This window comes from Citrus sinensis, chromosome 5 (assembly GCF_022201045.2).
Source record: "Citrus sinensis cultivar Valencia sweet orange chromosome 5, DVS_A1.0, whole genome shotgun sequence".
NCBI lineage: Eukaryota > Viridiplantae > Streptophyta > Magnoliopsida > Sapindales > Rutaceae > Citrus > Citrus sinensis.
Genome location: NC_068560.1, coordinates 8,490,731 through 8,562,819, shown reverse-complemented (window position 1 = coordinate 8,562,819; position 72,089 = coordinate 8,490,731). Strand labels below are relative to the sequence as shown.

The window sequence follows — 72,089 nt, the reverse complement described above, 5'->3', positions numbered from 1 at the left end:
CGCGCAGCGGCAGCAGCGCGCGGCTCGCAGCACACGCTGCCAGCAGCGCGCGCTGCAAGCCAGCAGCCAGCGCATGCTGCTCGCGCAGCCAGCAACGCACGCTGTGCGTGCAGCAGCCAGCGCACGCTCGCGTGCAACAGCCAGCACACGCAGCAGGCAGCGCGAGCAGGAGCTTTCCGTGCAGCGCGAGGGAGGTGTTTGGCACGTTTCCGGTGTGTCGGCGACGGCAAACTCGACGTTGATAGCGGCTGTCCGGTGAGATTGGCCTGAACAGTGGCCGTTTGTGCTGGTGGCGGCTGGGGAAGAAGAGGAAAAGAAAAATGTGATTTTAGGGTTCCATGGTTTTTATCGTGGAGGTCCCTATAGCTTCATATTTTTCAGTTGGGCAGAAACGTTTTTTAATTTTTTGCATTTAAGTCCGAAAACGGTTTTGGGCTTAAAGAATCCTAGTTTTAGGCCCAATTTCAATTGGGCTTAATGGATTAAAATGCATAGATAAAATTAAATACATTAAATTTATTTTTGGTCCAAAAGTTTTATTTTAATAAAAAAAATTTTTATTTTATTTTCTTTCAAAATTAAAATTGGACCAATTATAAATTTAAATGCCCAATTTCTCCTAGTCCATTAACAAAGTCAAGCTTATGAAGGATGGACATTGACAAGAAGCCCAATGAAGATTAGGCTTAGGGTTAATGTATTTTTTTCATTATTAGGAAAGCCATGAATTAAGATTATTTAATTGTTTTTCTATATGTTATGTTTTGGATGATAACATGCCATGATAACATGTCATATAGAATAGGTAGTGCCACTCTATGCATAATGATACATGTCATTCATTAATTATGAATTTCATTATATTGTTTGAAATTTGCACATGCTTAATAATATTTGATATCATCTAGATAATATTATAGGAAGCATGCAATTAACAATATGTATGTTTTAAAAAGGAAAAACCAATTTTAAAATATTGAGTGGGAGAGGGAAAATTCAAGATAATTTTCCCACGGGCTCCATTGTTAGTTCAATAATAAAATTATATATATACCTCGACTTCATGATACGGTGATGCTCCCTTCGGAGGGTATATATATTAGATATTTTATTTGATGAACTTCTTCAAAGATAAAATTGAAATATTTTTCAATCGATTGTTCACCCCAACGGTGACTATTGATATGAAAAATACGTAAATTGAAACAATGGTTATACACTCAACTAAAGTTTGTTATTAATCTTCCCAACGAAGCTCTGTTAACAAATTTAGGTCCAAAGGGATAACGATAATTATTTATCATGTCTCTACATGAAAGTAAATAATCCAATGGATAATTAGGTCTAGTAAGTGAAGACATGACTTCCCCAACGGATAGCTTGTCAAAGCGGTACTAGATTATCGTTACAATAAATTAAAATGCATTTATGGTTTTTTGCATTTTTGTCATTTATTGTGAATATTATTTCAAAGTATTTATGCATGTATATTTTGTTTTTTTTTTTTTCAGAAAATGTCTTCCATCAACCCATTATTATTTATCCTTGTTAAAAATGAACTCACTGGCGAAAATTATTTAGATTGGAAACGCAATCTATTTAATATTCTCACTGCTAAGGGAAGCAAATATGTGTTGACCCAGCCTTGCCCTCCTGAACCATCGTTATACGATTATAGAAATCAAAGGGAGCCTTATGAGAAATGGTGCGAAGCTAACAAAATGGCTAAGCGCTATATATTGGCTTCGATTTCTGTGGAACTGCATAAGAAACATCGGAACATGGAAACAGCCACTGAAATAATGGCTAGTCTTCATCAGATGTTTGGGCAAAATACCCATTTTGCCAGAGAAGCAGCATTAAAACGTATCACAGATACTAAGATGGAAGAGGGCACAAAAGTTCGTGATCATGTCCTCAAAATGATGGACTATTTGAATGAGGTAGAGATTCATGGTGTTCAAATCAATGATAAATCAAAGATTAACATGGTGATTAAATCTTTACCTGATACATTCAAAGAGTTTAAGGTCAGTTATATCTTAAACAATAAAGATATGACCTTAATTGAATTAATGCACGAACTACATGCTATAGAAGAATTCTATCATAGCAGAAAACTTCCTGAAAAAGGATTCTCTTCAAGGCTTAAGTCGAAAGACAAGAATGAGCAAGCAAGAGTTGGGATCGGCAAACTGTCCACTAAAAGAAGTGGCAAGCCAAAAGGCGAATGTTACAAATGTGGACAGAAGGGTCACTGGAAGAAAGATTGTCCTAAGATTATTAAAATCAGGTATAGGAAATCTTTAAGCTTCCTAATTAGTTCAGATTTCTATTGATTCATACAATAATGAATTCTGTGATAAATAATCTTATTTGTAATTCATTTATTTGGTTTTCAAGAAACCAAGAGATTAAGTGAAGAAAGCTTCAAACAGCAGTTGAGGACGTGTTAGTTTATATCAATTGAAAGACTAGATCAATTTTTACAAGACTTTAGTTTTGATATTTGTCTTTATTTTTCCAAATATTAGAGGAATTTAATTTCGGTGGCTTGTTTTAATAAACAGGAGTACACTGTTATTTATGGATCCTCTGTTTATTACTTATTTTGGTTATTTATAAAGACAATTTATATCATAGAAGTCCATTGATCTATTCAAAGTAAGATATAATGATAAAACGTATATGCATTTATCTAAGAAAAGAAATGTTTCTTCTAACCAAAAATCACCTCTGATATTTATGCCTAAGTCATATAAACTATAATAAGATTTTAAGAAAATGATTAATGATAGACTTGTTGGCCTATTAAGATTGATCATTGTAACTCTATAAATCTTATTTAGAAAAGTAATATGACAAGGATGCTCTTTTTGAGCTAAAAGCATAACTATGTATTTGATGATTTAGCGCATACAAATGTATACGGACTAATCAGTTTACATGTTATAAGGGGTTATGAGTATTCTATCAATCTTGTTGATGAATATTCATTTTATTTATGTTTGTCTAAATGCGTCATGATTCCATTGCTTTTGAAATTCAAAAGAGTACGTGGATAAGACAAAAGCAATTAGACAGGAACATAAAAGAACTTCGATATGATCGAAACAAAGAATATCTCTATGGAGAATTCAAGCACTATTTGGTTGTCAATGAACACTATAATACAATAGTGTAATTAAATGGAGAAACAAGATTCTTTTGGATAAGACAAGATATATACTAAGTGGTTTATCATTTACCTTTTTTGATTCCAGATACTAGTATTTAAAACTACAAAGTTTATTGAACTTAGTTTCATCTATCTCGGTGTCTACTACTCCAAGAAATTATGAAAAAGTCACAAACATGGTTTGAGACACATTCGTATTTGGAGTTTACTAGTATTTCTACTAGAATCGGAGATAGACAAGATGGATTCGTGTTCAGAAGCTTGCATGTTTTAGGTATCTTAAAGGAATAAGGGAAAGTCTGAATTATAGTCCTCAAGATAGGAATGTATTTATAGAAATATTCTTTACTTTCTTTGAGGAAGACTCTATAATGACTTATAACCTAAGAGTAAGGTAAAACTAGAGAAATAAAATAGATCAGGTTGATGCTCAGCTTTCAACACCTGTTATAGAACAGGAAGAACAGCAACAACCAGCTGATCAGCACAGGATTATCCTTGAACAACCATCACTTTTAGAACCTTGTCGTAGTGGGAGGGTAACTAGGTTACCTGCGAGATACATATTTTTGGGAGAAACCTATATGGCTATCTCAGATGAACATGTACAAAATCCCACTAGTTACAATGAAGCTCTAATAGATAGAGATGTTAAATTTTGGAAAAAGGCCATGAATCAAGAAATGGAATCTGTGTATTCCAATAAAGTCTGGGAACTTGTAGAAGCACCAAATGGGGTAAAACCTATAGGCTGCAAGTGGATCTACAAGAGAAAAAGAGGAGTAGACGGAAGGGTGGAAACATTTAAAGCAAGATTAGTAGCCAAAGGGTTTACTCAGAAAGAGGGAATCGATTATGAGGAAACTTTTTCTCCGGTTGCTATGCTTAAATCCATCAGGATTCTGCTCTCCATTGCTGCAGTGCTAGATTATGAAATTTGGCAAACGGATGTCAAGACTGCCTTTCTCAACGGGCATCTTGAAGAAAACATCTACATGCAGCAACCAGATGGATTTATACAAAAAGGCCAAGAACACATGGTATGTAAGTTGCAGAGATCCATTTATGGATTGAAGCAAGCATCCCGGTCATGGAACATCAGATTTGATCAAGCGATAAAATCGTTTGGATTCATTCAGAACATTGATGAACCATGTGTGTACAAGAAAATTCAAGAAAAATTTGTAGCCTTCCTAATTCTTTATGTAGACGATATTCTCCTAATTGGAAACAATATAGGAGTATTGACTACAATAAAGAGTTGGTTAGCAAAACAATTTGATATGAAAGACCTGGGAGAGGCAAGTTATATTCTTGGTATCAAGTTACTTCGAGACCGGAAGAATAAAACTTTAGCCTTGTCTCAAGCGGTCTATATCGATAAGATATTGGCTAGATTTAGCATGGAAAATTCCAAGACTGGTTTATTACCATTCAGACATGGAATTACATTCTCTAAGGATCAATCACCTAAAACATCTGAAGAGATAGAGAGAATGAGACGAGTTCCCTATGCAGACGCTGTGGGAAGTCTCATGTATGCCATGCTTTGCACTAGGCCAGACATCTGTTTTGCGGTATGGATGGTTAGCAGATATCAATTTAATCCTGGACCTCAATACTGGACTGCGGTCAAGCATATAATGAAGTATCTGAAAAGAACTTAAAATTATATGCTTGTGTATTCTGGTGATAAACTTATTCTAGTGGGTTATACTAATTCTGATTTTTTGTCAGATAAGGATTTTAGAAAATCAACTTCCGGCTATGTGTTTACATTGGGAAGTGGAGCTGTTAGTTGGATGAGTGTGAAACAATCTTATATCACAGACTCAATAACTAAAGCTGAATATGTGGCTACATCTGAAGCTGCAAAAGAAGCTATATGGCTCTGCAAGTTCCTACGTAATCTTGAGGTGGTACCTTTTGTAACTGCACCCCTTAAACTATTTTGTGATAATGGTGGTGCGATAGCTCAATCTAAGGAACCAAGGAACCACAAGAAACAAAACATATTGAAAGGAAGTATCATCTTATAAGGGAATAGTGTAGAAAGGTTATATGACAGTACCCCAAATGGCATTAGATGCTAAATGGCAGATCTTATTACAATGGCCATTAGTGGGAAACCTTTATAACCTACATTTAGAGCCCTAGAGCATGTGCAATATGCCAGATATGCTTTGAGAGCTAGTGGGAGATTGTTGGGAAAATATGCTCTTTAAAAGCATATGTGTTTATTTAATTGTAATAAACAATTTTTCTGATTAATAAAATAAATGAGGTATTTTATTCAAATATCTTAATTGCATTAATATTTGTATTAAAGTCCATTTAATCATATTATATGTATTTATGTGATCACCATGTGGATTCACAGAAGACATAAATACAAGTTATCTTATGATTAAATAAATTTAGTTCGCAGTTGATAAATAAAGTTGGGCACTTTATTTAGGTATAGACTGTAATAAATTCATTGAATGATTTGTCTTAATCATGTATGAATTTATTGATGTAGTACGACTACATTGAACAGGATCACATATGAGATTTAATTAACTTTGTAATAACTGTCAGACTTATTAAATCTCATAGGCGTTGATTTTACTGTAATCTTAATCTTGAGTTAATTATGATTTCATGATTGTGATTGTTATTTCATTTGAGTTACCAATGGGCACGACACATCCTTGTGGTCAAGATTACCCGGTATCTTGGTGGGAGCAATTATGAGTATTGGAGTTATGGATTAACAATATAGAATTTGTACAACACATCTCTTGATAGGTTTTCGGTACTTGATCATAAAATTCTCTGGCCAGAGTGTGTCAACATATTTAGTATGTTGAAAATGATCATTAGAGAAAACCAGTAAGGATCAAGGAATAAGATGTTATTAAATTGATTGGACAGTTGAGATATCAATTTAATTAACGATGTGGTACAAAGGATTGTGCAGTAAAGAAATCAATGTGGCTTGGGACGAATTATTATTCGAGCATACAATTATGGAAGTCAGTTCCAATCTTTTAGTGGAGTAGATTTGGAATTAAATAATTGGGCTAGTTTAATTACAGGCCTAATTATTGTAGCCACTATTGTATGTTCCCAAATGATCCCCGGGTTAGCTCATTTAATTGATTGCACCACTACTGGACTAATAAGTAAGATAACTAGCTATTTGGGTCAAAAGCCTAAATATATCATTTAGTGGGAGGCTCCATTTAATTAGCTTTTGTGTAAGGGGCCTTATGTTATTTTACAAGGTGGGTCCCTTATTGAAAAAGCAAATAACGTGGGTTTTGTTTTTTGGGATTATTTGGAGCCTAGGGTTTTCACTAAAGGGTGATATAAAAGGCTTATTTTCTCTAAAGAAAAAGGAGAAGCCACTTTATACAGATCAGAGAATAAGATTTTTATCTCCATTGTTGAGAGAAAAATTTTCTCGTGCTAGTTGCTTTGGTAGTGATAAAGGCGCCCACACGTCAAGTGCAGATCGAACCTGAGTCATAACCTGGAAGATCATTGGTGACAGTTCGTGATCTAGCAAGCGTGGTGGTGACGGATCGTGATCTAACAGGAGTGGTGGTGGCGGATCGTGATCTAGGAGCCTAAATCATTTCAACGGAAAAAGCCAAATCGGATTTTCAAGGTACGATTTCTAGAATACGAATTCTTATATATTATATGAGAGCGATCTTCAAAAGGTTTTATAAAAAATTAAAAACCTGATTTTTCCCCAACAATTGGTATCAGAGCCATCTCATATTAATATATAAGAATTTCGTATGAAATCATTCTTGAAATTTATGTATTAGAGTGGCACAATTTATTCAGATATATATTAATTGTTTAATATATGAATAAAGCATGTTTTGTTTTGTCTTAATTCATGGTTAGATTTTCCGTTGTATTTTTTCTTTGGATCTGTAACAAGAGGGGTGATTTTTTATCATCATGTTTCCCTCTTGATTTATTTTACTGTTATAGAATTTTTGTAAGCCAAAAATTGGCCTAGGAAATTTGTAAATTAATCTCGGATTTTCAAGATCTAAGCGACGGAGGCCGGAAATTTTGACAGCGGCAACCAGCAGCAAGCAGCGTGCGGCCAGCAGCACATGCTGCAGCAAGCGCGCGCTGCACGCGCAGCGGCAGCAGCGCGCGGCTCGCAGCACACGCTGCCAGCAGCGCGCGCTGCAAGCCAGCAGCCAGCGCATGCTGCTCGCGCAGCCAGCAACGCACGCTGTGCGTGCAGCAGCCAGCGCACGCTCGCGTGCAACAGCCAGCACACGCAGCAGGCAGCGCGAGCAGGAGCTTTCCGTGCAGCGCGAGGGAGGTGTTTGGCACGTTTCCGGTGTGTCGGCGACGGCAAACTCGACGTTGATAGCGGCTGTCCGGTGAGATTGGCCTGAACAGTGGCCGTTTGTGCTGGTGGCGGCTGGGGAAGAAGAGGAAAAGAAAAATGTGATTTTAGGGTTCCATGGTTTTTATCGTGGAGGTCCCTATAGCTTCATATTTTTCAGTTGGGCAGAAACGTTTTTTAATTTTTTGCATTTAAGTCCGAAAACGGTTTTGGGCTTAAAGAATCCTAGTTTTAGGCCCAATTTCAATTGGGCTTAATGGATTAAAATGCATAGATAAAATTAAATACATTAAATTTATTTTTGGTCCAAAAGTTTTATTTTAATAAAAAAAATTTTTTATTTTATATTCTTTCAAAATTAAAATTGGACCAATTATAAATTTAAATGCCCAATTTCTCCTAGTCCATTAACAAAGTCAAGCTTATGAAGGATGGACATTGACAAGAAGCCCAATGAAGATTAGGCTTAGGGTTAATGTATTTTTTTCATTATTAGGAAAGCCATGAATTAAGATTATTTAATTGTTTTTCTATATGTTATGTTTTGGATGATAACATGCCATGATAACATGTCATATAGAATAGGTAGTGCCACTCTATGCATAATGATACATGTCATTCATTAATTATGAATTTCATTATATTGTTTGAAATTTGCACATGCTTAATAATATTTGATATCATCTAGATAATATTATAGGAAGCATGCAATTAACAATATGTATGTTTTAAAAAGGAAAAACCAATTTTAAAATATTGAGTGGGAGAGGGAAAATTCAAGATAATTTTCCCACGGGCTCCATTGTTAGTTCAATAATAAAATTATATATATACCTCGACTTCATGATACGGTGATGCTCCCTTCGGAGGGTATATATATTAGATATTTTATTTGATGAACTTCTTCAAAGATAAAATTGAAATATTTTTCAATCGATTGTTCACCCCAACGGTGACTATTGATATGAAAAATACGTAAATTGAAACAATGGTTATACACTCAACTAAAGTTTGTTATTAATCTTCCCAACGAAGCTCTGTTAACAAATTTAGGTCCAAAGGGATAACGATAATTATTTATCATGTCTCTACATGAAAGTAAATAATCCAATGGATAATTAGGTCTAGTAAGTGAAGACATGACTTCCCCAACGGATAGCTTGTCAAAGCGGTACTAGATTATCGTTACAATAAATTAAAATGCATTTATGGTTTTTTGCATTTTTGTCATTTATTGTGAATATTATTTCAAAGTATTTATGCATGTATATTTTGTTTTTTTTTTTTCAAAAAATGTCTTCCATCAACCCATTATTATTTATCCTTGTTAAAAATGAACTCACTGGCGAAAATTATTTAGATTGGAAACGCAATCTATTTAATATTCTCACTGCTAAGGGAAGCAAATATGTGTTGACCCAGCCTTGCCCTCCTGAACCATCGTTATACGATTATAGAAATCAGAGGGAGCCTTATGAGAAATGGTGCGAAGCTAACAAAATGGCTAAGCGCTATATATTGGCTTCGATTTCTGTGGAACTGCATAAGAAACATCGGAACATGGAAACAGCCACTGAAATAATGGCTAGTCTTCATCAGATGTTTGGGCAAAATACCCATTTTGCCAGAGAAGCAGCATTAAAACGTATCACAGATACTAAGATGGAAGAGGGCACAAAAGTTCGTGATCATGTCCTCAAAATGATGGACTATTTGAATGAGGTAGAGATTCATGGTGTTCAAATCAATGATAAATCAAAGATTAACATGGTGATTAAATCTTTACCTGATACATTCAAAGAGTTTAAGGTCAGTTATATCTTAAACAATAAAGATATGACCTTAATTGAATTAATGCACGAACTACATGCTATAGAAGAATTCTATCATAGCAGAAAACTTCCTGAAAAAGGATTCTCTTCAAGGCTTAAGTCGAAAGACAAGAATGAGCAAGCAAGAGTTGGGATCGGCAAACTGTCCACTAAAAGAAGTGGCAAGCCAAAAGGCGAATGTTACAAATGTGGACAGAAGGGTCACTGGAAGAAAGATTGTCCTAAGATTATTAAAATCAGGTATAGGAAATCTTTAAGCTTCCTAATTAGTTCAGATTTCTATTGATTCATACAATAATGAATTCTGTGATAAATAATCTTATTTGTAATTCATTTATTTGGTTTTCAAGAAACCAAGAGATTAAGTGAAGAAAGCTTCAAACAGCAGTTGAGGACGTGTTAGTTTATATCAATTGAAAGACTAGATCAATTTTTACAAGACTTTAGTTTTGATATTTGTCTTTATTTTTCCAAATATTAGAGGAATTTAATTTCGGTGGCTTGTTTTAATAAACAGGAGTACACTGTTATTTATGGATCCTCTGTTTATTACTTATTTTGGTTATTTATAAAGACAATTTATATCATAGAAGTCCATTGATCTATTCAAAGTAAGATATAATGATAAAACGTATATGCATTTATCTAAGAAAAGAAATGTTTCTTCTAACCAAAAATCACCTCTGATATTTATGCCTAAGTCATATAAACTATAATAAGATTTTAAGAAAATGATTAATGATAGACTTGTTGGCCTATTAAGATTGATCATTGTAACTCTATAAATCTTATTTAGAAAAGTAATATGACAAGGATGCTCTTTTTGAGCTAAAAGCATAACTATGTATTTGATGATTTAGCGCATACAAATGTATACGGACTAATCAGTTTACATGTTATAAGGGGTTATGAGTATTCTATCAATCTTGTTGATGAATATTCATTTTATTTATGTTTGTCTAAATGCGTCATGATTCCATTGCTTTTGAAATTCAAAAGAGTACGTGGATAAGACAAAAGCAATTAGACAGGAACATAAAAGAACTTCGATATGATCGAAACAAAGAATATCTCTATGGAGAATTCAAGCACTATTTGGTTGTCAATGAACACTATAATACAATAGTGTAATTAAATGGAGAAACAAGATTCTTTTGGATAAGACAAGATATATACTAAGTGGTTTATCATTTACCTTTTTTGATTCCAGATACTAGTATTTAAAACTACAAAGTTTATTGAACTTAGTTTCATCTATCTCGGTGTCTACTACTCCAAGAAATTATGAAAAAGTCACAAACATGGTTTGAGACACATTCGTATTTGGAGTTTACTAGTATTTCTACTAGAATCGGAGATAGACAAGATGGATTCGTGTTCAGAAGCTTGCATGTTTTAGGTATCTTAAAGGAATAAGGGAAAGTCTGAATTATAGTCCTCAAGATAGGAATGTATTTATAGAAATATTCTTTACTTTCTTTGAGGAAGACTCTATAATGACTTATAACCTAAGAGTAAGGTAAAACTAGAGAAATAAAATAGATCAGGTTGATGCTCAGCTTTCAACACCTGTTATAGAACAGGAAGAACAGCAACAACCAGCTGATCAGCACAGGATTATCCTTGAACAACCATCACTTTTAGAACCTTGTCGTAGTGGGAGGGTAACTAGGTTACCTGCGAGATACATATTTTTGGGAGAAACCTATATGGCTATCTCAGATGAACATGTACAAAATCCCACTAGTTACAATGAAGCTCTAATAGATAGAGATGTTAAATTTTGGAAAAAGGCCATGAATCAAGAAATGGAATCTGTGTATTCCAATAAAGTCTGGGAACTTGTAGAAGCACCAAATGGGGTAAAACCTATAGGCTGCAAGTGGATCTACAAGAGAAAAAGAGGAGTAGACGGAAGGGTGGAAACATTTAAAGCAAGATTAGTAGCCAAAGGGTTTACTCAGAAAGAGGGAATCGATTATGAGGAAACTTTTTCTCCGGTTGCTATGCTTAAATCCATCAGGATTCTGCTCTCCATTGCTGCAGTGCTAGATTATGAAATTTGGCAAACGGATGTCAAGACTGCCTTTCTCAACGGGCATCTTGAAGAAAACATCTACATGCAGCAACCAGATGGATTTATACAAAAAGGCCAAGAACACATGGTATGTAAGTTGCAGAGATCCATTTATGGATTGAAGCAAGCATCCCGGTCATGGAACATCAGATTTGATCAAGCGATAAAATCGTTTGGATTCATTCAGAACATTGATGAACCATGTGTGTACAAGAAAATTCAAGAAAAATTTGTAGCCTTCCTAATTCTTTATGTAGACGATATTCTCCTAATTGGAAACAATATAGGAGTATTGACTACAATAAAGAGTTGGTTAGCAAAACAATTTGATATGAAAGACCTGGGAGAGGCAAGTTATATTCTTGGTATCAAGTTACTTCGAGACCGGAAGAATAAAACTTTAGCCTTGTCTCAAGCGGTCTATATCGATAAGATATTGGCTAGATTTAGCATGGAAAATTCCAAGACTGGTTTATTACCATTCAGACATGGAATTACATTCTCTAAGGATCAATCACCTAAAACATCTGAAGAGATAGAGAGAATGAGACGAGTTCCCTATGCAGACGCTGTGGGAAGTCTCATGTATGCCATGCTTTGCACTAGGCCAGACATCTGTTTTGCGGTATGGATGGTTAGCAGATATCAATTTAATCCTGGACCTCAATACTGGACTGCGGTCAAGCATATAATGAAGTATCTGAAAAGAACTTAAAATTATATGCTTGTGTATTCTGGTGATAAACTTATTCTAGTGGGTTATACTAATTCTGATTTTTTGTCAGATAAGGATTTTAGAAAATCAACTTCCGGCTATGTGTTTACATTGGGAAGTGGAGCTGTTAGTTGGATGAGTGTGAAACAATCTTATATCACAGACTCAATAACTAAAGCTGAATATGTGGCTACATCTGAAGCTGCAAAAGAAGCTATATGGCTCTGCAAGTTCCTACGTAATCTTGAGGTGGTACCTTTTGTAACTGCACCCCTTAAACTATTTTGTGATAATGGTGGTGCGATAGCTCAATCTAAGGAACCAAGGAACCACAAGAAACAAAACATATTGAAAGGAAGTATCATCTTATAAGGGAATAGTGTAGAAAGGTTATATGACAGTACCCCAAATGGCATTAGATGCTAAATGGCAGATCTTATTACAATGGCCATTAGTGGGAAACCTTTATAACCTACATTTAGAGCCCTAGAGCATGTGCAATATGCCAGATATGCTTTGAGAGCTAGTGGGAGATTGTTGGGAAAATATGCTCTTTAAAAGCATATGTGTTTATTTAATTGTAATAAACAATTTTTCTGATTAATAAAATAAATGAGGTATTTTATTCAAATATCTTAATTGCATTAATATTTGTATTAAAGTCCATTTAATCATATTATATGTATTTATGTGATCACCATGTGGATTCACAGAAGACATAAATACAAGTTATCTTATGATTAAATAAATTTAGTTCGCAGTTGATAAATAAAGTTGGGCACTTTATTTAGGTATAGACTGTAATAAATTCATTGAATGATTTGTCTTAATCATGTATGAATTTATTGATGTAGTACGACTACATTGAACAGGATCACATATGAGATTTAATTAACTTTGTAATAACTGTCAGACTTATTAAATCTCATAGGCGTTGATTTTACTGTAATCTTAATCTTGAGTTAATTATGATTTCATGATTGTGATTGTTATTTCATTTGAGTTACCAATGGGCACGACACATCCTTGTGGTCAAGATTACCCGGTATCTTGGTGGGAGCAATTATGAGTATTGGAGTTATGGATTAACAATATAGAATTTGTACAACACATCTCTTGATAGGTTTTCGGTACTTGATCATAAAATTCTCTGGCCAGAGTGTGTCAACATATTTAGTATGTTGAAAATGATCATTAGAGAAAACCAGTAAGGATCAAGGAATAAGATGTTATTAAATTGATTGGACAGTTGAGATATCAATTTAATTAACGATGTGGTACAAAGGATTGTGCAGTAAAGAAATCAATGTGGCTTGGGACGAATTATTATTCGAGCATACAATTATGGAAGTCAGTTCCAATCTTTTAGTGGAGTAGATTTGGAATTAAATAATTGGGCTAGTTTAATTACAGGCCTAATTATTGTAGCCACTATTGTATGTTCCCAAATGATCCCCGGGTTAGCTCATTTAATTGATTGCACCACTACTGGACTAATAAGTAAGATAACTAGCTATTTGGGTCAAAAGCCTAAATATATCATTTAGTGGGAGGCTCCATTTAATTAGCTTTTGTGTAAGGGGCCTTATGTTATTTTACAAGGTGGGTCCCTTATTGAAAAAGCAAATAACGTGGGTTTTGTTTTTTGGGATTATTTGGAGCCTAGGGTTTTCACTAAAGGGTGATATAAAAGGCTTATTTTCTCTAAAGAAAAAGGAGAAGCCACTTTATACAGATCAGAGAATAAGATTTTTATCTCCATTGTTGAGAGAAAAATTTTCTCGTGCTAGTTGCTTTGGTAGTGATAAAGGCGCCCACACGTCAAGTGCAGATCGAACCTGAGTCATAACCTGGAAGATCATTGGTGACAGTTCGTGATCTAGCAAGCGTGGTGGTGACGGATCGTGATCTAACAGGAGTGGTGGTGGCGGATCGTGATCTAGGAGCCTAAATCATTTCAACGGAAAAAGCCAAATCGGATTTTCAAGGTACGATTTCTAGAATACGAATTCTTATATATTATATGAGAGCGATCTTCAAAAGGTTTTATAAAAAATTAAAAACCTGATTTTTCCCCAACAACAAATTGATTATGATGATTTAAATTGATGAATTTGGGAGATGAAAAGGAAAGGAAATGGTGGCGGCCATGAGCTAAAAGCAAACTAGGGTTTGTGTGCTTTTTCTTTTCCTTTGATTTTTTATTTTTATATTTATATTAAGAATAAATTTATCCAGGTGCGGGTTCCGGACTTACGGGTTCAGCTGAAACCGGAATCGGACCTAGATATATGCGGGTTCAAAAAATGTGATACCGGATCTGCATATTATTTAAATGTGGTACGAGTCAAACCCAGACTAGATTATCCGGATTTATGCGGGTCCGGGTTATTTTGTCATGCCTAGTCCCACAAATAAATATGGTGAATTTCAAATAACTTTTGGGAAATGGTGTGGGGGATGGGGAAAAATAATTTCCAAATTCTTAACAAGGTGGGGTTTGATTTTGTACTCTTCACCCTATCCCCACCCCCATCCCCATTATATATGAATATTTTTTAATTTTTGTTCAATAATTTTTTTTTATCAATTATAATGTTGGTTACTAAATTTTCATTTTATTTTTACCTAATATAAATAAGTTATAACTAAAAGAAAACCTTACATTATAATACTTATTCAACTCTAAACATTGTTGTGTTTTCATTTCTCTCTTAGGTGCTACTTTATTCAAATATTTTTTAGTTTTGATATCATTTCAAGATATTGTTTCAACCTTTTGGAGATTTTTTTAGATAATTTAAATATTTTATGATATTGTAATGATTTTATTTAAGTCTCTAACTTTTAATTTACTAAAATCATTTATATATACCTAATATAAAATAAGTAAATAGGAAATCGAGTAAGGATGAAGAAATCATTCCCCACATGGGAATTCTTCATCTCCACCCTACTAAATTTATTGGGAGATGGGATGGGAAGTAGAAGTGAAATTTTTAATGGGGTAGGCCTCCCTACCCCTAACCTACCTGTTGTGAAAATTTTAATGTACTCGCAAGCGCACGAATCTAGAAATAGAGTAGTGGTAACGAGGTCGATCCCACAGGGATTGTTATAAATTAAAAAGTCTAATTTAAATCTAAAATTAATATTAATTCTAACCTAGTTGACCAAATTGAGTTTTAAGAGAAATTAAACTAAGAAAACAATTAAAGCAAATGAGAATTCAATGAGATAAAAATTACCAAGGTTTCGGAATCCACCACTATTCAACTAGTAATTATCTAATTATTAATTAATCCCCAATTTTAGAGTGACAACTCGAAATCAATCTGTATCATCTCATGGATATAACAATTAAGCCCAAGTAATTAAATCTAATGTAGGTTCTTTTTCTGCTTAATAATATAACATCTAAGAATCTCATGTAAACACATTGAATAACAAAGAGTCAAAGTTTCCTAAGCACTCCATGTAAACAATTTAATGAAAGACATAAAATCAAAGATAATCATGTATAAACTTTATAGATCCAAGCATAGAATTAATCGAATATTAATCCTAACAATCAATAATGCATGACAGAATTGATGAAAAGATTTTATTAACATCCAATTAATCATGTGAAATAAAAACCATAATCATCAAAGAACATATATAGGGAATTAATTAAATAAAAAGATAATTATTTTATTGAATAGGGTTTCATCCTTAACCTCAGTGTAAGAAAATTAACTAGACATACTTAAATTGAGAGCAACAAAAGAAATAAAATTAGCCATGGGAAGCCGAAATATTGCTACTGCGGATTGCTCTCTTCCAAAGCCGAATTCTCCTCCACTGGCGGCTCTCCCTCTTCTCCAAAAGCCACAACTCCCTTTTATAATCTTTGAAATGGGCCCCATCTCTTAAATCCTAAAGCCACAAGGCTTGCCCTTTTATTTACTTGGCCACGTAATTGAAAACTATAAAAGCCAAAAGTTATTGATTTCCTTCCTTTATTCTACTTTGACTTTCCATTCAAAGCTTTAATTAAAAGCTTTGTTTAATGTGCTGCCCACTTTAGCTTTAACCTTCTTCTTTGTTTGCACGTGGATGGTGAATGCATTTGTTGAGTTCGGTTTCCTTGGCTTGAATTAACATGCATATAAGCATAATTGCTTCCAAGTTAATTAATCTTTAATGCTCACAAATTGAACTCCTTTGTGCCATTTTTATCCATAATCTCCAATTAATTCCCTATTCAATAAAATAATTCAATTAATTAAAAATAACAAATAAATATAACTAACAATTATTTAATTAATGGTAAAATATGTATGTATTATATGCTCATCACTACCCCATTGCCATCCCTATCCTAAATGGGCCGGGATCCCAAATCCTGATAAGAATTCAGGGAATTCTACCAACCCTAGTACATAGAGGTTCGTTTGTAAGCTTGTAAAGCTGAAGGGTCTATCTATAATTGTTGAAAGGATTGAATTAAAGCCGGGAAAGTTTTCCACGCAATTGTACACGTGGCGTAACAAAGCCACTCCCATTCAGTTTGAAGGACAACATTTGTCCATGAGGTTCCTAAAATCGCAACTTTTGTGCAGTAAAATTAAAACGGATGGCGGAAGCTCTAGAAACCTCGGATCGGCTTCATTCAAAAACGAAAATCAAGAGGAAAGATTGAAGTTTAATTACTTCACTTGTAGTTTCAAAAACGACTTCGTGAAGTAGGAGAAAATGACTGAAAACAGCAAGCTACGAACACTGTCCAGAAAATAGAGCTCTGCACGAACAGCTTCTGTTTTGCCACGATCTGAGATCCTTAAAGCCCCCCAATTGTGATGTCTCTAATTAGTCCACACTTAGAAATGTTCTAGGAGTTCATAGGATTTGGAATCTCGAAATTTCGTTTAGAAATGAGAGAGATAATGAAGAAACATGGATGGTAGTTCATGATGATTCATTCCACCAAATAAAGCCACCATTATCTCCAATAATGGCACCAAACATTATCATGTGCTAGACCCACCCACTTAGCCATTATTTATTGAAAGTGATCTTATCATTTCAATATTTTATTTAATCAAATAAATAAATAGCTAAATTAATTAATTTCGTAATTAATTAATTAATCCCATTTTGATCAAATCAAATGGTTGAATGTGGGCTTCTTTTGTGACATGTTCTAATGCTTTCTCTTAATCCATATTAGATCCAATAAAAGCCCAAAATTCTAAATCCAAAATTGGTCTAGAAGTCCATAATCATATATGAACCGGAACATGTCCAAAATGGTCATTTTACGTGCTCGTTATTACATAATGTTTAATTGAGGATTTACGAAATTTATTTTGTTCCTTAAACTATTTATGGAACATCTAAATTTCTATCTTAAATCATATTTAAGATATATTTATATATATATATATTCATTCTTAATGAATTATAATATAAATATTGATTTTCCTAAAATTAGGAAATTTAACTTCTCATTTTCTAGTAATTCCTTTTTCATTTCTATTTGGTGTGTGACCTTTTAGGTTCTTAGTAATAAGGTAGTAGAACTATTTTAATGATAACTTTTTATTCATTAAATGATGCTAAACTCTTTAGTCATCAATTAGAACTTTTCTAATGACCTTAAGATGCATTGCTAATACGCTTTACCAATATTAATCTTAAGGTTTCTACAAGTCATGAGTGACACCTAGCAGTATATCACAACTATCCAAATAACAAGAATTGTTGGATCTATAGAACCTATTCCATTGTATCTCTATGTCTTGGTCTCTTCATCATCCATGTCCAGAGAAAAGCATGGCTTATGGTTTATTATGTTAAGCAGTTATGCTTTATCTTAAAATAAATCTAAATGAACTTGACATGAAAATATAATTTGAACTCCTTCAAATATATTTCACCTTGGCCAAGGATTTCTCATGCCAATTCATATTATCTCATAGGGACATCCTTTTTGTATATTACAAAGTGATGAATTCCATATTGGCCATACACTTGTCTTCATACATAGCCAACCATGATAGCTATTGCTAGATCTCTTCCGTGATTAGGAATCAATCATTATGCTTTCACATATCAGAGATGTCTATGTATAAGACATCTGTTATGCCTCAGGTCTAAAGACCATTACTAAACATAGTGTCTATTACAATGTATAATAAGCTATTAACACTCAAAACCATATGGCTTACTATATTTGGTCAAGTTCAGTAAACTCGTTCTCTCAACAAGTACCTATGTGTTTGACTTGACATCTCATGTCAATGATATGAAACTCACCATCCATTTTAGTATCACATACCATAAGGAGTCATAACACATACTAGTGTTTATAGGAATTTATAATGTCCAATCATAAATCCACCACTAGGAACTATTTTAGAAGTATAGTACAAAGGATGCACGTTTCATATTCTCGACAAACTCGAGAATGTGTTCCTTAACTATTTTACTTCTTGGACTATATTCATTAAATTAATTTATGAATGTTGATAACTTTGCCATTTTATAAATATCAAAATGCTATTCAAATATAATAATACCCTAAACAAACAAACACCATTCGATTGGCCTTTAGGGTATATTACTAACACAATTAATCTAACAAAACCTTATTACCGCATAGCTTTGTTCTAGATTCTTTTAATTAAAGAGTAAGGGACGCTTGTCTTGTTTGTTCAAATTTGCTTGCTTAGTGCAGTTTTCTGGTTTTGATTTTTTCTTGTGAGTTTTGTTTTCTTTGACCTCTCGTCTTGGTTCTATTCATTTGGTTGTGTTTCCATTAGAGATCCACCGATCTTAGTTAGAATAGAATGATAAATTGGCTTAACAAATAGTAAAAGAAATTGAGCAAAAATACTCTTACTCAATAAGCTATTCATAACGCCATCACTGGAATTGGAGTATCATGGAAGATCTTTCCTCTTTCCATAAAAAAGTTAGAAAATGGATAGATTTCTTTTCATATTATGCTCAGTAGACTTTTGAGTTGTGCGATGTACCTATTTGAATTCTCAATTGACCTGGATTATAATGTCTGTAATTTTGTGCCAATTCTATTTTCTCAAAAAAGTATTCATAATGCGTTTATATTTTCACTTATATATAAAGGACTGCAATTAGTTTACATAGTCAAGTGTATTGCAAGCGTATATTAATTGCAGAGCTCTCTGCAATCTCTTCCGGATTCTATCATAAAAAAACAGAACAAAATTTTTCTGAGTTAGCAAAATGCCAGCCGAGAGATGAAAGAGTATTAATCATGCTCCAAATGCAGTGTTTAAACTTCTCTCCAAAATGCCTTGTCTCCGAACAGCCTGGTAAGTTCTTGTTTCGCAAAATGCCTTGAGTCTTCTTCATTTCAATACTTGAATTTCTTTTTAATATTCTCCTGACCATTAATCGTCTGGTTGCTTTAAAACAATTGCGTCGCCATTGACACAAAGACACGGCGCCTTCGTAAACATAAGTCCGAGCAACAAGTCCCCATCAATCAAATGCTTCTCTCAAAGATCATTGCACTTAACAAATCAAAACAAAATTACACACAGTGAAGGCATTATTAGCAATAGAAATCATCAGAAACTATTGAAGAAACAGCTCGTTCCTTCGGCGCTACAAGATGCCTATGCATTACAACCTGAGGACGATAATACAGCAGCTGCAGCTCCAAGCTTTCTGGAAGTTTTCAAGAAGAAGCTCATTGCAATCAACCATCTAGTTGGTTCATACACTTGGGTTAACATTGTGAGTTGCTTCTTATACACAACAATGAATGATATGAAGATTTTTCATTTTTTTATCCTTTTTAGATTCGCAGAAATGAGATTCGAATTTTGTTTTTACAGGTTTTTGGGAGTGTATCAGCTTCTTTACTTCCAGTACAAAGTCTTGCTGATTTGACTCCAAGATTTTTCATTGAAATATTGAAGGTAGATATTGTTTATTAAGTACTGAGAAAGAATTAATAAAAGTTCCAAACTACGTACATGAAAATGATTGATTGAATAACACCGGTTCTTCTGGACATATATTTCAGGCCATTGTCCCCACATTACCGATGAACATTTTTCTGACGGCCTTAACCCAGATTTGTGATGTTGAAATAGACAAGGTATATATAAATATAAACGATGCTCAGGACCAGACATCTAAATTTACTAAATTTGAATTAGAATTAAAGCTGTATAGAGCGTTGTCCAACCCTAATTCTAGTTTAAATCCCAATTTTATAAATTTTAAACGTTGGTACCTCCCAGACCTGAGCATGACTTTTTAATATTCATTAATTGATCAATTTTTCAGAGTTTTACCTTGGGATTTATGTCTGACTTTCTAATTTGTAATCTTTTTAATATTCATTAATTGATCCCAATTTTTCAGAGTTTTACCTTGGGATTTATTTCTGGATCTCCCCCACTTCTCTCGATCCAAATCTTGTGTTTTCTATGTGGATGCGCTTATTTCCCTGCCCGTTAAGTACCCCACTTGCACGCTTCTGTAACATAATTTAATGAATCATATTGCTTCCAAGGGTTTGACGGTGATTTTTAAGCAGTTTTTTTACTATCCTTCCGATTTCGAATCTTAGAGAGATAGGGACACAAAATTGATTTATACTTTGTATATCTCCCTCCTTTAATTGAGAAAAAGATGAAAATAGTCTACAAAACATAATATTGACCCAATCCAAATTAATAGTCTAATTGATTGTTCTTAATCTTGGTTGCAGCTTCCCTTTTTCAGATGGAGGTCACAGACATTTATGGCTTCACTCACTCTCGTGATTCTGACGGGATTTACACTTCAGCTACCTTTTTGCATGCACGTGCAGGTATATACAATCTATTCATCTTGCAAATAATTATTGATTAGCTCACATGTCATAATTTTGTCTTTCTCTTTTATTTTTTGTAACTTTTACGAGATAGTTTAATTTTGATTCATATATGCAGAAATACGTGCTTGGTAGACCTTTCGTACTTGCAATACAAAAACATTAATTTTTACCAAGATTTACCATGTCCATATTCGCATTCGTAAATGGTATTCTGAAGGTAATAATTTCGACTTTATTTTATAAATGTACAAATTCTCATTAATAAATAATAAATGATTACTAATTTATTTCTTTAAGTGATATTTTTTTTTAACAAGATTTACCAGACATGGAAGGCGATAAAAAATTTGACATGAAGACGCTATTGTTGGAGAATTTACAAATAAAACACACAAAACACACTATTTTATTTCTTCAACAACACTCCTCACTAATTACAACTCTTATTTTTCACTCTCTACACCTTAGAGATTTTGTTACTTCACTTGATGGTTAAACCAAAGGGGAGAGGGGGTATTCATACATGATACAAATTAATCACAATCATTCATTTATTTAACTACTACATAAATTCTCACAATTCATTAAAACCTACCACTCACCTACTTCACCAACCACACCTACCACACCTAACACAAATAATTCAAATCTCACCAACCATACCTACTCATGGAATCTTCTATGAGTTGGGCTGGAATTTATTCATCTTGGATCAAATTTATGATCTAATAGCTATGTGTCCTTTTAGAGAAAGGAAAAGTCGGTAGATCATAATTATGATGTAATATTCAATTTATTCCCATCAGTTCAAGGAGAATTAAATAAATAAATCATAGAACAGAAATAATTGGCTTACAATTTTTTTTTCTTTTTCCGAAAAGGCGCTTCCACTATGTGTCAACACGATGTTATTGGGCCTTGGATGTGCTCTCATCGCTGGGGCTTCTTCATCTTTCATGAAAAATAAGTTTGTCACTGTAAGAAATTTAGCCGTATATTTTTTTATGAGATGATGATCTTGATAACTTAAAAATTATTATTAATGATTTTTCTTTTAATTTTTTTGCAGATAATTGGGCACAGTATACTCGCTTTGATTTTGTGGCTTCAATCTTAAAAAGTTGATCTCGATAATTTTGAATAAACATTTGGTTTTTACATGTTAATTTGGAAGGCAAGTGATTGATTAATCTCCTTTAATTGTGATTACTGAGTAAATCTAATTAATCAATTTTTATAATTTTCTCCTTCTTTATTAATTAATTTCCATTATTTTTTCCCTTCTTCAATTAGTGATTCAACTTCTAACATAAATATAAATATGTTGTTTATTTGTAGTTAAATTATGTTGAATTCATTTTCTACGACAAGAAGGAAAGGAACTAAGGTTGCATGTTTTTGGAATCTTTTTTTCCTACTTACAGTACCTGTTGTGTTATGCTGCTGTATTTTCCACTAGCCCTCCGTTTAATGAATGAATTAAGTTTTTTTTTTTTTTAATTTGGGATAAAGTAAGTTGTAATGAAAAGTACCCAATTTTTTAAAATTTTAATATACGCCTTAATATGGCATATATTAAAATGAGTTGTAATTTCTTCTTCATTAAACGGAGTTTTTTTTTTAATTTGGGATAAAGTGAGCTATAATGAAAAGTACCCAATTTTTTTAAATTTTAATATATGCCTTAATATGTCCTCTTCAGATGATATTTTATTATAGCTTTAATTATTAATTTTTAAGCAATTTCTTCTTCATTTCCGCTGCTTCTCTATTTTTTCTTCATCTTCATCTTCATTTCATCATCTTCATTTAGGCGAATATGTTGGATGAGCTGGTTTATTTTACAATTGAAAACTGTGAATTTTGACTTCAACAGAAATTCCTTATATGCCTTGTAATATTAATAAATTTTTAACTGCGTTAACGTAATGGTGTGAAGTGACAACAATGTAAATATTATGTGGTAAAATATATTTTTCATTAAACATTGGTACTAACTTGACATGACAGAAAAATTTCAGTGGAAAAATTATAACATTCCTTAATGAAAGGAAACAAATTTATTTGTATTTATATATTATTTTATTTATTATTTTTATCTTACTATTATGAAAGATTAATGAACATCATCAAAGAGTATAATTGGGAGAAAAAGAGTCGATATGACCAATTCTAAAATTAAAGGAGTCTATATGACCATTTAAGCACATTTTGCGGGTGCATTTCCTTAAAATTTTGACAGAAAATTTGAACTACTTATTTATTGCAATCCAATAGTAGATGATTAATGAACATCATTAAATGCTACCTTTCACTTTAAATGTTTGCAATTGATTAAATTAGAAAAAAAAGTTTGAAATAACGTTATGCTTGAGAAATAGAATAGATTTCAATTTACCCCCTATTTATAATGACAATATTTAATTTACTCCTTAAAATTGTGAAAATGTCAATTTAACCCCATTAGAAGATAAAAAAAGAAATCATCAACATACCCTACATTTGCCATCATCATTTGAATGAAAAAAATTTAAAATTTTCATATTTTTGAGAGATAAATTGAAGATTATCATTTTATTTAGTAGATTAATTGGAATTTATCCTAAAAAAATTAAATATTTACCATTCATAAGTTATAAATGCATAACCCAAATATGAAAAGGTTTGCTCCCCAATTTTGCGTCAACAAAATTAATCTACATGCTTAACTAGCCTTCAAAGACTTCAGCAACTACTGAGTTCCCAAATTGCAAAATTTTCCACCTTAGAAAGCCAACATTGATTGGTCGAAGCTAGTATAGCCTACAACCCCATACTCTTTGATTGGCACAATTTGCTCCAACTACCAAGATTTAATTGACCCCAACAGTGTCAGTGTTGATTAAACATTTTTTTGATTGGCACCAACGGTCAGTTTTTGGAAAAAGACTGCAGCAGCAAGCCATCTGGTCTAGGAAAAAGACTGCGACAGTAAGCCATCTGGTCTAGGATCTTTCTTTGAATGTAATTGCATAGTAGTTGTAAAGGCTGTTGGGATTATGTGCTCATTTAAAGTATATTAATTTATTTTTTGATTAATAAAATATGAGATATTTTTCAATTGCATAAATATATTGAATAAGGTCCGTTTAATTATATTATATGTATTTATCTAATCATTATATGGATTCATAAAGACATAAATACAAGTTATCTTATGATTAAATAAATTAAGTTTGCAATTGATAAATAGAGTTGGGCGCTCTATTTATGTTTAGACTGTGGTAAATTCATTGAATGATTTGTCTTAATCATGTATGAATTTACTGATGTAGCTTGACTACATTGAGCTAGATCACATATGAGATTTAATTAACCTTGAAATGACTGTCAAACTTATTAAATCTCATATGCATTGATTTTACTGTAATCTTAATCTTCAGTTAGTTATGATTTCATGATTGTAATTGTTATTCCATTTGAGTTACCAATGGGCACGACACACAATTGTGGTCAAGATTACCCGGTATCTTGGTGGGAGCATTTATGAGTATTGGAGTTATAGATTAACAATATAGAATTTGTACAACACATCTCTTGATGGGTTTTCGGCACTTGATCATAGAATTTTTTGGTCAGAGTGTGTCAACATATTTAGTATGTTGAAAATGATCATTAGAGAAAACCAGTAAGTATCAAGGAATAAAATGTTAGTAAATTGATTGGACAATTGAGATATCGATTTAATTAACAATGTGGTACAAAGCATTATACAGTAAAGAAATCAATGTGGCTTGGGACAAATTATTATTCGAGCATACAATTATGGAGGTCAGTTCCAATCTTTTAGTGGAGTATATTTGAAATTAAATAATTGGGCTAGTTTAATTACAGGCTTAATTATTGTAGCCACTATTGTATGTTTCCAAATGATCCCCGGGTTAGCTCATTTAATTGACTGCACCACTACTGGATTAATAAGAAAGATAACTAGCTATTTGGGTCAAAAGCCTAAATATATTATTTAGTGAGAGGCTGCATTAATATGCTTGAGTGCAAGGGGCCTTGTGTTATTTTACAAGGTGGGCCCCTATAACACAAAAATAAGTAACCTGACTTTTGTTTTAATTATTTTTTAATTTAAATCAAAAGGGATTTAATAGAATTAATTAATAAATAAATATGGATCCTAGGGTTTCCACTAGATAGAAATATAAAAGGGCTTATTTTCTCCCAAAAGAATGAGAGTAGCCATTTTATACAGGTCAGAGAAAAAGATTTTTCTCTCAATTGTTGAGAGAAAAATTTTCTCGTGCTAGTTGCTTTAGTGGTGATAAAGGCGCCCACACGTCAAGTGCAGATCAAACTTGAGTAATAGCCTGGAAGATTATTTGGTGGTGGCGGATCGTAATCTACAGGAGTGGTGGTGACGGATCGTGATCTAATAGGAATGGTGGTAACGAATTGTGATCTGGGAGCCTAAATCACTTCAGCGGAAAAAGCCAAATTGGATTTTTAAAGTACGATTTCTAGATTACAAATTCTTATATATTGTATGAAAGCGATCCTAAAAGTTTTTATAAAATATTTAAAACACTAATGTTTCTCCAACAAAGGCATATTCATCTCTTCTTAGAGATGGTTTTTTAGGAGGCTGATATTCAAGACATAGTTAAAAGTTAATTAAATTTTGAGTTTTTTTTTTATATTTTTTTAGTGTTGTAGCTGCTAAAAGTAAGGAGATCTTATAAAAAATTTCACATAATGTTCCAATGTTGCCTCTTGGCACTAGCTATTGGCATCCCTCGAACTCTTTTAAAAACTCTTGCTAACTTTTATTCTATTAATAACCCTACACTCTTCCTTTTGAGTAAAGTGATAAACCTATAAATTTTCACTGAACCACCACAAAATAATCCCGAGCATGTTTGGAGTCCGACAACCTCAGACCAAAGAAACTCACCAGTGGCCTCTACATAAATTCCAAAAATGAAGCCGTTTTAACAAGAGTAGAAGAAGCCAATATAAAGTCAACTATTACCATTAGTTAAAAAAAAAAGGTTTGCATATTTTTTAAACAAAAGCTCTCTTTCATCACTTTTAACTGTTAGAAAATAATCCTTTGGTGAAAACCATCACCTAAAATCTCAAGAACATTAATGTTGTATCACCAACAATTAATAAATAAATATGTGGAACCACACCTGAATCCATATTGTTTAGTTACTCACTAGAGCCATGCGTTTTTTCTTACAAATCAACATGTTATCCTTAAGAATCCTTTAATTTTCTCTCTGCACTCTCTTTGATGATGGGATGCTAGAAAAGAATAGAATGTTGTGTGTAATCTGGGGACCATAACCACTTATATAGATAAATCTCTTGTTATCTTTAGGTATTTTTATTTTAGCTCATTAGAAAAATATAATTTGCCATAAAGTTTCTATACATTAAAACCCAAATTACTGAAAATTTAATAGATCACTTTTACTTGGATTTAACCTTATATGATAGTTTGCAACGTATAATTATTCACATATAAGCTAATGTTGGATTAACGATCCAACAATCTCTCACTTAAGCTATATGGGTAACCTAATAGCCATGCTTGTTTTCACTAAATTTTTGTTAAAGTTCAATTCGAACCAATTGGGTAGTTCTCACCTGATGTAGCTCAAATCTAATTCAAACAAATAAATTTATATTTAAGAAAAGCTTGTACTACGTTTGGATTTAGGTGTGTGTTTGTGTGTGTGTGTGTTTTTTTTTTTTTTTTATGTTTAGGGCAGGTGGTTTAGTTAAGGTAGCTTTGGTGATGAGCAAAAGGACGCAAAGTGAGCTGAGGTAGCCATATGAGGAATAATATGGGAGAGCTCAGTAGAGCCTGATAAGATTTAATTTAGGGAGTTGATGTAGGGCATTAATATATGCTTAGGAGTAGCTCAGATGTATTGGGGGGTAGTTCAAGTGCTCTAACAAAATACTTAGCGTAACATGGTAGCTCAAGTAAGCTTATATGTGAAACATAATTTGGATCTCAAATTAAAAATATAGCAAAACAAACACAATTGTAAAGAATATACAATATTTAGGTTTGACTTTGGCCTACATTTGTGGGAGTAAGTAATTGCCAATCCACTATATAAATAAGAGGTTATATAAGATTTTACATTACAAAAGATTAATAACATAAGCTAGATAGCTATATAGCTATATAGAGATTTTGACCTTGATAAAGATGAAGATAGTGAAGATGATGAAGGTAGAGAATACAAATGGCCTTTTAGAAATAGACAAGTAGGTGATGATCTAAAACATGGAGTGAAAGATAAGGAAGTATGTGCGTGAAAAGAGAAAAAGAAAGTAGAGAATGTAAGGAGATAATAGCCTCCGATATGGGTGAATAAGAAATTTGTATAGTGGAGACTAGTGACAAAGAGAATACAAAACAATTAGAACTAGATGTCATCCTTAAATTAAAGGAGAGAATGTTTTCAGGGTTATGTCTCATATTTAGGAAAAAAGAACAAGAATATTCATTTTTTGCTAGTTTTATTCTTTTTCATAAATGTCTTAAAGCATCCGACCTTGATAATTGATTTCCAAGCCATCCAATGTAATAAATTCTTCTAAATGGAATCCTTATATTGCTCCAAGTATTGTGCCCATTTTGCCCTTGTAATTTTTCCAGGTGTCATTTTTTTATTAGTCTAAAAATATCATTCCAAATTTTTCCTCAAACAATCATGCTTTACAAAAATAATTGTATGAACTTAACTTTATTGTCATTACCAAAATATATCTATAACCAATCCGATCTATCAATCATACCAACATAAGATCAAAGCGGCCTTTGTTACAACTATTATAACTCGACTAAGTAATGGTCACTATACCAATACAACTGAATAAGATAGATCATGATATAGATGTGTAGCATTAAAATTTTATGTAGTATGATCATAACATGCTTTTCTTCAATTGGCCAACTTTAAGCCTTAGTGAGATCAAACCGTACAAAAATCAGAGTGTAAACTATTCAAAATTGTATCTCTATAGAAAATAACCCCAAATATCCATAATTGAAATAATCGAAATATGTCTATAACATAAAAGCATCTAAAATTACAAACACCCATTAAAACTAAATATCCTTTAATGACACGACATCCATAAGAGTAATGTGCTGATGAAATACTTTGAGTAGTAATCCCTTAATAAGCAAATCTACAATCATGGAGTTGGTGCCAATGTGCTTTATAGAAAACTGTCCACTTTGAACTCTTTTTTTAATAACTAGAAATTTGATGTCTATATGTTTTGACTATGTTAAGCTCCTATTGTAATTAGAATACAATATTGCTGACTGATCTTCACAAAATAACTTAAGTGATCTGTCAATGTGGACAATTGCTGATATTAAAGGGATAAGTCAGTCCATGTGCATGCATAGAATACTACTAGAGGAGATTAGAAACGAATCCTATGAGAGTTCGCGATTTTACAAGGAAAAGACGAAGATATTTCATGGCAAAATGATTTTGAGAAAGGAGTTCTCTGTTGGTTAAAAAGTTCTTTTTCATTCTAAGCTTAAACTTTTTCTTGATAAATTACGTTCTCGTTGGATAGGACCTTTTATTGTTACTAATGATTTTCCTCATGGTGCAGTTGAGATTTGGAATCCGATCTTTGACAAAGTTTTTAAGGTTAATGGTCATTGCTTAAAACTTCTTTATGAAGGTTTTTCGGTGAATATTGTGGAGGAAGTAGCTCTCGAGAGTCCCATTTATGGAGATTGATGCATGAATGTGTCTAACCAAAGACATAAAACAAATGCGCTTTTTGGGAGGCAACGCAAAGGATTTATTTATTTTGATTTTTTTTATATCTTTTGTTTTTAATTTTGATTCAGATTGTTTAAATAATGTTTTTGCTTATTTTGGCCAGAAGAAATTTTTTGGTTAGGCGTGCCCACGTCTTAACTAATAAGTACTTCTGTGATTTTAAAGTAAAATGGTTATAAGGCTTGCCCATATGCTTATTAAAAAAGTACTTCTGAAATTTTTAGTGTCTCAAGTGTCTCCTAAAAAAAAAAGTTTTTTTAATTATTTTATTTATTTATTTTTAAAAAAAAGAAAAAAGAGGTTTTTTTATTTAAAAAAATAAAAACGAAAAAAAAAGTTTTTTTCTTTTATTTTATTTGAAAAAAATTAATTAATAAAAAAAATTTACTGTTCACAAAATTCCTAATTCACAAAAATTTGTTTTCTTTCCAGCAGCATCCCAAGCATCTCGCGTCTGCACCAGCATCACGTGTCACCAGCCCACAAAGTACCAGCAACCAACATCCCGCGTTTGCACCAATCGCGCAACCAGCGCAAGCATCAGAGCAGCAGCCGCGAGCACCATCCCGCGAGTAGCAGCCGCGCTCACCAACCATCCCGCACGCAGCTCCATTGCACAACCAGCAGCACACCATCCCTCGTGCAACCAGCCCGCGCGCAGTAGCCTGCGTCTCCAGCCCACGTATCTAGCAACCAACAGCCGCGTGCCTGCAATCACCAGCAGCCGTGCATCCCAAATCCCAGCCGCATTTGCAAGCAGTCCACATCCAGCATTCCGGCCACGTGAATCATTACCCATGAGTGAAATTATTGTAACAATGCTGAAGAGGAAAGCATCAACTTCCAAGTCATCAACGTCTAAAAAGAAACCCGTCGCAAAGAAATCCAAGATTGCTGCTCCCACTACGGTTCCATGGAACACAATTTCAAATTCACGCCAAGCCGTGAGACAAAGATCAAAACATGGAAAGGGCATGAGTGTTTTGCCACTTGCTGAATCCAATCTCGGATGTTGCCTCACATTCATGACTCAACAAGAGAAAGAGAGGTACAAAGATATTTTCAAGCGCAAAATACTTCCAGCTAAGTATATTCATTACCCGACTCTTGAAAAGTTAAATGTTAAGGATAATTTTAATTCTTTGATAGATAAGATTGGTTTGCGTAAATTTGTTGATGTTGATTGTTTGGGTTATGTTGAGTTGATTAGGGAGTTCTATGCTACTTTTCAATTTAATATACCAAATGATTTTACTTTGCATACTCCGGATGTTATAAAGTTTAGGTTAATGGGACGAAATTTTTCACAATCTATCTTAGATTTTAACCTAGCTTTAGGATTCATTGATGATGATTATTCTTCTAGTGATGCATATTTAGGGACAACTTGTGACTTTAGCGAAAATTTTGAGCCTTATGGTCTTTGGCGTAATTTATCTTTTGATCACAATGCCTATGACCCGAGTAAATCAAAGAGCTCTTTCTTACGTGATCCTGTTTTGAAATGTGTGCATCGGTTCTTAGCACATAATTTTTTAGGAAAAAAAAGATCACTCGGGAGTTTTCTCTAAAACTGAGTTTTATTTTATCTGGTGCATGTTAAATGATGTGAGGCCTAATTTAGATTTTTGGTTAGCAGAACAATTTCAGAGTGTGCTTAAACGGTATAAGACTTTATTTCTTGGTCCATACATTACTCTGTTAGCTATAAACTTATGTTTGCTTCATCTTGACAATAATGATTTGCATCCAGCTTGCAAAAAAGAATTTTTGGATATGTCTGTGTTTGAAAGAACAAGTGTGGTCAAATTCAAGGAGGGGAGATTTCAATTTATTGAACCAGGACCCACTCAACCTCCAAATAAGCTTTATGCTAGGAGTGGTGCTACCTCTGATGACGAGTTTGACGACGAAACTGCTGCCCCACCAACTATTCCTTCTACATCTGCACCACCTTTGAGTATTCAGTTAGAGAAAATAGAGCACAAGTTGAACAAGATGGAGCAGAATTTGGCCGCATACTTCGAGAGTATGGGATTTATCCCACTATTTCCGCCAAGCCCATAGACATTATGTGGATCAAAGCTCACAATTCGGGGAAGTTTTGCCTTTAATCTTTTATCCTTACGCTTTAATTTTTATGTGAGCTTTGATTATCTAACATTGGGGACAATGTAAGTTCTTGGTGTGGGGGAGGGATTTTTACAATATTGATGTTTGGAAGTATTATTTTCACTCTGCTCATCCTTAAATAATTTTGGAGTTAGCATGCTTCATATATTATTTTTTTAATTTTCTTTTCTTTTTCACTACTCTTTTCCCCATCTATCTCAAATTATTTACATATATTTTTATTTTATCATATTCTTTCATCACTCACATTTTATCTTTCACTTTTTATATTACTACATACATCTTTCTCTCTTCTTATCCTTTTTACCTTTCCTTTTATATATCATTCATACATTCTTCTCATTCTACACCACTATTGATGGTTGATTCATTTGAAGAGTGTACATGATTTGATGGCAAATTATCAACTTTGTGAGGATTTGAGCCTATTAGCAACCACTTTGCTCTAATTATTTTTGTTATGTGAATATCAATCTTAGTTTGTTTATTCTAGAACTTGCTTTTTTATGCATGTTGAAGCTACATTACTAGATTTTATGCATTAAAATGATAAGGGCAAACCACTTTTCATTTTTCTATTTTTGCATTTTTCTTCCTTTTCTCCACCCGAAGACCTTTATTTGTTATCTTTGTTTAAGCCTTAACCATTACCCATCTAATTCTCTCCATCTACTTACATATTTTCCTTCTTTTTGAACTTCAATTTAAGGAGATTTTTGGACTCATTGTTAGGATATATTTTGTATATATTTTGTTGCTCTTGCTACCTTGAATAAAGTTTCTCAATTAGATCAACAAGCATTATGCTTGAATAAAATTGTGCAAGGTTCATTTCTTTGTTTGATTCATCACTAAAAAAAAAAAAACAAAAAAACAGAAAAAAATTGAAAAAAAGAAAAGAAAAGAAAAGAAAAGAAAAAAATGTTTACATTCTTGGCGACTGGAGTATAAATAAGTATTTTGATATCATAAGGTTCATTCCATGAGTTCATTCTTCTCATTTTGATCTCTTTTTCTTTCATAGACCTTTCTTTTTCATTTAACCCATTTAACCCCGTTACAACTTTTAAGACCCTTAGATTTTTGCATTTAATTCATGTTTTGTGGATTAAGATGTGATGTATAAGCAAGCTTATGGTAATAGAATTCTTTGATTTGATTTGAGTGCATAAATGATACCCTAAACACTTTGAGTGCATGGAGTGAAGTCAATGAGAGGGCTATTAAATCTTGTTGCACTTGAATTTTGAATGGATCTTCTTGGTGGTTGAATGTTTTTCTTTTATATTAGCTTATGAGATCCTATGCTTTAAAATCCTTATCTCTCGAACGTTGATCGACTTAAATTCTTGAAGTATGCTTGGTTAAGATTGTTTTCGGATGAGTTGAGATGAGAATTGAGTGGAGATTTGGGCTTAGTCTTGAGTTATATGCTTGAGGACAAGCATTATCTTGGTGTGGGGGAATTTGTTAGAGTACAATTTATGCACTAGTTTTGCATTGTTTACTTCCTTTAATATCGATGTTTTGCACTTAATAATAGTGATTTACTTGTGTTTTATTTTTGTAGGTGCAATTCTATTGATTGGTGCTAAAATTGAGCTACAAGATGATGCTTGAGGATGATTGTTCTCCTAGAGAAATTATGAGCTTCAGAAGAACTTTGTTGATATGGCGTAGGCGCGTGCTGTCAACTACGGACTTGCAGTTTTTAGTTTAACATGTTTTGTCTTTTTGGTTATTTTTGTAATTACGAATTTAATATTTAGATAATATTTTAGATATTAGTATTTTATTTTAAAAAGAACTCTAGAGGAGAAGAGAGGGAAGAGAATTTAAGAGAGGAATCTATTGTCAAAAAAAGAAAAAAAAGAAACCCTAGATCTAAATTTTTCTCTTCTCTCTATGAAGAACTAAACCTATTATTCTTGTTGAAGCTTAATGAAGCTTTGATTCATCACTAATGTGAGATCTTTCTTATGCTTTAATTTTTTTATTACTTTTTGGGTATTTGTTTATTCTCTAAATTATTGTCATGATTATGTTTGTTAATTAGATAATTGGCCACTATTTAATTATCAACTTAATCTATTGTCAATTAAAAGATTCATCGTATGAAGATTTTAATGTTTGTGACAAATAGCATAGCAGTACGTTGTGTTATAAGAATAAACAATCTAATTTAAATGAACCATCGTATGCGTTTGTTGATCAAGATTTGGGTCTCTCTAGTTTTTCAGGCTGTCAATTGATTAAATCCTATGATTGTATCTAAGGTTGTCTATTGATTAGGGAAATAACCAATGGTCGTACCTTGGTTATCGACTAGTTAAGGAGAGATTGGCTATTAGAGGGTCTCAGTAGCAATAACCAGTCTATTCATAAATAGTAATGATTTATATTTGAATCAATGATCAGTAGTCGAATCAAGCTGAGTTAATTCCTTCAACTAGAGCTTTCCCCAATTTGAATTACAATTTTGAATTTGCATTCTTGTTATTTTAATTTGATTTTTATTATTGTCAACAATCCCCCTATTTTGCATTTTACATTTTAAAAGGATTTAAATAATTACCGATCTTTGTGGACACGATCCTGCTTAATCACTATACACAATTTATTTAGAGTAGGTATTTATTTTTGCTGGCTTCGATAACCATCATCAATTCTCGGGGATGAGGGAACTAGTTTGTTAATGATGATTAATTATCCAATTCATCAATTCTCAGGGAACATTTATGACTGGATAAATAAGATTCCTCATTCAGTCCTAGCATTACAGCCGAGTGAAAAAACAATAAGCTGCATAATATTCTCAAATTTTGATTTGATTTTTGGTCCATGAAATCTAAATGACAAAATCTTTTAATTTCGTTAATTGAAGAGTCGTCTATTCTTATTTCTCTAGACTTACATCCGTAAAATAGTTTTTATTTTTAATTAACGTACACATACTTATGAGACTCTATCCCAGTTCTAGGGAGACCGTTTCTTACGCTAGAAGTAGACCCTGTCCACAATAATAGGATAGATTAAAAACACTTGCCTTCCAACGCCCTGATCTTTGCATTGAAAGTACAGTTTACAACAAACTCTGAAATCTTCAATGAGGTTTCAGTACCTTGTAATTTCAAGGTCGTGGAATTTTGAACCCATTTTCAGCTAGCTAGTAGCTTATTGAAATTTTATCTCCAGAGTTATTAAAATTCATGATGATAGATTATTATTCAATCCATTAATTGAAGGCTATCTTCAGGAAACTATGGGTTTTGGCAACGTAACTCATCTTGTTTGTCTTACGGATGGTTCCAACTCATTCCTAGAGCCGGAGGTTATTGTTCGGCTAGCAGCCATGAGCCATCTCCGATAATTGGAAGCTTCAGCCAAAAACCAATTTTAATTTCTTTCATTCAATTACCTGACGCACCAAGTATTAATTAAAAGAGAATTAAGATCTAATGCTTCTCATATGCTGAAACTAGTAGAATAATTGTATTACAAGAGCCAATAAGTTTTGAGTTAATCATTTAATAAAGAATTGTCACAACAAAAATCTCTACCTAACCGGGAGCATGCCTTTTTTCTGATTTTTTTTTTTGGCATAAGCAACTGCTGTTTTTAATTTTTGCAGTTGGAAACTTGCTTCAATGGGTAAAAATGTTTTTTTTATAACATTTTTAAACAATATCAAGGGAAAATGGATATTTTAATGAAGATTTATTAACATCTTTAATTCAAATTCAACAAAAAGTAGTTTATTGATACAAGTTACAAATAAGAGGTAATTTGGATTTAATCATTAGTGGTTACATGTAATTCTACATCTTGCTGCCTCCCAAATAATTTTCCTATCAATATTTATATTATATTATATGATATGTGATATTATATAGGTATAATAGGTTTCTACTACATAATTTTAAAGTGCGGGAAAGCTTTAAAATCGCACGGTTTTAAAGGCCTACAGTTTGAAGTGTTTAAAACCATGTGGTTTTTCCCGCACTTTTCCCACATCCTGAATTGGAACATTTCTCTCTCTCTCTCTCTCTCTATATATATATATGTCCCAATTTAGAATTTTAAAGTGCAGGAACATCCGTGAAAACGCATAAACTATGCAGTTTAAGTGCTTCAAGTTGCAAGTCTTTAAAACCCTGAAATTTTAAAACTTTTATGGACTTTTTCTGCACTTTAAGATCCTGTACCAGAAAACTATACTAGATGGGTTATGTTGAAGAGGAAAGTTTTTTGGTTGAAAACTCTAAGATTTTGAATAACTGTGCCAGATGGTGTCAAGAATAACATGTTGTATTTTATTTAGTTCAATTAAATTGTCCTAATACTTACACGTTCATGATTCAACATAAAATTTGTACAAAAAGAAATTTAGGAGGAAAAAAAAACTTTATCATAATATGGAATTCGAGGTACATTTAGCATGCAAATCGCCACCATCTTTTCTTTATTCAACAATTATTACATAAAATAAATCTTATTCATTAGTTCTGAGACATTATAATGGGTATCATCAGGTGTCGAGAATGTTAACCTAGCCGGATCGATTACTAGTTTGATGCCCCGGCCGCTCTGATGGCGTTGATCACATCGTTACTGACTCGGAAAGATTTGGTAACACTTTATTGGGAATTGGGGGTGTTGTATCAAAAAGAGTAGTGAGTGAGTCCGAAACGCCAGGATTTTGAGTATTGAAAATAGGTATAAATGTGGCCGGCCCCTTTCCAACATTTAGCTGGAAGTGAATCAGCGCTTTGGGAATTAAGAACACCATCCCGGGAGTTAAAACCTTTGAGAAAAAGGTATTATTAGTTGTTACTAAACCTACGAGCACCTTTCCTCGAGTAACAATGCCGGCCTCAGTTCCACGAGGATGTGTATGAGGCGGGTTTATTCCACCGACATCCAGGTCAATTCGGAAGAGTGAAGCTCCTTGAGTATTGACCGCTGGAAAGCGAGAAACACCACCAAGTGTAACTGCACGCTTAAAGACATCAAAAGTGGTCGGATTTTTGGAAAACTCCGTGAAGAAATCGTCAGAAGTTACTTCTGAATCAGGTTTGCAGGGGAAACCATTGATAGAGATGGGGGCATTCAAATCCGCAATACAGACGTCTTGTAAAGGATCAGGGTCCCTTGCACGGGAAGGGAAAGGGAGAATCAGTAACACTACCAAGCCGCATAGCAGCCCAAAGAGTGACACTGATGAAGAAGAATACATGGCTGGCTGCTGTTAAGATCTAAATTACACAATTAATGTCTGCAGGTCTTTTTGTGTTGGAAGGTGATGGAGCTATTTATACTACTCCTTGGAATCTCAAAGCGTGATTAACCAAAGATTAAGCAGATGAGGCTTATTGACTTTTTGACTTCAGTAAAATATTAATGCCGAAGAATTGGCCATCGATAAGGCTTATTGACTTATTGACTTTTGGATATAAAGCGTGTCGAATATTTTTAAATTGGTACATGATATCACCTGGGCATTGCAACCGTGAATGATAATGAACCAGAATAATGTCTTGTTGTTTTGGCTTAGTGCCAAAGGGATAGCTTATAGTGTTTCATCTGATGAGAGTTTTTGCACTTTAATCAATGGAAAAATTATATATATATATATATGTGTGTGTGTGTGTGTGTGAGTGTGTGTGTGTGTGTGTGTGTGTATGTATATAAAGAATTCTTTTTTAGTGAGGTTTACGCTATCATACTATATGGCATAATAATTTTCTTGTACTTCATTAAAGTGCTGGAACCTTGATTGAAAATTTTCCATATATAAATATAGAGTTAAGTAACTTAATTTTAATGGCCATATATAGATATATATAATTTTGGAATTAGAATGATATATTTTGTCAATATAATCAGGAATCGAAAAGTGTTCACTTTATTGTTTAAGAGTGTCTATGTTAAACACAAAATTCATTTAATAGATTAATCATAGAAAGTTGATTTCCTTCCTAATGAATCAAAAGCAATTTAAAACTTAAGTTGATGATGCATAAAAGTTGGATTGAAAAAGAAACTATGTTTCTAAATAATGAAAATTTTATTGCAAAAGTTTGAATGGACAAAATTAGGGGTTTTGGGGCCCTTTGATAATAACTCTAAATATCGCGAATTTACTAAAATAGGTAAATCTAAAATATTATTTTATAATAAAATTCTTATAATCTAAATAAGGACAACAAAACAAACGACACCTAAATCCGACATCTAAAAAAAATAAAAATAAAAATTTTGGAAGTAGCAGAAAAATAAGAAAATAATTTCAAACAGCAAAACAACCATGAAAGAAGTAGAATGTCTAAATTATGACTAAAATGGACACATGAAACTAAATTATGACCTCCAGAAAATACTCTACTCATCCTATGCAACCATCCTACATCATAAGTTGCAACATTCCATAATGAGATGTGTAGTCGATGAATACGCGGTAATTTCATAGTGGTCAAATATTGACACACAACCTTCTGGGAACTGGGATATTTGGTTTGTGGGAGTGAAGGTTGAGTTTATGAATCGGTTTGGTGATGTTATTCGTGGCTCGGGTAGTCATGCTGTGTTGAGAGGGAGGTGGAACTGGGATGTTTGGTTCGGTGGTTGGATGGGAAGGTGGAGGAGATGGTTGGCGGGCAGGTGGAGCTTGCTGTGGGGATGGGTCAAATTAGAATCAAGAATAGCCACACCACAACTCCCCAAAGATTCGAAAATTCTTTGAGCCCGTGCATAGATGGCTTGTGGTGAACTAACTTGCCTTCTGAATAATAGCTTATTTCGTGCCCCGCAAATATTCCACGTAATCGTCACTATCAATTTCAATTGGTTCGGTTGAATAGGGAGAACAAAAAAATAATAAAGCAATGAACGGGTTTGACTTCAGTATGTTTTCTATTCAACCGGTAATTTTATTCTTTGACATATTTATCGAATTATTTTATCCCGGTATCAAATAGAATGATCCATGAAAAAAATAAAGTTAAAAAGTATTAGACATTTTTTATTCAATAATTATTGCACGGGTACCATTAATGGATATTGAGAGGCTGAAATTACACGAATGGAATTTCGGATTATAAAAGATTGTTTGAAGCCTACAAGGAAATACCAATGAACGAGGCCGATGGAAGTGTCAAAAGCAGCCATCCATCTAGATGGTCAACATTCAAAGAAGAGAAATTTTGCAGCAAGTTGGAAAGGAAAAGGAGCACACGGGCTTGGCATTTAAAAGAAGTTGGCAACTACTTTGAAATATATACATATATATATATTAATTTAATAGCCATTTTTTGGCTATAAAAGAAAGAGCTTCCTCATTCATTTTCATTCAATTCCATCGAGAGAAATCTTTCTTTCTTTGAGTGTTGAGAGTTTTCAAGAGTTTAATAAACTCTTGAGTGTCTAGTGATTTGAGAGTTTGGGTGTATTGGGGTTTTGGGTAGTGAGCTAAAATACTACAATACTTATAACTCTTTTTCACTAGTAAAATATTTCCTTCTGTCTTCGCCCGTGGATGTAGGCTAAAAGCCGAACCACGTAATTTCTGGTGTTCTCTAGTGTGCTTGTTCTTTATTTTATTTCCAATTTTATTTTAGCTGCGGTCCTGCTTCACCCACCAATTTCCTAACAGTGGTATCAGAGCCATTGGTTGTATTTTTTGGAGTCGGGAACTGTTCACGTAAGGGGTACTATTCACGTATACGGCACTGTACACGTATACGACACTATTCATGTATACTGTACTGTTCACGTATACTGTACTGTTCACGTATACTGGTTTGTTCACATATACGGTACTGTTCACGTATACGGTACTATTCACGTGAAACGGTGGAAGTGATCCAAGAATTTTCCGGTGCAAAGCAGGGAATAGTAGTGTGAGAAAAGCAACTGTGGTTTTGTACATGTCTAGGAAAGTTCTGTCACAAAGGCGATAAGAGCTTAAGGAGTCTGGGTTTTAAGTGGGACTATTGTGACCCCTCCAGTCTTTCCTGGGAACTTTCCTGGTGTGCATTCTCACACATACTCACAGCTATTCAAGGTGGTATACTAGCTTGTGTGCAGTATTTATCAACAAAATGGCGGCAAAGTATGAAATTGAGAAGTTTAACGGAAATAATTTTTCGTTGTGGAAAATGAAGATGAAAGCTGTATTGAGGAAAAATAATTGTTTGGCAGCAATTGGAGAAAGGCCCATGGAGATAACTGATGACAAGTGGAACGAGGTAGACGGTAACGCCATTTCTGATCTACACTTGGCACTTGCGGATGGAGTATTATCTAGTGTGGCAGAGAAAAATACGGCGAAGGAAATATGGGATACTCTCACAAAATTGTACGAGGCCAAGTCACTACACAATAAAATCTTCTTGAAAAGAAAACTCTATACTCTTCGAATGGCAGAATCTACAATGGTGACCGACCACATCAACACCTTGAAGACTCTATTTTCACAACTCACAATGTTGGGTCATAATATAGAGGAAAATGAACGTGCAGAACTTCTACTTCAAAGTCTACCAGATTCGTATGATCAACTCATCATCAACCTGACGAACAACAATCTAGTGGACAGTTTAGTTTTCGACGATGTTGCAGCCTCCGTATTAAATGAGGAGAGCAGGCGGAAAAATAAGGAAAACAGACAAGCAAGTTCGCAGCAAGCGGATGCGCTATCGGTGACGAGAGGGAGATCAACAGAACGTGGCCCCAGTGGGAGTCAAAGTCATGGTAGATCAAAATCCAGAAGTAAGAAGAATGTTAAATGCTACAACTGTGGCAAGAAAGGGCATGTCAAGAAAGAGTGTTGGAGTAACCAGAAGAGAAAAGAGGGCAAAGAACCTGAGTCATCAAATGCTCAGGGGTGTGTAGCAAGTACCTCGGATGATGGCGAAATACTCTACAGTGAGGCAACAACTGTTTCAGAAGGCAGAAAACGACTTTCTGATGTCTGGCTTATAGACTCAGGAGCTACCTGGCACATGACCTCTAGGAGAGAATGGTTCTACACATATGAGCCTATCTCAGGAGGATCTGTATATATGGGTAACGATCATGCCTTGGAGATCGCTGGTATTGGTACTATCAAAATAAAAATGTTTGATGGTACAATTCGCACAATTGGGGAGGTACGACATGTCAACGGCCTAAAGAAAAATCTATTGTCTTTGGGACAAATGGATAGTCATGGGTGCAAAACTCATGTGGAGAATGGAATTATGAAGATCGTTAAAGGCGCGCTTGTATTGATGAAGGCAGAGAAGATCGATGCTAATCTATTCATGCTTAAAGGAGAAACACTACAGGAGGCTGATGCGTGTGTCGCGTCAAATGGAGAAGAATCAACGATGATGTGGCATCTCAAACTCGGCCACATGTCAGAACAAGGCTTGAAGATTCTCTTTGAGCGAAAATTGCTTCCGGGGCTCAAATCGGTAAGTTTACCATTTTGCGAGCATTGTGTTATAAGTAAGCAGCATAGATTAAAATTCAATAGATCTATTGCTAGAAGTAAATGCATTCTAGACTTGATTCATTTTGATGTTTGGGAATCACCGGATATATCCATGGGAGGTGCAAAGTACATGGTGACTTTCATTGATGATTATTCCAGAAGATGTTGGGTGTATCCAATTAAGAAAAAGTCAGATGTATTTCCTGTGTTTAAAGAATACAAAGCGCGGGTGGAACTTGAATCTGGTAAAAAGATCAAGTGCTTAAGGACATATAATGGTGGAGAATATACAGACGGCGAGTTTCTTGCTTTCTGTAAGCAAGAAGGTATTCAGAGACAGTTCACGGTGGCATACACTCCTCAACAAAATGGAGTGGCAGAACGGATGAACAGAACTCTTACAGAAAGAATAAGAGCTATGTTGAGGACTGCTGGTCTACCCAATTCATTCTGGGCAGAAGCAGCCAAAACTGCCTGTTATATAGTAAATCGGTCGCCATCTACAGCTATTGGGTTGAAGACGGCGATGGAGATGTGGACTGGAAAGCCAGCTGATTATTCCTACCTACATGCATTTGGATGTCCTGTGTACGTGATGTACAATGCCCAAGAAAGAACAAAGCTGGATGCAAAATCTAGAAGATGTATCTTCTTGGGGTATGCTGATGGAGTAAAGGGGTATCGTCTGTGGGACCCCACTGCCCACAAGATCGTCATTAGCAGAGATGTTATTTTTGTAGAAGATCAACTGCAAAGAAAAGATGAAGATAATGGCACTGTAAAAGAAAAGTCAGAGACTGTGCCGGTATATGTCGAAAATAATCCAGAAGATTTAGATTCTTCTGAAGCAGCATCAGAGCACGAGGAACAAGAACCAGTTGAGTCCGAGGCTCCAGAAGTTCGTCGGTCAACTCGTGAGAGACGACCGCCAACGTGGCACTCGGAGTATGTCACAGAGATCAACGTTGCATACTGTCTTCTAACAGAGGATGGAGAGCCTTCAACTTTCCATGAAGCTTTAAACAGCTCAGATGTTGCTTTGTGGATGACAGCAATGCAGGAAGAAATTGAAGCTCTACACAAGAACAAGACATGGGAACTTGTACCACTACCACGTGGAAGAAAAGCCATTGGAAACAAATGGGTCTACAAGATCAAACGTGATGGCAATGACCAAGTGGAGCGGTATCGTGCGAGACTGGTAGTAAAAGGATATGCTCAGAAAGAAGGTATTGACTTCAACGAGATATTTTCTTCGGTGGTTCGACTCACAACAGTCAGAATAGTCTTGGCAATGTGTGCTACATTTGACCTACATCTAGAGCAGTTAGATGTTAAAACTGCATTTCTTCATGGAGAACTTGAAGAAGAAATTTATATGCTCCAACCAGAAGGTTTTGCAGAAAAAGGAAAGGAGAACTTGGTTTGCAGGTTGAACAAATCTCTATACAGTCTCAAACAGGCGCCGAAGTGTTGGTATAAGAGATTTGATTCCTTCATCATGAGCCTTGGATACAACAGACTCAGTTCAGATCATTGTACATATTACAAGAGGTTTGAAGATAATGATTTCATCATTTTACTGTTGTATGTGGATGACATGATGGTAGCAGGTCCCAACAAAGATCGAATCCAAGAATTGAAGGCACAGTTGGCTAGGGAGTTTGAAATGAAGGACTTGGGACCAGCAAACAAGATTCTAGGGATGCAAATTCACCGAGACAGAAATAACAGGAAGATTTGGCTCTCACAGAAGAATTATTTGAAGAAAATCTTGCGGCGCTTCAACATGCAAGATTGTAAGTCAATTTCTACCCCACTTCCTGTTAATTTCAAATTATCCTCAAGTATGTGTCCTAGCAATGAAGCAGAGAGGAAGGAGATGTCTCGAGTACCGTATGCATTAGCAGTGGGAAGTTTAATGTTCGCTATGATATGTACAAGACCGGACATTGCACAAGCAGTGGGAGCAGTCAGTCGATACATGGCGAATCCTGGCGGAGAGCATTGGATAGCTGTGAAGAGGATTCTGAGATACAGCAGAGGAACCTAAGATGTTGCATTATGTTATGGAGGGTCAGAGTTTACTGTCAGGGGCTATGTGGATTCAGATTTTGCAGGAGACCTTGATAAAAGGAAATCCAGACGGCTCACTGTAGTCGCCAATTGACTCATTTGGTTCTCCAAGTTCTGAATGCTTGCTGTAGTTGCCTGCTGAAATTGTTGTGTGTTAGTCGCAAGTGATTTAACAATTTCTTCGAGAGATATACCTGACTTGGAGTTTGACTGTGGAGGTGCTGGTTGTCTTGGTGGATACTGTTATGGGAATCCTGACTGCCTAACTCCATAGCTGAAGTTGGGATGATCCTTCCATCCCGGATTGTATGTTTGTGCATAAGGATCATACCTCCTCTGAGGCATGCCTGGAAATCCTCCAACTGCATTGGCTTGTTCAACGGGTTCTTCTTGAAGTGTAGGACACATATTAGTTGAATGACCCATATTGTAACAAATACCACAAGTCTTCACCTGTTGCACATTACCTACAACAAACTTTTCCACAAGAGAAGTGAGTTTATCTAAACGTTGTTCAACTGAAGAAATATTTACCTCATTCACCGTTCTTGAAGTGGCATCTTGCCTGCTGCCAAATTGTTGTGCATTGGCAGCCATATTTGAGATCAACTCCCTTGCTTGAGTAGGGGTCTTGTTCACCAACACGCCTCCACTAGCAGCATCTATCATACTCCTATCCATCAATGATAATCCTTCGTAAAAATATTGAATAAGAAGTTGATCAGAAATTTGATGCTGAGGACAACTGGCACACAATTGTTTGAATCGCTCCCAATACTCATACAAAGTCTCCCCAGGAAGTTGTCTAATCCCACAAATATCTTTTCTGATGTTGGCAGCTCTTGAAGCAGGAAAGTACTTCTCGAGGAACTGCTTCTTCAAACCATTCCACGTTGTAATTGATCCAGGAGGCAAGTAGTACAACCAATCTTTAGCTAGCCCATCTACAGAGAACGGAAAAGCACGCAGCTTAATCTGCTCTTCAGTTACACCTTGTGGTCTCATACTTGAACACACAACATGAAACTCCTTAAGATGTTTATGAGGATCTTCACCTGCAAAACCATGAAACTTGGGTAATAAATGAATAAGACCAGACTTTAATTCAAAATTTACCTCCAAGTCTACATATTGAATGCAGAGTGGTTGTTGATTCAAGTCTGGTTCAGCTAACTCTCTAAGAGTTCTTTCTACAGGTGCAGGTCTATCCATCACTTGTTCTTCTGAATCGCTAGATGATTCAACTAAATCAGGCACCGTATCTGTTTCAGAAAGCAAAGGCGACGAGGATCGTTGCTTAGCTCGCTTCGTCTGCTGTCTCAGCTGGCGAGCTGTCTTCTCAATTTCAGGATCAAACGAAAGTGTACCTGTACGAGAAGAACGAACCATACACCAAGTAAAACGTAAAAAGGATTAAATAAATGACACCAATCCCCGGCAACGGTGCCAAAATTTGATGGGTGTCGAAGCCAACAAAAATAAATTCCTACTCTAAATAAATTGTGTATAGTGATTGAGCAGGGTCGTGTCCACAGAGATCGGTAATTATTTAAATCCTTTTGAAACGTAAAACGTAAAATGGGGGAATTGTTGACAATAATAAAAATCAAATTAAAATAACAAGAATGCAAATTAAAGTTGTAATTCAAATTGGAGAAAGCTCTGGTTGAAGGAATTAACTCAGCTTGATTCGACTACTGATCATTGATTCAAATATATATTATTATTACTTATGAATAGACCGGTTATAGCTACTGAGACCCTCTAATAGCCAATCTCTCCTTAATTAGTTGATAACCAAGGTACGACCGTTGGATATTTCCCTAATCAATAGACAACCCTAGATACGATCATAGGATTTAATCAATTGACAGCCTGAAAAACCAGAGAGACCCAAATCCTAATCAACACATATGATGATTCATTTAAATTAGATTGTTTATTCTCACAACACAACTCTCTGCTATGTTATTTGTCACAAACATTAAATTCTTCATACGATGAATCCTTTAATTGACAATAGATTAAGTTGATAATTAAATAGTGGCCAATTACCTAATTAACAAACATAATCATAAAACTAATTCAGAGAATAAACAAATACCCAAAAAGTAATAAAACAATTAAAGCATAAGAAAGATCTCACAGTAGTGATGAATCAAAGCTTCGTTATCCTTCAACCAGAAAAATAGGTTTAGCTCTTCATAGAGAGAAGAGAAAAATTAGATCTAGGGTTTCTTTCTTTTTCTCCAATCCAAAATTCCCTCTTTTTCACAATAGATTCCTCCCTTAAATACTTTCTCTCTCTTCTCTTTTAGAATTCTATTTAAAATAAAATCCTAATATCTGAAATATTAAATTCGTAATTACAAAAATAACCAAAAATACAAAACACGTTAAACTAAAAACTGCAGGTCCGCAGTTGACAGCACGCGCCCACGCCTTATCAACAAAGTTCTTCTGACGCTCATAATTTCTCCAAGAGAACAATCATCCTTAAACATCATCTTATAGCTCAATTTTATCATCAATCAATAGAATTGCACCTACAAAAGTAAAACACAAGTAAATCACTATTATTAAGTGCAAAACATTGATATTAAGGGAAGTAAATAATGCAAAACTAGTGCATAAATTGCACTCTAACAATGGTGTGGAGATTGATTGATTCTCCATCAAAGCTCCAAGTGGGAGAAATGTCAAAAGCAGCCATCCATCTAGATGGTCAACATTCAAAGAAGAGAAATTTTGCAGCAAGTTGGAAAGGAAAAGGAGCACACGGGCTTGGCATTTAAAAGAAGTTGGCAACTACTTTGAAATATATACATATATATATTAATTTAATAGCCATTTTTTGGCTATAAAAGGAAGAGCTTCCTCATTCATTTTCATTCAATTCCATCGAGAGAAATCTTTCTTTCTTTGAGTGTTGAGAGTTTTCAAGAGTTTAATAAACTCTTGAGTGTCTAGTGATTTGAGAGTTTGGGTGTATTGGGGTTTTGGGTAGTGAGCTAAAATACTACAATACTTGTAACTCTTTTTCACTAGTAAAATATTTCCTTCTGTCTTCGCCCGTGGATGTAGGCTAAAAGCCGAACCACGTAATTTCTGGTGTTCTCTAGTGTGCTTGTTCTTTATTTTATTTCCAATTTTATTTTAGCTGCGGTCCTGCTTCACCCACCAATTTCCTAACAGGAAGCAACAAATTGCGTAGATAATGCCATGGAAAAATCAAAAGTTAAAGAAGAAGAAATGAGGGAAAAAAAACCACACTTTCCTTATTCAATAATTATTGGTCGTCTCGACTTTATTCTTTATTCAATAATTGTAACATAAAATAAATCGCATTTATTAGTATATATATGTTGGCACACCAAAGCATATTGATCAAGCATCCAGGATGTTAACCTAGCTGGACCAATTACTAGTTTGAGGCCCGGGCTTTTCTGATGGCATTTATCACATCATCACTTACTCGAAAAGATTTGGTCAGCACTTCATTGGGAATTGGGGGTGTTGTATCAAAAAGAGTAGTGAGTGAGTCCGAAACGCCAGGATTTTGAGTATTAAAAATAGGTATAAAGGTGGCCGGCCCCTTTCCAACATTTAGCTGGAAGTGAATCAGTGCTCTGGGAATTAAGAACACCATCCCGGGAGTCAAAACCTTTGAGAAAAAGGTATTATTAGTTGTTACTAATCCAACAAGCACCTTTTCTCGAGTAACAATACCAGCCTCAGTTCCACGAGGATGCGTATGAGGCGGGTTTATTCCACCTACATCCAGGTCAATTCGGAAGAGTGAAACTCCTTGAGTATTGACCGCTGGAAAGCCAGAAACATCACCAAGTGTAACTGCACGCTTAAAGACATCAAATGTGGTCGGATTTTTGGAAAAATCCGCGAAGAAATCATCAGAAGTTACTTCTGAATCAGGTTTGAGGGGAAACCATTGATAGAGATGGGGGCATTCAAGTCCGCAATACAGACGTCTTGTAAAGGATCAGGGTCACTTGCATGGGAAGGGAAAGGGAGAAGCAATAACACTATCAGGCCGCATAGCAGCCCAAAGATTGACGCTGATGAAGAATACATGGCTAGCTGTGAGTAGGATCAATTAATAGCTGTAGGTCCTTTTGTGTTGGTGGATTGAAAAGGAAGATGATGGATCTATTTATACTACTCTTGGAGTCTGAAAGCGTGATTAACATTACTTTGAATTTAGTAAAATAATGGCAAATTGTAGGATCAGAATCAGGATGAGATCGTTTGATGGCTTTTCTGACTTTGTAAATTCTTTGTGTTAATAAAGATTCAAGCTGCCTTTAATTTGACATGGCGATTAATAAAAGAAAAAAACTTATAGACGCGGTATAATTTTTTTTTTTTTTGAATGAATGAGACGTCGTAGAAGTTATTTCTTGTTGTTTTTGGCTATCTGATTCTGGGATATAAACTGTAGCCTTTTATAGGTAGCTACTAGAAAAAGGTTTAAAATTAATTAAATACACCTTACAGGAGAACTAGGTCAAGCTAATGATGAATTCGTAAACGTTTACCAAGAGCTTGCAGATTCCGTCAGTTTGACCGACTGATAATTTCAACAAGAATTTCGTGCGGAAGTTGCCGCAAGACTAGATCATCATTCATAAATTAATATTCGCATCTGATGAGCATATAATACATACATATTTTACCATTAATTAAATAATTGTTAGTTATATTTATTTGTTATTTTTAATTAATTGTATTGTTTTATTGAATAGGGAATTAATTAGAGATTATGGATAAAAAGAGCATAAAAAAATTCAATTTGTGAGCATTAAAGATTAATTAACTTGGAAGCAATTATGCTTACATGCATGTGGAAATCAAGACAAGGAAACCGAATTCAACAATTCATTTAGCCATGCACGTGCAGACAAAGAAGATACAAGGGGTGGAAAGCAATAGAAAGGGACCCGCACTTGACTTTCATGAGTGGAAAAGGAATGAAAATTCTTTTTGAAGTACACGTGATAAAGCCAAAGTTAAAAGCTTTGCCAGCACATGAAGGATAAAAGGAATTCTAATTGGGCTTTGCAAGAGTGGGCTGATTTTAACTTGTGTGAGCAATTCACTAGCTATCATTATTTGACAAGGATTCGGCTAGGGATTAAAGATATAAAAGCCGAACTTTGGCTTTTGCAAAAGGGGGAGCCGCCAGTGGAGTGAAAACGCAAGGCAGAAGAGGGGAGAAAAGGACGAGTGCAGCAGTTCGGCTTCATGGCTGATTTTATTTTTTGTGTTGCTCTCAATTCAAGTATGTCTAGCTAATTTTCTTATACTGAGGTTAAGGATGAAACCATATTCAATGAAATAATTATCTTTTTATTTAATTAATTCCCTATATATGTTCTTTGATGATTATGGTTTTTATTTCACATGATTAATTGGATGTTAATAAAATCTTTTCATCAATTCTGTCATGCATTATTGATTGTTAGGATTAATATTCGATTAATTCTATGCTTGGATCTATAAAGTTTATACATGATTATCTTTGACTCTATGTCTTTCATTAAATTGTTTACATAGAGTGCTTAGTAAACTTTGACTCTTTGTTATTCAATATGTTTACATGGGATACTTAGATATCGTATTATTAAGTAGAAAAAGAACCTACATTAGATTTAATTACTTGGGCTTAATTGTTATATCCATGAGATGACATAGATTGATTTCGAGTTGTCACTCTAAAATTGGGGATTAATTAATATTTAGATAATTACTAATTGAATAGTGGTGGATTCCGAAACCTTGGTAATTTTTATCTCATTAAATTCTCATTTACTTTAATTGTTTTCTTAGTTTAATTAGTTTAATTTCTCTTAAAACTCAATTTGCTCAACTAGGTTAGAATTAATATTAATTTTAGATTTAAATTAGACTTTTCAATTTATAACAATCCCTGTGGGATCGACCTCGTTACCACTTTTCTATCTCTAGATTCGTGCGCTTGCGAGTATATTAAAATTTTCACAACAAGTTTTTGGCGCCGTTGCCGGGGATTGTGCTAGAAAGTCAGTTTAATCTAAGTTGATTTGATTCTTCCACTAGTTATAATTTAGATTGTCTTTTATATTTTTTTTAATTAAAAAAAAACACAAAAAAAAAATTTTTATTTGTCTTTAAATTCATTGTTTGGTTGTTTGATTTCTTTTATTTCTTTTTTATTATTGTTGATTTGTTTTATTTTATTTTGTTTTTCTTTCTTTCCTTGTCTGGTTAGTTTATGAGTGTTTGGGAACGTGATTCAACAAATCGTTTGGTTAAAAGAGAGTCAAAAATTGATAGTAGTCAAACTAGTTCTTTAGAAGTGATGGATGACCCAAATAAATTATTGCCAATACTTCCACCAGTGCAAGCAGAGAAAACCCTTAGAGAATATTTTTCACCACTTGCAGCCAACCAACCATCTTGTATTGTGTTGCCACAAACCACAGCAACACACTTTGAACTCAAGCCCTCTGTCATTCAACTTTTACCATCTTTCCATGGGTTAGAGAGAGAGGATCCATATTTGCACATTAAGGAATTTCTTGACATATGCTCTACATTCCGTTTTCAAAATTTTAATGATGAGTCAATTAAGCTTCGTATGTTCCCTTTCTCATTAAAAGACAAAGCAAAAGCTTGGTTGAATTCACTTCCTGCTGGATCTATTAGTACATGGGATGAATTGAGTAATAAGTTTCTCACCAAGTTTTTCCCTATGTCTAAAACAAATGCCCTTAGGAGAGAGATAAGTGATTTTTATCAAAGAGAGGGTGAGCAATTTTACGAGTGTTGGGAAAGATTCAATGATTTACTCCTCAAGTGTCCCCACCATGGTTTTGAAAAATGGAGACTTATACAATGCTTTTATAACGGTTTAACCATGTCAAATCGTCATATGGTAGAGTCTATGAATGGTGGGAGATTTTTGAACTTACATGAAGGGGCTGCATGGGATTTCTTTAATTCACTTTCTGAGAATTCTCAACAGTGGGATTTTTCAAATCAAAGAGAAAAATCATCTCAAGTTTCTAGAAAGGGGTTATATGAAGTTAAGGATGACTTTGATGTGAAAGCCACTCTAGCTACGCTTTCTAGGAAAGTAGATGCCTTAGCTCTGAACCAATCAATGAATCATCATCCTAGTGTAGCTAATGAGGTTTGTGCTATTTGTTCTAACGTGTCTCATACAGCACAGAATTGTCCATCATTACCAGCCTATCAAGAGGCTTATTCTGAGCAGGTACATGCCTTACAATCATATGAGAAAACCTCCAATAGTCCATATTCATCCACATATAATCCTAATTGGAGGAATCACCCTAATTTTTCTTGGAAACAAAATCAACCTTTGTCAAACCAAGGAGGACAACAATTTAACATGCCCAATCAACAATTTGTCCCTCCTAACCAAGTATATCCTCCTGCCCAACAACCTATGTCTCAATTTGTTGCACCCCAACAAAGAAAGCCTTCTTTAGAGGATACACTTCAAAGTTTCATTCAGTCAACCCAACAAGCTTTTCAATCAAATACTCAAGCTATTCTGAAGCTTGAACATCAATTGGGTCAATTAGCAACTACTGTAGCGGAGAGAGAAAAAGGAAAATTCCCAAGTCAACCAATTCCCAATCCTAAAGGAGTGCATGAAGTTGAATTGAGTTCAAGCCATCAGCATGAAGAAGCAAAATCTGTTATGACCTTGAGAAGAGGAAAGTTATTTGACAACAAGGTGGAGGTTCAAACAAGGAAGGTATCTAAGCCTGCTTCTTCAGATCTAGTTCCATCACAAAACTCATCACCAAATGATCCTGAAGAGAGTGACCCGCCAGCTTACATTCCCAAGGCTCATTTTCCTCAAAGGTTAACAAAGGTAAAGAAAGGGACTTCAACAGGTGAGATTATGGAAATCTTCAAACAGGTAAGTATAAACATCCCTTTACTCGATGCTATTAAGCAAGTTCCTTCATATGCAAAGTTTTTGAAAGATTTATGCACTAAAAAGAGAAATTTGCATGTCACTAAAAAGGCGTTTTTAACTGAACAAACTAGCAATTTACTTCAATGTAAAATGCCACCAAAATTTAAGGACCCTGGTTCTCCTACTATCTCATGTGTTATAGGGAACCAATGTTTTGATAAAGCATTATTGGATTTAGGCGCTAGTGTTAATCTCTTGCCTTACTCTGTTTACATGCAACTTGGACTAGGGGAATTAAAGCCAACTTCTATTATTTTGCAACTTGCTGATAGGTCAATGAAAATACCTCGTGGTATTATAGAGGATGTGTTGATACAGATTGATAAATTTTATTATCCTGTTGATTTTATCGTTATTGATACTCAGCATGTACATGATCCTAAGAAACACACTCCAGTTATTCTAGGTCGTCCTTTCTTAGCTACAGCTGATGCTCTTATTAATTGCAGGAATGGAAACATGCAGCTATCTTTTGGTAATATGACCATGGAATTGAATATTTTTAATGTTACCAAGCAGCCACAAGAAGAAGATGAATTTGTTGACGCGAATATGATAGAGGAATTAGTAGAAGATTCATTCATTTCAAATCATAATGATGATCCATTAGAGGCATGTCTAACTCATCCTGATTTATCTTTTAATGATGACAGTGCAATTGCAGAAGTCAGCGCTTTACTTGATGCACCTCTAATTACAGACACAACTAAATGGAAGACAAAGTCAGAACTACTGCCTCATTCTGAGAAGAAAATTGGCCCATCTGCGGAGGCACCACCAAAATTGGAACTCAAAGCACTGCCTGACACTCTGGAATATGCATTCTTGGGAGAATCTGACACTCTACCTGTTATTATTTCTTCTTCCCTCGATCTTGAGCAAAAAGGTAAGTTGTTATGTATTCTAAAAAAACATAAGGAGGCAATAGGATGGACCATCGCTGATATTAAAGGTATTAATCCAGTAGATTGCATGCATCGTATTCATCTGGAAGAAAATGCTAAACCTGTTAGGGAAATGCAACGTAGGCTAAATCCTAACATGAACGAAGTGGTAAGAGCTGAAGTAATCAAATTATTAGATGCAGGAATTATTTATCCTATTTCAGATAGCTCTTGGGTTAGCCCTGTGCAAGTTGTTCCTAAGAAATCTGGTGTTACAGTAGTTACTAATGCTAATAATGAATTAATTCCCACTAGAGTAACTACAGGTTGGCGTGTTTGCATTGATTATAGAAAATTGAATTCATTCACAAGAAAAGATCATTTTCCTCTTCCATTTATTGATCAAATGCTTGATAGACTTGCAGGTCATGATTTTTATTGTTTTCTAGATGGATACTCAGGTTATAATCAGATCCCTATAGCTCCAGAGGACCAGGAGAAAACTACTTTTACTTGTCCATTTGGAACTTTTGCATATAGGAGAATGCCATTTGGTTTATGCAATGCACCTGCTACCTTTCAAAGATGCATGCTTAGTATTTTTTCTGATATGGTTGAGAGATTTCTTGAAGTATTCATGGATGATTTTTCTGTTTATGGAGATTCTTTTGATGAATGTTTGCAGCATCTAACATTAGTTTTGCAGAGATGTAAAGAAAAGAACTTGGTTCTAAATTGGGAAAAATGTCACTTCATGGTAAAACAAGGTATTGTTCTTGGTCATATAATTTCCAGCAAAGGAATAGAAGTCGACAAAGCTAAGGTGGATTTAATTTCTAATCTTCCACATCCCAAATCTGTAAAAGAAGTAAGATCTTTCCTTGGACATGCTGGTTTTTATAGAAGATTCATTAAAGATTTTAGTAAAATTTCTAGACCTTTATGCAATTTACTTGTTAAGGATGCACCTTTTATCTTTGATGAATCTTGTCTTGATGGTTTTGCAAAGCTTAAGAAATTGTTGACTTCTTCACCTATCATTCAGCCACCCAATTGGGATTTGCCTTTTGAAATTATGTGTGATGCATCTGATTATGCTGTAGGAGCAGTTTTAGGACAAAGATTAGATCGTGTGCCTTATGTGATTTATTATGCTAGTATGACACTCAATGATGCACAGTTGAACTATTCAACTACAGAAAAAGAAATGCTAGCTGTGGTGTTTGCACTTGATAAATTCAGATCTTATCTTATAGGTTGTAAAGTGATTATTTTTACTGATCATGCTGCTTTAAAATATTTGTTTACTAAGAAAGATGCCAAGGCAAGATTGATTCGTTGGGTGTTGCTTTTACAAGAATTTGACATTGAATTTAGAGATAAAAAAGGTTCTGAAAATGTTGTGGCAGATCATTTATCTCGCCTTGATCTTAAATTTATTCCAGAATCTTTACCTTTGAATGAGTCTTTCCCAGATGAGCAACTTATGAGTGTAAATGTCGTACCATGGTTTGCTGATATAGTTAATTACCTTGCTACAGGTCAAATCCCAGAGCACTGGACTAAGCAAGATAGAACAAAGTTCTTTTCTAAAGTGAAAGATTTCTTTTGGGATGATCCCTATTTATTTAAATATTGTGCTGATCAGATTATTAGGCGATGTGTTCCCGATAATGAAATTCAAAGTGTTATCTCATTTTGCCATGAACAAGCTTGTGGAGGCCACTTTAGTGCTAAAAAGACAGCAACAAAAATTTTACAGTGTGGTTTTTATTGGCCTACTCTTTTTCATGACGCTTATATTTTCTGTTCTTTGTGTGATAGGTGCCAACGTATGGGTAGCATTTCAAAGCGGAACATGATGCCACTCAATCCTATTCTTGTGGTTGAGATCTTCGATGTATGGGGTATTGATTTCATGGGACCTTTTCCTCCATCTTTTGGTTATCAGTATATATTGGTTGCAGTGGACTATGTGTCGAAGTGGGTTGAAGCTATTCCATGCAAAACCAATGATCATAGGGTTGTAGTGAAATTCTTGAAGAGTAATATTCTGTCTCGTTTTGGTTTCCCTAGAACAATCATTAGTGATGGTGGCACCCATTTTTGCAATAAACCTTTCAAAACTCTTTTGGACAAATATTCCATTACACATAAGGTTGCCACCCCATATCATCCTCAAACCAGTGGCCAAGTAGAGATTTCTAATAGAGAGATCAAGCAGATTCTAGAGAAAACAGTTAGGCCAGATAGAAAGGATTGGTCTTTGAGACTTGATGATGCATTGTGGGCATATAGGACTGCTTTTAAAACACCAATTGGGATGTCACCTTATCGACTTGTGTATGGAAAAGCATGTCATCTGCCAGTAGAGTTGGAGCATCGTGCATATTGGGCGATCAAGAAATTCAATTTTGACATGCAGCAGGCTGGTTCCAAGAGAAGATTACAACTAGCAGAACTTGAAGAGATCAGGAATGATGCATATGAGAATGCCAAGATTTATAAACAGCGAATGAAAGTCTTTCATGACAAACACATTTTGAGAAAAGCCTTTACACCAGGTCAGAAAGTACTTTTATATAATTCCCGATTGCATCTCTTTCCAGGTAAGTTACGTTCTCGATGGTCTGGTCCTTTTATAGTTCGTACTGTTTTCCCTTATGGAGCAATTGAGATTGAAAACCCTAAAAATGGTGATTTATTTAAGGTCAATGGGCAAAGATTGAAACCATTTTTAGAGTTAAGAACACCAGAAGTTGAGGAGATAATTTTAGATGATCCTGTTTATCAGGATTAATTATGTCCATCTTTGCACTCTTGTTTTATTTTAACAGTAGGTTTTCTTCTCTTTGTTTGTTTTTCTTTTCTAGTATTTTTCTTTTCTAATGTTTTCTTTTTTGTTGTTCTTTTTTTTTAAAGCTTTCCCAGCCCATCCAGGTGTGTTCTCTCCAACTTTCTTTTTATTATTTATGTTTATTATTATTATTTCTTTCATTTGTTTGCATGCATATCTTTTGTTTGTGCAACATTGAGGACAATGTTCCAAATAAGTTTGGGGGTGGGAATAGTGTGTGCTTTGTTTGTTAAAAAAAAAAACCAAAAAAAAAAAATTTTTTTTAAATTCAAAAATTCAAAAAAAAAAAAAAATTTTGTGTTGTTTTTTCTCTTTTTGTTTTTATGTGAAAAGCCAATGATAAAAATTTGATTGACAATGAATATGGTTTTTAGAAAGGGTTGAATATTGTCTTAGTTTATACTTGATTCTTGTGTTAGTTCCTCTTGATTGAGATTCTTTAAACCATGAGCACTAATATCAATTCTTTCGTAATTTTGACTTGAAATTTGATATTGACGCAGCCTGAGTTGAGAATTTTAGATAGAGTAAATGACTGTTTGTCTTGATTCTTATCTCCACAATACAAAATAATATACACGGGCACCAAAGTCAGAAATAGCTACCTATAACCCTTAAGAGTGAAGCTATCCTTGAGTAATTTGGGCCTATGTACCACAAGTATGTAGAGGATAATCTACCATGAGAAGAAGGCTACCTTAAGGGGTAGAGTGAAAGCTCCTGACTATGGTTGAAAAAAAAAAAAGAAGAAAAAAAAAAAATCAAGTGCATGTGCTAAAAAAAAAAATCAAAAGAAAATGCACATAAAAGCCTGTGAGAGAAAAAATTGGAGATCAAGATGATAAGATTAGTTTGACCTACTCTGTTCTTTGTTTGAGGCGAAGGCTGTTGATGTTGAGGATTTTGGGAATGGATTTGATTGAATTGATTTCACACACACACTACAAGAATCGAAAGAGAGGTGGGATTGACTATTGAATTAAAGTTAGAACTTTGCTAATATTTGAAATTTTCTTTGAGCTATATAATTTTTGCAATCTTTGAGGCTATTTTTCATGGTTTATTTAAAGTTTTTCGTTCTTTTGATTTAATTTAATTAATTAATTTATTATTATTATTATTTTTTTTTTTAAAAAAAAAAATGATGTTTGTGGGTATCATCACTGAAGCCCTCACGAGACTATAACTCGTCCACTAGGGCCGCCTAGGGGTTTAAAGGCTTGTTGCATACGCTAAATGCAATCGCGATTACCTGCGAAAGTGGTTTAGTTAGGATTTACTTTTTGTTTCATTATTTTTATTTTTTTTAGTTTTAGTTTTAGTTTTGCTCGAGGACTAGCAAAATCTAAGTTTGGGGGTATTTGATGAGCATATAATACATACATATTTTACCATTAATTAAATAATTGTTAGTTATATTTATTTGTTATTTTTAATTAATTGTATTGTTTTATTGAATAGGGAATTAATTAGAGATTATGGATAAAAAGAGCATAAAAAAATTCAATTTGTGAGCATTAAAGATTAATTAACTTGGAAGCAATTATGCTTACATGCATGTGGAAATCAAGACAAGGAAACCGAATTCAACAATTCATTTAGCCATGCACGTGCAGACAAAGAAGATACAAGGGGTGGAAAGCAATAGAAAGGGACCCGCACTTGACTTTCATGAGTGGAAAAGGAATGAAAATTCTTTTTGAAGTACACGTGATAAAGCCAAAGTTAAAAGCTTTGCCAGCACATGAAGGATAAAAGGAATTCTAATTGGGCTTTGCAAGAGTGGGCTGATTTTAACTTGTGTGAGCAATTCACTAGCTATCATTATTTGACAAGGATTCGGCTAGGGATTAAAGATATAAAAGCCGAACTTTGGCTTTTGCAAAAGGGGGAGCCGCCAGTGGAGTGAAAACGCAAGGCAGAAGAGGGGAGAAAAGGACGAGTGCAGCAGTTCGGCTTCATGGCTGATTTTATTTTTTGTGTTGCTCTCAATTCAAGTATGTCTAGCTAATTTTCTTATACTGAGGTTAAGGATGAAACCATATTCAATGAAATAATTATCTTTTTATTTAATTAATTCCCTATATATGTTCTTTGATGATTATGGTTTTTATTTCACATGATTAATTGGATGTTAATAAAATCTTTTCATCAATTCTGTCATGCATTATTGATTGTTAGGATTAATATTCGATTAATTCTATGCTTGGATCTATAAAGTTTATACATGATTATCTTTGACTCTATGTCTTTCATTAAATTGTTTACATAGAGTGCTTAGTAAACTTTGACTCTTTGTTATTCAATATGTTTACATGGGATACTTAGATATCGTATTATTAAGTAGAAAAAGAACCTACATTAGATTTAATTACTTGGGCTTAATTGTTATATCCATGAGATGACATAGATTGATTTCGAGTTGTCACTCTAAAATTGGGGATTAATTAATATTTAGATAATTACTAATTGAATAGTGGTGGATTCCGAAACCTTGGTAATTTTTATCTCATTAAATTCTCATTTACTTTAATTGTTTTCTTAGTTTAATTAGTTTAATTTCTCTTAAAACTCAATTTGCTCAACTAGGTTAGAATTAATATTAATTTTAGATTTAAATTAGACTTTTCAATTTATAACAATCCCTGTGGGATCGACCTCGTTACCACTTTTCTATCTCTAGATTCGTGCGCTTGCGAGTATATTAAAATTTTCACAACAGCATCCAACGGATGGAAAATTAAATTAAAAATTAACAGAACCATGTGTGTTAATGTAGTGACAGCGGCTGTTAATTTGGTTGTTCAGTAATGAATCTGTGAAGAAATGTAAAGAAGCAGTCGTACGAAACCGCTAAAAATATCAGCACAAATTTATTGCTGGACACTTATATACCCTTCGTTTAGAAAGGTAAATTATTATAGTAGATTAGTATCGATCGTTTTTGTAATTAGTAATTTTGTTAACTAACATTGTCACGTTGTTAACGTGTGATTAACTTCTTAGCGTTCATTTGAGCACTTTTTTTTTAGGTTTAAAATTGATTTTGAAAACTTAAAAGTTGATTTTGGTGTTTTGTAAATTTAGTTTTATCTTTAATACAATTCCATTCTCTCAGATATTACATACAAAAAAATTTATTCTCATTCAATTAGAAAATAAAATTAAAAAACTTAAAATATCTTTAATACAATTCCATTCTTTCACACATTAGAATTTTTTTGCGTTTAAATTTAAGAGATAGTAACTCATTATACTTTGATTGTATAATGTTGGTGTTATCTATGAAAATTGTAGTTAACTTTTTTATTATCAATTATTTTGAGATAAAAAAATATAAGAATAAAATTAATAAATACAAATATTTTATAGTTACGACTACTATATAAACACAATAAAAAAATATTTTATACTATAAATATGTGCGCGTGAGTGTTCGCTTTAACCATTTGCATTCTTACAATAGTTAAAAATAAAATTTATCAAAGACATTTAATAATTTTTAAAGCTCACAATATTTTTCAAAATAAATTTTTACCAAACACTTAAATAGCTTATTACTTATACAATACAACTGACATTTTGAGGTAATTGTATTAGAAAAATCTCAAAATACCAAATATAGGCTTCTACTTATTTGACTTTTTTTTTTTAATACTGATATCACAACTAGGCCGCTACTGAAACTAGTTTTTGTATGTCAAATTATTACTAATATTTATAAATCATACTACTATTGAGACTAGTTTATGTTAAATCTTATGAAATACTGTCCATATTTTTATAAAATTTAAACTATTATTGAGATTAGTTTACATTAAACTAACAGATTGAATTACATTAAATCATATCAAACATTGTCCAGATTTTTACAAATCAAACTATTAGGACTAATTCACATTAAATATTATAAAGTATTGCATAGATTTTTACAAATCAGACTACTATTTAGACTAATTTAAATATATTAAATCTTATGAGCTATTGCCTAAAATTTTTAAAAATCAAATTACTACTGTGCTAATATTTTTACCCTTACTAATATTTGAGGGATATCTATTCTACTTACCCAAAAATTATGAAATAAGATTTTGTGATGTTTCAACTATAATGTATGTCTGTGGAAGGCTCTGTTTGGTATTGTTGAAAAGTCAAAAGATCTAGTAATAATACAAAAGCTAATAATGTTTAGTAATTGTAACTTTTAAAAAATAATTTTGATAAATTGAGTTGAAATTTACTTTAAATTCCAAACCAAAACCGTTAACTGTTTTCCAAACACTAAAACCCATGGCTCCCAAAAATAGTAACAATCGATGCCCAAGCAGCTGGTCAAATGGGAATGGTGTACAAGAGTAACAAGAGCATCAATTGCTGTGTAGATTTGGAGTTCATGATATGATTCCTTCATCCATGTTCTGCGGATAAAATGAAGTGCAACTGCAAAACCAAAATCAAAATAGAAAAATGATTTAATTTTTTTTCAACTCGAATTAGAGGCACAAGATAATCAGTTTATAAAAAAATTTAAGGTTCCTAAAGGGGTTGATACCAATTTCTTTCCTTGGTAAGCTCTAGGATACTAGTACTTTTTCAAGAATGAGGAATGTATTGTAATAACTTCAGGGTATTTTTATCACATACATCCATGGGAAAAAATACGTTATAAATGCAAAAATAGAATATCAAAATTAAAATCTAATTTTAGAAACTAAAATTTATTTCTTTTCTTAATTACAATCAATAATATATAAGTACTATATAAGTTATTCATTACTCTTACTATTTCAATTGTTTTTTTCTTTTTTTTTGGGGGGGGAGGGGTTGGAGGATAAAAAATTCGTTAGAACCAGGATCATAATACACTCAAAGGTAGCAACTTAAATGTGGTGGAAAATCTTCCCACCAAATATAAGAATAAAAAATGAATAGAATATTTAGCTCACGCATCTGCAAACCCTTGAGATATGGCGTACCCAAAAACAATGCTTTGGTAATTTCAATTGCTTCACCTCAGAAATGATCTAGAATAGTTTAGTACTAGTACTAAGCTAAACCAAAATCAATTGTACAAATTGAAGCAAATTTGACTCTAACTATTAAAGATGTTAAAGAAAGAACTGACAAGGAAAAAGAACTTTGAAATGATGAGAATTACCACTATTGTAAAGAATCTTACTAAAAATAATTTAGCATTTTGTAAAAAAAAAAAAAAGATCTATGAAGAGACAAATAAAAGTTTTTTAAGTTTAATTGAAATGATGGCAAAATTTGATCCAACAATGCAAGAACATATTCGATGTGTTAAAGTCGGTGAAATTCATGATCATTATCTTCAACACAATATAGAAAATGAACTAATATAGATGCTAGCACTTGAAATAAAAAAATTAATTGTGATTGACAGATTAAGATATGCTACTAAATTGGGACTTAAATAACGAAATTCTAGTATTTCTGTTATATTTTGTGCCATATTTTATTATACTCAAGATATATATTACTAAGAATTTCTTCATGAGACTGTCATTAATATGTCATACTAAGAATTTCTTCATGAGACTCTCATTAATATATCATAGATATATCAAAGTTCATCCTAACTAGATACATTGTAGATTTTGTAAGACTTATTTTACTCCATCCAAATGAGTTCGCATCATTATCCAAATTTCCTTTTCTTTCTTTTTAAAAAATTGATTAATGAAATTACCAGTAAGCCTTTAGCCTAGTGAAAGAGCCCTTGCATTTCCAATAATGAAAGTAAATGTTCAATCCTCCATAAAAGTATTATAGGATTAATTTCAGTGCTCTCTATAACAAATTTAAAAAAATTGATTTATGAAATTAAAAAAAAAAATAAAAACGACATTAATTTTTTCCACAGCGCAGCAAGTCCCCTCGATAAAAGTCCAATTGACAGATTAGCTCAAAACTCTTTTTGTAACTTAGCTAAAAGCTAGTCAAGCCATTGCTAGCAAAGCCCCAGAGGAACGACGTACTCGAATCACGATGATAAACTGATAATTACTTGTTGTCCAGTTTCGCATACTAATTAGCTTAATTGAAAATCGTCAAGCATGGGCACGACAAATGCGACGTATGCGTCTCATGAATTAGGCAAATATTATATGTGATCATGTTAATTGACAGCACAAATCCACTATCTACAAGTACGATATATATAGCTGCAATGCGTGCTTCAATTATTGACAACTAACCCCAAGCTGGCTGGCTAGCCTTTATAATTTGGAAAAAAAAAAAAAAAAAAAAGAACAACAACGTCGTTCAACTTGCAAATAATTACACATTATTATGAAGAAAAGTTTTGATATCATTGCCATGTTTATGATCATTCTGGTGACTGGTACGTCTCAAGTATCATTTGCTTAAATAATACTTTTGTTTATTTGAAAATGCCAGTCTATGATGACTCTTCAGGAGAATCTAATGATCTTAACAAAGCTGGGTTTATAATTCTTGTGGAATGGTATCCACTATAAATAATTGATGTATAATTATTTGTTTGATATAATTATTTGTTATGAAAGCTATGCACACATATACAACTCGTATGGAACCGCTTAAAAATGCTAAAAATATCTGCACAAATTTATTGCTGGACGCATATATACCCTTAGTTTGGAAAGGTAAATTATTATACTAGACTGGCACCGATCGTTTTTGTAATTACCAATTTTGTTAACTGACATTGTCACATTGTTAGCGTGTGATTAACTTCTTAGCGTTCATTTGAGGTTATTTTTTAGGTTTAAAAATGATTTTGAGATCTTAAAAGTTGATTTTGGTGATTTGCAAATTCAGTTTTATCTTTAATACATTTTCATTCTCTCACATATATTACATACACAAAAATTTATTCTTATTCAATTACAAAATAAAATTTTAAATAATCATTACTATAATAATTTTTTTTTGAGATTTTGCAGCACATTAGACTTTTTTTTTATGTTCAAATTTAAGAAATATAACTGATTGTAGCTTGATTAAATAATGTTGGTGTTATCTATGAAAATTGTAGTTAACTTTTTTATTTATCAATTATTTTGAGATAACAAAATATAAAGATAAAATTAATAAAATACAAATATTTTTTAGTTACAACTATTATATAAACACAATAAAAAAAATTTATATTATAAATGTATGTGTTTGTGTGTGCGTGCATGAGCCTGTGTATTCTCCGGCACCCATGAAATTTAATAATACATTTATTTTAACCATTTGCATTCTTAAAATTATAAAATTTATCAAGAATATTTAAATTTTTAAAATTCATAGTATTTTTCAAAATAAAATTTATCAAACATTTAAATAGCTTATTATTTATATAATGCAACCAACATTTTGAGGTAATTGTACTAGATATGCTCATATGCACAATAATCTCAAAATACCGAATATAGGCTTCTAATCATTTGACTTTGTCTTTTGTTGCACATGTATGAGAAGTTATGTGAAACATTATATTTAAAAAATGCCCTTATTTAAAAAAAAGTTATTATTTATAAATCAGACCACTACTGAGACTAATTTACATACATTAAATTTTATGAAGTATACTCAGATTTTTACAAATTAAACTACTTTACATACATTAAATCTTATAAAATATGCTCAGATTTTTACAAATTAGACTACTACTACTATGTTCGGATTTTTACCCTCACTAATATTCAAAAGACGTTTAATTTACTCGCATATTAGACTACTACTACTTTACTCAAATTTTTATTCTCACTAATATTAAAGAGACGTACGTTTAATCTACTCACACTTCGTAAACAAAAAAATGTCTTCACTTAATTAAGAGAGAAATTAAGTGCCTGTATTACAATATGACAACTCGAATTCATGCTCTCACAATTGTGAGAGCATGAGTTGTGACGTGGCTGGCTTGTTCGACATACTTGGACTCGCTTATTGGTTATTACTCCACCTTATCGTAAAAGTCGAGAATCCTCAACTAGGGTTGGTTTTTGTTTACCTTGTTAAGGTATATTCATGTAAAACGAGTTTATATTGTTAGTATTTTCAGAGGAATAAGGAATATTTAAATGAAAGTAGCCACAATTTTCTGTGGCTTGGACATTTGTAGGATGACTGAGAATCAGAGATCCTCTGCTGGCTCGCTCTGCGATTGTCAATCAGTGAGAGAAAAAAGTGTTATGAAAATGAACAAAAAAGAGACATACTTGTTACATGTTCAATGAAAAAAAAAAAAAAAAAGTTGCAGAACTCTGCACCTAACGCATGGGAATCATCATTTCATTCCACTCGTATGATTGTGAGTCATAAAAAATATCTAGGGCGTACGTTTAGAAAATTTAAAGAAAAGATCCAAAATTAGGACCGATCTATAAAACAACCCGCTTGCCAAAATCATCATACTTTGGGTACTAAAAGAAAAGAAGGAATCAAAATTGGACCACTATTTATAAATTAGGACAAAAACAGTAGAGAGAAGGAAAAGAGTCAAACAAACTGGTCAGGGATTATGTGACACATCTAGATCTACTACTCGGGAATTTAAACGAGCCCACTTCCTTTTACCTCACTTGATTACTCGGTTTCATCAGTATTTCATAGGTAAAGCTGTAACTCCCTCCTATCACACTAACATTAATGATTTTGCTGATATAACTGTATATGGGAGTACCATTAGAGATATTATAGTTCAATGGTAAAGAGCTTTAAATGTAGAAGAAAGAGTCTATGAAAATTTCGTTCAGGTGTTTTACTCCAACATGGAACTTTTCGGTACCTGACAAAATAGGATAATAACCCATATAGATGGAGTTTGTATTGAGTTTGATGAGGATGACCTGAGTCGCATTCTTGAGATACGATATGAGGGTTTAGACATTTACACGACTAGAAAAGAGCTTAACTTTAATGATTTCCAACACGTAGATGGTGTGAGGAACATTTGTAGGCATCGTGATCTTTCCGATGACCTATGTTTATTGTCCTTTTGGTCTCAGGTCCAACCTTTTCAGGTCAGCATTCTTCATTATACTCCAACACATGGTCACACCTAAACAAGGTCATAGTCATAAGGTAACTAGGCTTGATGTCGGTTTACTAGATTCTCTCATCCGAAGAAGGCGAGTGAGCTTATCATAGACTATCCTACATCATATGTTGTCCATACCCACAGTGACTAACCGGTCCCTTCCTTATTGCAACATCATTCCTAGAATACTGAGGCATTTTAATGTACCCCTCATTGAGCCCGTCTATACAGAGACAATGAAGCTAGGTAGAGAGATCATTTATGGAATTGCATTCCATAGGAAATGTGGAGTGGTGTTGTATATTTTTAGTTCAAGTGCTATTGGTGTCAATGTGCAAGTGTACACAACAAATAATAAAGTGATGAGTAATCAAAATTGTCTCCACAGGGATTGATGTTACTAGAGCTGCTACAACAATCTCAATAATGTAATCTCTTTTCTAACTAAAAAATAAATAAATTGATTAGAAATAGTAATAATGCAGCAACACAAAATGTAGAGATACTAAAACTAAAATTCACGTTAAACACACAGTTGAATCAATGAACAAGTGGTAGTTAAGTGAGCAAATTCTCTTTATGGGGTTGACTGTTTAGTGCCTGTTAAGTTAAGTTGCTACAACATATTCTACAGCACTAGGTAGAACTCTCATGCATCCTCAACCGTCGCATGTTGGATATCTCGTATCTTTATGCAACCTAACAGTGACCAGTTGTTATGTCAACATAAAATATGGTACTACAAACTTAGATTCTCTTTACCGTACAAGGTGAATCCCTATATCTAGTTCATCGCAAATCTTAAAACAAGCACAACCCTTTTAGGATTCAAGTTGAGACTCGATCCAGAAAACTCAATTTAAGACCAAATATTACTCTAATATGTTCCACTAAGATATGTCATGTTGTGGCTCTCTCTTAACTTGTGTCATTAAATGGGAGGTCAACCGAAATAATGAGTGTAACATAATTTATTAAAGTAAAATGCTACAATAGATGCACAACAACTCATATGAACAGTCAAAATCCCATCTAGATAATTTGTCACTCAACTACAATTAAATTCAGTTCATAACTTGTAAAAGAAAAATAAACGTCAAAGTTTCAGCCATCAAGTACATATTTTCAACCAAAGAATAATGAAGAAGAACAAGAATAGAATGAGAAAGGTTGAATCCCAAATATTCTGCAGATTATGTTATTGGTGCAGACTTGCGTCCTTCTCTTCAATCTTCTCACTTGTTTCTTTCTTGTTTTTCTTTTTATCAGGATTGACGACCCTCTTAACTTATGATGTATGCTCATTTTATAGTTGAAAATTAGGGTAAACGGAAGTCTAGGTCGCGTATCTTCCTGATTAGGAAACCGTAGATCACAATATCCTGCAAAATTCTCTCTGTCGTTGTTCCACAACTGCTACAGCAATGGCAATGTTGCTACAACAACGATTGCTACAACAACTGCACTATTCTAGATTTGCTTCAATTCTTCTATAGTCAAGTTCTTTTCTTATTTTTGCAAGCCTATTGCATCAGCATTCCTTCTTTGAAATTTGAGCTTTCGGTCACCTACAATTGTGCACACAATCTAAGTACAAATTATCTTCAATCAAATAAAATTTATTAAGAATAAACTAAGATGAATGCTTATGCAAAATATAACAAAATGCAATGAAAACACATCATTTATTCTCTACGTATTATTGATTTAAGTCTAAAAGTACCATGATAACTCTCATTTCATAGAGCTATCATACCCCTAAACTTAAACCATTACTAGTCCTCAAGTAATGACAACAATACTAACACTTCAATCACACAATCATGCAACAAATAACTTAGCTCTGTCATCAAATTGTGCAAGGATTCTTCAACCCTTAGATCACACTCTTAATCATACAAAATTACCATAGCAATTCAAGTTTTAGACTTAGGCCTTATTCTGCTCAGAGTGTGTGTGTGCCCCTTTGATTAAGTTCTAAAGGTGCTATAGAATTACACATGCATTGTATATAATTCAGAGGTAGAACAAAACTATATTCACATATAGGGGAGCATAATTCACAAATAAACTCAAACTGTGCTATAATAAAAATAACCATTTTTTTTTTGTCTTTCTTCAATGTATCATTGATTTTTCATGTGAATATCGATCACTTGTAATGATGACACCTAATTACTCAACCAATGCACCGATCAGAGGTGATGCATCAATACTCATAACATAGTCTTATCTAAAGACATCTTTAACTCAAGGCTGAACATGAGGCTCATGAACAGACCTGGCTACTCAATATCCTAGACAGAGGACCTCTTTCTCTTTCTTCTCTCTCTCTTTATATATATATATATATATAGTTGCTACAGCAATGCTCATAACTCTTATTGCCTTTGGACTCAAGTCTGTATATGGGGTGCATACTCAGCCCTGGTTACTCAGCAACTTAAGCCATTCGAGAAAAATTTATTTTATAACAAGGACAATTCAACAAAAATTTCTCCCTCCAAATTTGAGATATTTTCTACCCTTTTTGGTTTTCCTGGCTCTGCTACAGCATACTCATGAAACTTAATCACAATTTAAGTGTTGAAACAGAATTTCACCCTCATCTATAAACTATCCCTACATGGCAGTCACAAGTACTGAATAACACTCATTTTTTCTTCATTAGATTTTCCAATCCATACACAAATACTAGATAACAGAGCTTCACATAACACACAACACAAGCACATGCACTCACAAACACATTACATAATAACACAACCTCCCAAACTTAAGAGGTGATGTATCCTCACATGCACACAAAAACAATGAAACGGAAAATGCAAGGAAAGATAAAAGCATTTAAGAGGAAAGATAAAAGCATTTAAGAGGAAAAGAAAAGATTCGGAAAAGAAAAGAAGTGAATGGAGCTGAAAGGGGTCTCACCTAATATGCTGCAGTAATGATTCATTTCTTTTTCGCAGCACTCCGCAAACAGTCTTTAGGTGAACTTCGAAGTGTGATGACATATTTTGGTTTCTTCTGGTGAGAGGGTAGACTGATGGAAGGGGTGGCCTGAGTAGCTCTTGTGCGTTTGGGCTTTGGTTCCACTGATTCTGTAGTGCCTCCAGAAGTTGCCCCACGGCATTTGCTGGTGGCAGAAGGCGATTTGGCTGGACGCTATAGAGGAACAGTAGGAGTGGATTTGGTTGTAGCAGCATCCTCAGCAGTTATCTCAGCGATAATGTTAAGTAAGTTCTTCCTTGCTGCGAGTGTACGAGTAACCTGTTCAGTAGCTGCTTTGAATTGTGCGTCAATATCCTTGGACAGCTTCTCAAATTCCTCATCATGGAGGATTTTCTCCTTGCCCTTAACAGATAGGATTGGTATTGGTGGATCCTCCTAAATATCATCTTCATTATCATCGCCAATGGTATGTTAACATCGTCCCCTAGTTGGTGGGACTTGGGATGGCTCGATTTGGTCATCTCCTGAATCTCCTTCGTCTTCTCGTTCAATTGAGCTATGGGCCGCTGGTACAGGACTTTCGGCTACTTCTTGTGTTGGCTGGTCCTCTTCTTCTGGTTCAGCTGCACTGTCTGATTTTGTTGCAACTTCCTCACTCTCAGCTGCAGGGGTTCTGAAATTGAATTGCTGCAGTAGAGATTCTGGGAAGTCCATGTGGTGATCTTTCATGTATACAACAAACTAGTGGAGGTGATTGTCTAAATGCATTAAATGCGCCCAGAATTTTCTATTTTCTCTTTACTGGGCAACAACACACTGGTTAATGTTGGCACTAAATTCTTGCAGCTTTTTGTTCATCCCCACAGCTCTACGAGTACTTATGACAGCCACTGGCTTGGTTGGTGTTGCAGCAGTCTCGCCTGCAATTCTCTTTATTGTTCAGGCATTCAAAGCCCATGTATTCCTAATTAACTCATCTTTACTAGGAACCTGAACCCCATATACAATACATATACCCGTAATCGATGATGGGAACAGGAGGGCTATGTTTTTGTGTTGTTTCATTGCACACTCTCTAATTTCCCTTTCAAGAATAGTTCCCACATCAATTGGGAGTCCTCGAATAAGGACATACAAGAGCACCAATCGCTCTTGGGACACAGTTGTAGTCTGGGTTGTAGGCATTAAGCAAGACTTTAAAAACTCCACCCATACTCTAGCAATAGGTGTAAGGTAAACTCGATTAACAACCCGACCTTCCTCATTAGCTCATGTCCTTTCTTCCACAATAAGGGTTTTGAATATTCGGTTCCATAGTTTATTAGTCAAGTTGGCAACCAATTTAGAATACTCACACTCTATGTTAGCAGGCAAGTTATAATAAACATTAATGACACGGGTATCTAAAGGGGAGTTTTTTACCCAAATGCTGCGTTGATCATGTCTCAGCATGTTAGCAAAAAATTCCTTGACTACAGGTAGCACAAGGTCCCTTGGGTGTTGGTAGAAATCTGCCCATCCTCGCCTTGCTACAACAGAGTGGATGGTTTGAAAAATCCCCAATAGATTAGGCAAAAATTGAAAGCCTTTTTCTTCCAACAATTTCCGCGGCTCTATAAATTCTTCAAATTTCTCCTTTGCTTTATAGCTTTGGAAACGAGAAGGATCCTTAAGACATTGTGATGCGATCTTGTACTTAGGCATTGCTAGAGCAATTTGAGAGTGCCGGCAGGGGTATGAAAGGGTATTTGCTACAAGGAGTTGGAAAAGGGTCGATTAAGATGCTACAAGAGAAAGAGAATACGATTAGAATGCCCTCTCATTGAATAGTAAAACCATTATTTATATACAAAAGAGGAGTTAAATTAGGAAATGAGATAAAATTTAAAAGAAGTTTTAAATTTTTAAAACACTATTAAATAGGGCAAGTAAATGATTGCTATGCGGTAATGTAGGGATTGGAATCCCTTCAAATCCTTATCCATATTCTCAACACCAGTCGTCATTAATGTGTGACTGCAACGGTAAAAAAAATTAATTCCTTATGTGTCCCTGTAACGGTAATGGTTCTACTGTAGCACTCAATTTGCTTGCTGCAGCAAACTGATGAACGATTCCATGCTGGTCTGAGAAGTGCTATCTAGTTAGATTGCTAAGCATAATGCTGCAACAGTCAGTACTGGAGTCCCAATAGTTGTGCTTCCCTTTCTTTTTTTAACATAAGTACATTGAAGGAAAGAAAAAGAAAATGCTAAGTGACTTTCATAATTGTTGGGTTGCCTCCCAATAACGCTTGATTTTTGGTTCTTCAGCCTAACTATCCTGTAATGGTTCACAATGTTGGGTCTTTGAGGAGTAAAACCTCTTTTGCATGGTCCATAACAATATTCATGTAATGATTTACTCGTTGCCCATTAACTTTGAATTCTTGGCCTGTTCTCTCATCTAAAAGGTCGACAGCCCCATGTGGATAAATTCTGATTAACTTGAAAGGACTAGACCATCTAAATTTCAATTTTCCTGGAAATAGTTTTAATTTTGAATTGTAGAGTAAAACTAGTTGGCCTGGAATTAAATGTCTCTACTGGATGTGCTTGTCATGCCATAGCATTGTTTTCTCCTTATAGATCCTGGCATTTTCATAAGAAAACAATCGGAGTTCATCAAGCTCACATAGCTAAAGTTTCCTCTATTTGGTTGCAACATACATATCCTAGTTTATTCATTTCAATGCCCAGTATGCTTTGTATTCCAACTCAAGGGGCAAGCGACACGCATTTCCATATACAATTCTATATGGAGACATGCTAAGTGGTGTCCTGTATGTTTTCCCATAGGCCCATAAGAAGTCATATAATCACAATGACCAATCTTTCCTGGTGGGATTCACTACTTTCTCCATAATTCACTTTATCTCACGGTTGGACACTTCTGCCTGACAATTAGATTGTGGGTAATACGTTGTAGCAATCTTATGCCTGATTTCATATTTAGCTAATGCTGCAGCAAATATCTTATTGTAAAAATTAGTGCCTTCACCACTAATGATTGATCTTCGAGTCCCAAACCCTGAGAAGATGTTTTTCTAAATAAAACTCACTAGGGCCTTGGTATCATTTGTTGGTAATGTTGTAGCCTCCACCCATTTAGACACATAATATACAACAATTAGTATATATAGGTTCCCAAAAGATGGTGGAAATGGGCCCATGAAGTCTATCCCCCATACATCGAAGATCGCCATTTCCAAAATATTGTCAATGGCATCTCATGTCTTTGAGATATGTTTCCTACTCTTTGGCACTTGTCACAGCATTTAGAAAACTCATAAGCATCTTTAAAAATAGTAGGCCAGTAGTAACCTGATTGCAGAACTTTAGCAACTGTTCTGTGGCCACCAAAATGTTCTCCATATGTTGCAGCATGGCAGGAATGCGGTATGTGTGGAATTTCTTCATCTGAGACACATATTTGAATCACATGGTTTGAGCATAACTTGTATAGATAAGGTTCATCCCACTGGTAGCTTTTAACATCATAAAGAAACATTTTTCTCTGCTGATAATTCAGCTCATGTGGCAACAATCCACTTACTAAATAATTGGCGAAGTCTGCATACCATGGAAGTCCATATTGCTGCAACATTTGTGCATGTTGTAACATAAGCAGTTGTTCATCAGGGAAAGTTTCAGTAATGTCGTGCATAGTTAATGTGCTGGCATCTGCTTCTAACCGTGATAAATGATCTGCTACTTGATTTTCAATCCCTTTCCTGTCCTTGATTTCCAAATCAAATTCTTGTAACAATAGGATCCATCTTATCAATCGTGGTTTGGCATATTTTTTGGAAAGTAAAGACTTTATTGCTACATGATTTGTGTAATCTATTACTTTAGTGCCTACTAAGTAAGCTCTGAATTTAAAGACTTTATTACTACATGATTTGTGTAAACTATTACTTTAGTGCCTACTAAGTAAGCTCTAAATTTATCAAAAGCAAACACCACTGCTAGCAGCTCTTTCTCTGTAGTGGTGTAATTAATCTGAGCATTAGTAAGAGTTTTGCTAGCATAGTAGATGGAGTAAAAAATTTTATTCTTTCTCTGCCCCAGTACTGCTCCAACAGAATGGTCACTAGCATCACACATCAGTTCAAATGGTAGACTACAATCTGGTGCTATAACAACTGGTGTTGTTACTAAAGCTTTCTTCAACTCACTAAAAACTTGGAGGCAATCTTCATCAGAGTTAAAAGGCTTGTCATGCTCCAGTAGTGAGCATAACGGTTTAGTTATTTTGGGAAAGTCTTTGATGAATCTTCTATAGAATCCAGCATGTCCCAAGAAGTTTCTAATACCCTTGACTGAAGTTAGAGGTGGCAGTTTATCTATCATTTTTATTTTTGCCTTATCCACCTCTATCCCATTTTTTGATACTCTATGCCCCAACACTATGCCTTCGTGTACCATAAAGTGCCATTTTTCCCAATTGAGTACCAAGTTAGTTATCTCATACCTTTTAAGCACATCTTCCAGGTTGGGTAAACAATTATTATATGTTTCTCCGAAAATTGAGAAATCATCCATGAAAACATCCAATGTTTGCTCAAAATTGATATCATACACCTCTGAAAGTTGTTGAAGCATTGCATAAACCAAAGGGCATTTGTCTAAAGGCAAAAGTTCTATAAAGATAGGTGAATGTAAGCTTTTCCTGGTCTTCTGGTACTATAGCAATCTGGTTGTAGCCTGAATACCCATCTAAGAAACAATAGTAATGTTTTCCAGTAAGTCTGTCCAACATCTGATATATAAATAATAATGGAAAGTGATCCTTCCTCGTGGCTTTGTTGAACTTCCTGTAGTCCATACAAATTCTCCATCCAGTTACTGTTCTTGTAGGAATAAATTCATTCTTCTCATTTGCTACAACAGTTATTCCTCATTTTTTTGGAACACACTGTACTGGACTCACCCAACAGCTGTTTGATATCGGGTATATAATTCCAGCATTCAACCATTTGATGACCTCTTTCTTCACCATATGGATGGGCTAATTCCCTTAGTGTCTGCCATAGTCCAATCAATTACTTTTTTGTATTTTCCCAGCACATCTACCAGGCTTCTTTCTTGATTTGCATTTAGAGAAGATGAAATGATTACAAGGAGTCTATTATTCTTGCCAAGATAAACATATTTCAAATGTGAAGGTAAAAGTTTTAATCCAAGAGTAGGAGGTGATTCAATAGATGGCATTCTTGGCTATACTTCCTTGTTTAAGAGATCTAGAGATTTGAAATGTATGTGATGTCTTTCAACTTGCTTTTCTTTTAACCATGCTATATGAATTGCGGCAACATCCTCTTTTTTCAGACTTTCAAAAGTGGCAGCTTTGATGACCTCTTTACTGCAACACTTGTCTATTCTTTCTGTTACGACAAGATCTATAACACTTATGAAATTGCAGTCTTCTATCTCATCAGGACTTTTCGTAGCTTCTAACACATTGAAGGTGACTTGCTGGTCATTTACCCTCATAGTTAATTCTCCTTTCTGTACATCAATTATGGTATTTCATGTCGCTAAAAAGGGTCTTCCAAGTATAATTGGTACTTCTTTGTCTGTATCAAAGTCTAACACAATGAAGTCCATTGGGAAAATGAAATTTTCTACCTTCATCAGTACATCTTCAATCTTTCCTTCAGGATATGCATGAGATCTATCAGTAAGTTGTAAGGTAACTGTTGTTGGTCTACATTCTCCAACTCTCAACTGCTTGAACACAGATAAGGATATTAGATTAATGCTTAC

The 72,089-nt window shown here is 34.0% G+C and overlaps 4 protein-coding genes, 2 non-coding genes and 1 pseudogene across 6 annotated transcripts in view; 3 read left to right on the top strand and 4 right to left on the bottom strand.

Annotated features, from left to right (window-relative positions):
- The first annotated feature begins 19,485 nt into the window (after nt 1–19,485).
- On the top strand, nt 19,486–22,414 carry LOC112497612 (coumarin 8-geranyltransferase 1b, chloroplastic-like; annotated as a pseudogene).
- Nucleotides 22,415–35,584: 13,170 nt separating this feature from the next.
- LOC127902228 (germin-like protein 1-1) lies at nt 35,585–36,220 on the bottom strand. The gene has a single exon (XM_052441059.1). It carries the CDS (start codon nt 36,218–36,220, stop codon nt 35,585–35,587), a length of 636 nt encoding a protein of 211 aa, XP_052297019.1.
- A 7,042-nt stretch (nt 36,221–43,262) lies between these two features.
- On the top strand, nt 43,263–43,369 carry LOC127902857 (small nucleolar RNA R71). The gene has a single exon (XR_008055493.1). It is a non-coding gene; the product is annotated as a small nucleolar RNA R71 (small nucleolar RNA).
- Nucleotides 43,370–45,959: 2,590 nt separating this feature from the next.
- Nucleotides 45,960–46,627, bottom strand: LOC112498214 (germin-like protein subfamily T member 2). The gene is made up of 2 exons (XM_052441058.1): nt 46,483–46,627; nt 45,960–46,387 (listed from the first exon to the last, which is right to left on the bottom strand). The coding sequence occupies exons 1-2, from the start codon at nt 46,625–46,627 to the stop codon at nt 45,960–45,962; spliced, it is 573 nt and encodes a 190-aa protein (XP_052297018.1).
- Nucleotides 46,628–48,893: 2,266 nt separating this feature from the next.
- On the top strand, nt 48,894–51,582 carry LOC127902227 (uncharacterized). The gene is made up of 2 exons (XM_052441057.1): nt 48,894–51,435; nt 51,578–51,582. The coding sequence occupies exons 1-2, from the start codon at nt 48,894–48,896 to the stop codon at nt 51,580–51,582; spliced, it is 2,547 nt and encodes an 848-aa protein (XP_052297017.1).
- On the bottom strand, nt 49,302–49,408 carry LOC127902863 (small nucleolar RNA R71). The gene has a single exon (XR_008055499.1). It is a non-coding gene; the product is annotated as a small nucleolar RNA R71 (small nucleolar RNA).
- A 17,913-nt stretch (nt 51,583–69,495) lies between the features above and the next one.
- LOC127902226 (uncharacterized) overlaps nt 69,496–72,089 on the bottom strand; it is a 3,699-nt gene continuing 1,105 nt past the window's right edge. Inside the window, exons 2-5 of the mRNA XM_052441055.1 lie at nt 71,952–72,089; nt 71,654–71,831; nt 70,239–70,948; nt 69,496–70,056 (exon numbers count right to left, since the gene is read on the bottom strand). The exon at nt 71,952–72,089 is cut by the window's right edge and continues 31 nt beyond it. Coding sequence (XP_052297015.1) covers nt 69,496–70,056; nt 70,239–70,948; nt 71,654–71,831; nt 71,952–72,089 — 1,587 coding nt within the window. The remainder of the gene's footprint in view (nt 70,057–70,238; nt 70,949–71,653; nt 71,832–71,951) is intronic.

Bases quoted from the DNA above. Each gene is read 5' to 3' on its own strand.
- LOC127902228 (XM_052441059.1), bottom strand. From the start codon at position 36,220: ATGTATTCTTCTTCATCAGTGTCACTCTTTGGGCTGCTATGCGGCTTG.
- LOC112498214 (XM_052441058.1), bottom strand. From the start codon at position 46,627: ATGTATTCTTCATCAGCGTCAATCTTTGGGCTGCTATGCGGCCTGATA. The intron at 46,388-46,482 runs GTTTCCCCTCAA...TTAAGCGTGCAG, and splicing joins TGCCCCCATCTCTATCAATG to TTACACTTGGTGATGTTTCT.
- LOC127902227 (XM_052441057.1), top strand. From the start codon at position 48,894: ATGGATGACCCAAATAAATTATTGCCAATACTTCCACCAGTGCAAGCA.